The following is a 72,089-nucleotide window of genomic DNA, read 5'->3' on the forward strand; positions in this document are numbered from 1 at the left end:
TGTCTCTTCGTTTTATGCCGACAAGATGGACGTCACCCTCATCACTAAGGAAGAGTATATGGCAGTGAGGCAGCTCTAGAAGGTTTATGGCATCGCGCGGTATTCTAGTATGCTTAGGAAGCGTACTAACACCTCCTCTTTACCGATTTATTTCTGATTCTGTTCCGTTACTATATTGTTGTGTGTTATTCATGCTTATGTACGCCGATACTGAAAAGACATAAGGGGCAAACCACGGGATATTAATATGCAGTTTGGAAAATAAATCGCTAAGGAAAAGGTGTTAGGGAGCCTCCTTACCCGACGAAATGGGAGAAATGAAGTTCCCCCGAGCTAAGCCCTGTATTGGACTATATAGCCCCGCTAGGGTTACAGGAGCTAGCTACCACTCCCGGCACGGCAGCCCGGGCGAGGCTCGAACTCGCAATCCCCCGATTACGAGTCCGGCGCGCTACCACTGTGCTACCGCGCCCCCCCTCCTTACCCGACGAGAATACGGGCCATACATACAAATACATACAATCATACATACATACATACATAGGAACAGACAAATACATACACAGATTAAAGCGTCCCTCAAAATAAATCGGTAAAGAAGAGGTGTTAAACGCATCTACCCCACATCCACCCCTCCCCATCCTCTGCATCATCCTTCACGAGTCAATCCGCTCCATCCACCCCACTAAAAACGTTGCCAATGAAACGTTCGGGCTCATTACCACTAAAACGTTTGCCCCAGATTGCAGGGCAGGGATGTGGGCGTGGAGTATTGATGTACAGGATGACAGGGGCTGAAGGATGTGCAGGATGATGGTGGATATAATGCTTGTGAAGTGACAGGTGGTTTGAAAAATGTAACACTTATATCAATGGGAATAAAGCTTACACACACACACACGCACACACACACGCACACACACACACACACACACACACACACACACACACACACACAAATCCAACTTCGAAGCAAAATAAAAAAAAATAATCATTCTTTTTACCCCTCATTCCATTTCCAAAATTACCACTTAATAAATAATTGAAATAAAAATCGATCGAAAGCATATCTTTTAATAAACAAAATAACTGAAAAAAATGCTCAAAAAAATTAATAAAAATAATTGGAAAATATAGCTCGAAAAAAGTACCAATTAAAAAAAAAAATCTTTCGAAAAAATTGGTCCCTCATTCTCGCTACATAATCCAGCGACCGTTTTGGCGGGAAAATTTGAATCCGAATTTTAAATCTGGTCGTTGAGGCCCCGATGGGAATTAATTGAATATAAATGAACGTATTTATTTTTATATGGAGATTAAATGAACAAAATTCCCTGGGTGGAGGAAAGTATATATGATTTTTAATTCTGTGCTCCCAAACCAGAAATTATTATCGTTATTGCTGTCATCGAGAAGGCTCCCTAGCACCTATTCCTTAGTGACTTATTTTGTGCCCTTCAAAGACAAAATATTAGCCGGTATTCTCTTGTAAGAAGGCACCCTAGCACCTCTTCCTTAGCGATTCATTTTGTGCCCCCAATAGACAAAATATTCCCAGTAGTCTCGTCGAGTAAGGAGGCTTCCCTAGCACCTTTTCCTAAGCGATTTATTTTTCGTTACGGCTGATTAATATCCCATTTGTACGTTATTTATGCAGAATATGGTAATGAGAGAAGGATTTATATAACAAATAATAATAGTATTCTGAAAACAGCCAAATAAATCGCTTAGGAAAAGGATTTAGGTAGCTTCAACGTGTACTCAGAAGCTCCCTAACACCTCTTCCTTAGCGATTTATTTCTGGATCCGTCTGGTTAATATCCTTCTGTACCTTCCTTATGCAGAGACTGGCGAGATTAATATGATTTAAGCAACACAAAAGACGGTAGCTACGTACAGTATAATAAACAAAATAAATCGCTTGGGAAGAGGTGTTAGGTAGGCCAGAGTGTGCAATGCCTGCGACCATCATACTCGTATTGTTAGACCTGACCTTGATATTCAGTCATTCTCTCTCTCTCTCTCTCTCTCTCACACACACACACACACACACACACACACACAGACAAACACCTTGATATACCAGTCTTTCCTCTCTCTCTCACACACACACACACACACACACACACACACACACACACACAGACAAACACCTTGATATACCAGTCTTTCCTCTCTCTCTCTCTCACACACACACACACACACACACACACAAACACCTTGATATACCAGTCTTTCCTCTCTCTCTCTCTCTCACACACACACACACACACACACACACACACACAAACACCTTGATATACCAGTCTTTCCTCTCTCTCTCTCTCTCTCACACACACACACACACACACACACACACACACACACACACACAAACACCTTGATATACCAGTCTTTCCTCTCTCTCTCTCTCTCTCTCTCTCACACACACACACACACACACACACACACACACACACACACACACACACACACACGGCGTCCCACAAGGAAGGGGGGCATAAATCTTCGAAAAAAAACAAAACAAAACAAAGCTATACCGTTACATATTTCAACATGGGTCCAAATCTCATCCGTTCCAGAGCTATAGATACTGGGCGAAAACTGACTCACAATTGACTCATAATTGCCTCATAATTGACTCATAATTGCCTCATAATTGCCTCATAATTGACTCATAATTGCCTCATAATTGCCTCATAATTGACTCATAATTGACTCATAATTGACTCACAATTGACTCACAATTGACTCACAATTGACTCATAATTGACTCATAATTGACTCACAATTGACTCACAATTGACTCATAATTGACTCATAATTGACTCATAATTGACTCATATTTTGCTCATAACTGACTCATAATTGACTCATAATTGACTCATAATTGACTCATAATTGACTCATCATTTACTCATAATTGACTCATAATTGACTCATAATTGACTCATAATTGACTCATAATTTACTCACATGGGTATCAGTAATTCTTGTTGTTTTAGCGGTTGAGATTTGGACTCATGTTTATATATCACGTAGCATTTATATTTTTTTATTTAACTTGAAATTCCCTTCTAATTTCCAACTTTCCCCCTTCCTTCTGGGACACTATCTGTCTATCTGTTTATATATCTATCTATCAGTCAATTTCTTCATCTTATAATTCAATCTATTTCCCCTTCCTTCTGGGGCACCACTTATCTATCTATCTATCTGTCTATCAATCTATATATCAGCAAATCTATCTCTCTACATAACTATCAATCATTTATCAACCAATCAGTCTGTTTATATGTCTGTCTGTCAATCTATCTATCTATCTATCTATCTATCTACCTATATTATATCCACCTCAATCCCTACAATACATAACGTGGTATTAAAATCCTTAGTCGCCAAAATTCCGGGGTATGGAGCGGGTCTCTTGACAGCCGTAACTAGCGAGCAAATAAACTGTTGCAGAGTTGTTGCAGTGTGGCCAGTCTGCAACGCAAATCCTGCAGCAGCATGCACCACGGCGGCTCTTGCAACTGGTTGATATAAATCTAAATAACACACTTGTATTCTCATGTAGTTACGCGAAAGGTTGTAATAATAATAATAATATTAATAATAATAATAATAATAGCTGTAGTATTAGTATTAGTATCAGTATTAGTAGTAGTGGTGGTGGTGGTGGTGGTGGTGGTGGTGGTAGTAGTAGTAGTAGTAGTAGTAGTAGTAGTAGTAGTAGTAGCGGTGGTGGTGGTGATGGTAATAATAATAATAATAATAATAACAGTAGTAGTAGTAGTCGTGTTGGTAATAATAATAATAATAATAATAATAATAATAATAATAATGCACAATGCCCCAGGACGCAAGATGCTGAAGGATGCTGTTGTCTGCAGGCCTCACCTCAGTCTCATACCTTACTATAACAAACATCAGAATTACTAACCATCAATTATTCGTAGTACACTAATTTATTTATTGTGTAAGATTTTGTTTTTTTATTATTAATTTCATGGCTGTTCGAAAAAAAAAGTAGTTACATTGGCGATCATCGAAGGAATGCGCGATATCGGGGTTGGAGAAAAGAGTGCGTTCGCTGTTCCTTTCACGTAATCCTTAAAACTCTTTCACACACGCGTAAAACATTCACTATTTCTCAAGGACACGTTGGCCGCCTGTGTCAGCGTTTGTGATAAATTACCTCCCACCAAGACACGGTTAATGAAGCAGTACGCGCGCTGGGAGAAGCAAATGTATTAATTCCCGTGAACCCCAACTGCTTCAAGCTTCGGCATTGATGGGATGATTTTAAACGTACTCGTCAGCCCATATTTAAATCCCTGTGCTCTCTCTACCTGACAAATTTGAATCAGTACTCACCTCCGGTTCCTCTAGTTACATCAAAGGGCTGCCATCTTGTCTACGAAGCGAAGAAAATGAAGGAAATCCACACGACATCGTCACACACATGCGCGGTTCAAAAACATAGATCAGAGTCACGCAGGGGCTACCAGCCTAATACAAATATAACATAATTTTACACGTCCGATTAATTCAAGATACCATCGGAATTATGTCCTAGATTTATTATAATAGCGTTTTAAGCTTACCTCCCCAGCTAACGTGAAACAGTTATAATTTCCGCTTTAGAACTGTTAATATTCACGTCCAGCTCGCTGTTCTACTCAAACGCTGCAAGTTCGCCCATAAAACGCTGGAATATAATGCACATTTCACTCCAAACCTCGTTTATGTCAGAAAAAGTAAAATCAGTAAATAAACTATAGCCATTTTTACCTACAGCGGTGGCTCAATCGGTAGAGAGGTGGCCTGCAGTCCTTACGGACCCAGGTTCGAATCCCGGCTGGGGCAGGGAACAGTTTAAGGATTTGAATTTCATTAAATCAGGCTTTACTGATCTACCAGAAGACCCGCCGACATGTCGTAAAAATACCCCCGCTAATACCAATACACCAGTCCTGTATGAGACAGCCCTAGCATGTATTCAATATGGACGGTGGGTGTTAGCGCCGAAGTGGTGACATGTAGAGGTGTATGGTATGTAGGAGGACTGCTGAGCCTTGATAGCAGGCTGTGAAGCCTATGCCCAGAGTCGGACACATAAAAAAAAAAAAAAAAAAAAAAAACCACCTGCCGTCACGGGCCTAAAAAAAAATATATATATATGCCAGCTAGTTTCATGAACGCACAGAAACTAAATTCAAACGCTGAAAATCACTAATTCTTCTCAACCCTCAAAACTAAACTAACCAAAAATAATAAACATGACCTTTTTACTCATAATCCACCATCAGGCCAAATTAGCGGTATATAAACGCTACATATATTTTCTTTTAAACAAACATACGCCAGCTGGATTCAAACGCGGCAAAATTTAAATGTACATTCCATTTCAAATCACATCACACCTATCCACGTAGACGAACATGGTCGTTTTTATCCATTTTCGCCACAAGGCAAAACACACACAGTCTCTCTCTCTCTCTCTCTCTCTCATGAATTTGACAGGGCTAGGCCATTCTCTCACTGATCATAGCGCTTTACTAGAAACTAACTTGGCGGTATCTTATGTGTTGCGGGGGCGGCTGAGTCTGCTGGTGTGGGTGTTGGAGTGGCAGTAGGGACAGGAAATGAAAAAAGGATGCAGGATACACACTGACTGAGCTATATATGGGCCATCCTGTACTACATGAAATAAGAATGAGCCTCCTTGGTTACTAGTCAAATTTGTTCCCCAGTCTGGTTATACCTGGCCGTCAACTGTGCTGGAAGGGGTTAAGGATATATATCAAATGAAAACAAGTCGACCATTGGTGTAAAATTAGCATGGCCATCTTGAATTTGGTGCTAGTCACGAAGAAGTGCAGTGGAGCTACGTCAACTAAGCCGCAATAGGATGAAAATATCCTTTTATATTTTTTGGCCGTGTGCATAGGATGGAGAGCGAGAGATTGACGAGGAGAGTGTATGTGAGTGAGGTGGATGGGGGAGTGGGAGGGGAAGGCCAAGGATGAGATGGAGGGATGGAGTGGAGAGGTATATTAGAGAGGGAAGTGTGAGCTGGGGGGAGGGCATTGAAATGGCTGGGGACAGAGCGACATGGAGGCGATTTGTTTGTGGCCACCCCCTCCGTAATTAAGGCGCGTGGCAATAGATAGAGACAGATATTTTTTAAAGCTGACTTTAGCAAAAATTTTCGTTCTTTTACGATTTATATCATGTTGCTCAGTTGGGGAAAAAGATAGTGCTGCAGCTCTAAATCCTATCCATAACACTTCTTCGTGACTAGCATCATATTGTACAATTAACCTATGGCCACAGCTCAGCATTTTAGATGGAAAGGCGGCAATTTTAGTCTAAATTAAAATGAAATGGGGAAGGCTTTCAAATCTGACCGACATAAACAAACGCCGAAGCCTCCAACAGGCTGCGTTCGATTTTAATAATAAATTTTCAGCGCATTTCGCTATATTCGGCAGCCAGTGAGAATAATTCACATCGGAAAATATAAAAAAGAAAGAAAAAATGTGCCGTTTGTTTTTGTAAAGAGCATTCGAATATTTTGCCGCCATGGGAAATTCGCGCCAAATTCGAGTTAACTTTTATTTACCCTCGCGACAAAACACGTCAATTTATCCCACTTAATTCCACAATGGCGTGGCTGAGAGTGAGTTTAATGTTGGAGATTTGTGTGAATTTGCTCTGATTATGCCTGGTCCATTTATAGCGTTATTTTTCCGCTTCTTCCCGTTATCAGTGTCTATCCTGCATCATTTATTCATTTCTTCCTCTCGTTATCAGTGTCTATCCTGCATCATTTATTCCTTTCTTTCCCCTCGTTATCAGTGTCTATCCTGCATCATTTATTCATTTCGTTATCAGTGTCTATCCTGCATCATTTATTCATTTCTTCCTCTCGTTATCAGTGTCAATTCTTCATCATTTATTCATTTCGTTATCAGTGTCTATCCTGCATCATTTATTCATTTCTTTCCCCTCATTATCGGTGTCTATCCTGCATCATTTACTCATTTGCTTCTCCCACTGCCACACCCACGCCCACACCAGCAGGATGAGCCGTCCCCGCAACACGCAAGATGGCGCCCACTCAGCTTCTAGTGTTTTTTTAAATAAATCTGACGAGTTTATCCCTTCGTGTCAATTTATTTTTTACATATAAGGACGGATTTAAACGTTTTCAAAATCTCGTGCCTCTAAATTTCGCGACTATGAGCGTCTAGGCGGAGGACAGTACGCTAAATATCCTTCCAGCCAAATCCACGACACAAGATCCCTAGACACCAGTGGGTTAAATAAAATACTAAAACTCTCTGGCTTTTCATATTCTCTCTCTCTCTCTCTCTCTCTCTCTCTCTGTCTCTCTCATTCTACCTATCTGTCATTTTACTATTCCTTTCTCTCTCTCTCTCTCTCTCTCTCTCTCTCTCTCTCTCTCTCTCTCTCCAGAGGTGCCATCGTAACATATAGTATATTTAGAGGTCAAGGCTCAAAGGTCAGAGGTCATTGTGGCGGCCCTCTCTCTCTCTCTCTCTCTCTCTCTCTCACACACACACACACACACACACACACACACACTCTTCACACTTTTCCACTGACACCATCACCACTACCACCTCACCCCTCACCACCACCCCCACCACACCACCAGCATCACTCATCCCCCTCTCACCACCACCACCACCACCACCCCAGCCCACACCATCCATCTCTTTCACCCCCACCACCACCGCCACCCCCACCACCAGCACCACACACAGCGTCACCACCACCACAGCATACCTCTGATTATCACTTCCCTGGATTGAGTCGTCTATCTTCGTTATTATATTAACACGGATGTATGTATGTGATATATAATTGAGAGTGTGTGTGTGTGTGTGTGTCTACCTATATGTCTATCTAGCAGACATTTATATACATACATACATACATGCACACATACTTGTGTATATACATGTATACATACTGTATACACACACACAGACAGACACATACAGTATACATACTGGGTGTACATACAGTGTATACTGTATATATATATATATATATATATATATATATATATATATATATATATATATATATATATATACATATATATATATATATATATATATATATATATATATATATATATATATATACCTAGGCTGCTTCCCCCAAGGAAAGGAAGGTAGCCGAGACAGGACGACACACTATCCATTTACTCATCCATTTAAACACATTCATTCGCATCTTAGCCCCAAAGGGGGTGTTGCGATGGTTTGGGCATATGGAGAGAATGGATAATGAGCGATTGGTGAAAAAGATAACTAGATCTGATGTGAGAGGTGTAAGGCTGAGAGGGAGACCACGAATAGGATGGATGGACAGTGTGATCAGAGCGCTGGATGCGAGAGGGATGTCCGTTGAGCAAGGAAGAGTGGCTGTGCGTGACAGAAATAAATGGAGAGAAATTGTGAATGAATAAGTGATGACGCAGCCCTGAGGGGATATTCTCCCGCATTTGGTCTGATCAGCTAGTCAGGTCAGGTGCGGGTAAGGGGATGGGTCTGTTATGATATATATTATATATATATATATTATATATATATATATTATATATATATATATATATATATATATATATATATATATATATATATATAATACTGTATAGGATGTCCAGGGAGGAAAGGGTATACCTCTAATAAATAAGAGATGTTGGCATTCCACTCAGAATCTGTTATACGAACACGTGTCCAAATGTCACCCGATACGGAGCTGCAATCACTGCTGACCTTACGGACGATGGTGGGTGTCCTTCATTCAGCAGCAAGGTCAGCAGGTACTGTGACTCCGTAAAGGCTGACGTTTGGAGTCGTGTGTATAGAACATTTTTGGTTTAGAATTCTCTCCTCTATTAGTTCCTAAAGCCTTCCTCTCCCTCCCAAAAGACAGACACGTACACAGTCATCCAGTAAAAGTCCTACGCAACTTTGTGGACAGACAGACGGATAGATAGACAGATAGACAGAGAGACAGACAGATAGACAGAGACAGAGACAGATAGATAGATAGAGACAGACTGATAGATACATAGACACATAGGTAAGTAGACAGATAGATTGATATAGAAAGATGGACTGATGGATGTATGGAAATAAATAGATATGTAGACAGGTAGATTTCCAGAGAGACAGATAGATAGATAGATAGGCAACAGATAGATACATAGGTATACTGACAGATAGATAGATAGACAGATAGACTAACAGACAGACAGCTAATATCTCTAGGCAAATTTGCGGAGAGAGACAGCTGAGCGTCGCTACGTTACCCACTCGAATATTCCACACACACACACACACACACACACACACACACACACACACACACACACACACACACACACACGCAACCAGAGTGCATTACCCCAGACTGTCAGTGTATCAGCCCATCTGTGTTCAGTCGCGTGGTGTGTGTGTGTGTGTGTGTGTGTGTGTGTGTGTGTGTGTGTGTGTGTGTGTGTGTGTGTGTGTGTGTGTGTGTGTGTGTGTGTGTGTGTGTGTGATTCTTGCTACAAAGTGTCGACAAGATAACACACACACACACACACACACACACACACACACACACACACACACACACACACACAACACTCCAGTAGGCAGGCTGTTTCTCTCTCTCTCTCACTCTCTCTCTCTCTCTCTCTCTCTCTCTCTCTCTCTCTCTCTCTCTCTCTCTCTCTCTCACCACCGTATGCGAGGCCCATCAACCAACTTGCATCCCGTAAACCCAGAAATAACTCCTTCACAACCTATACTACCTTCACTTTAATCTGGCTCAAGTTTCCTTCCTTTTGCAGCTTATTTCACGTAGATCAGCGGCAGAAAAAGACAGTGCTACAGCCCCACATCCTTTGCACAGCACTTCTTCGTGACTAGCATTATGTACTATACTTCTTTCACCTTAACTTGGCCCAGATTTTCGTCCTTATGCAGATAACTTCACGTATTAAAAAAAAAAAAGACAATGCCACGGCTCAGCATCTCTTCCGTAACACTTCTTCGTGACTAGTATTTTCGTCCTTTTGCAGCTTTTTTCACGTAGATCAGTGACCGAAAAAGACAATGCTATGGCTCCACATCTATGCCACAGCACTTCTTCGTGACCAGCATATATTTTATACCACTTTAACTTGGCCTAAATCTGCCATCTCTCCACCTTGAATACTGAGCTATAACTATTCATTATCACTAGAATATGGTACTAGTCACGAAGAAGTGCTACGGAAGGGATGTAGAGTCGTCGTATTGTCTTTTTCTGCCACTGAGCTACGTGAAATGAGCTGCAAAAGGACGAAAATCTTGGCCAAGTTGGAGTGAAAGTACTATTGTAAATCTTCCGTTATAACTCAACATTTAAGACGGAGAGAGGATAATTCTGAACCAAGATGAATTTCACGTACCACTATTTTTTATGCAAGAAAGAAGGAACCAAAGGCCAGGAACCCGCAAAAATGTTCCCTCCAAGGTGTAGTCGTGAACCAGTCCCGTCAAATGAAAACAGCTGACTACAGAATACAACTCCAGAAATATCAGTCCACTAGATGCTTGCTGGATGTTATCTTGTGTTCCGGGGACGGCTCAACCTGCTGGTGTGGGCGTGGATGTGGCAGTGGGAGTAAGAAATGAATAAATGATACGAGCTAGACACTGATAACGCAACCTGAGCCGTCCCTGCAACACACGACAAAGCATCAGACGGAATGGAAGAGGAGTGCAATCAATGAACCTTGCTATATATTAATTATTTATCTCTATTTACCTTCTCGGAATCAAATTTGCACAGGAGAATGAGAGAGGCGCGCAATTAGAATGAATTGCCGGGGTAATTGCCTGTTATTGGGGGCTTCGTGCGCTGATACACGATGGGTTAATATTGGGCCTTCCTCTCAAGCCGCCATTGTTGTTTTGATCACGTGACCTGGAAAATGTGAGTACGTTTAAGTACTTGGGTAGTGTGATGAGTAAGGATGGAGGTTTGGAGGGTGAAGTGCGTGAAAGGGTACAGCAGGGAAGAAAGGTTGCTGGTTCTTTGAAAGCAGTGATAAGAAACAGGGAAGTGAGCATGGAAGTGAAAAAGTTACTACATGACAATATTGTGATACCAACTCTAACGTACGGAAGTGAAGCTTGGACGTTGTTGGAAGGACACAAGTCAAGAGTGAGAGCAGTGGAAATGAGTTATTTAAGAGGAGCCTGTGGAGTCACATGGAGAGACAGGCTGACGAATGAGGATATAAAGGAGCGTTGTGGTGTTGATGTGGATGTGATAGGAAGCGTTATGAGGAACACACTGAGGTGGTTTGGCCATGTGGAGAGGATGGAGGGTGAAAGACTGACGAAGAGAGTGTATGTGAGTGAGGTGGAGGGGGGAAGAGGGAGGGGGAGGCCGAGGATGAGATGGAGGGATGGGGTGGAGAGGTATATGAGAGAGGGGGATGTGAGTTGGGAGCAGGGCTGTGAGATGGCGGGGGACAGGGCGACTTGGAGGCGATTTGTTTGTGGCCACCCCAAACGGGATTGAGGCGTCTGGCAATAGATAGATAGACAGATAGACCTGCCCGGGTGTTACCGTCTTGATGGGTGTATGATTTATATACTGTAGTGAGAGGGACGCCTTCATGTGGTGGCACCGATGTTACCAAGCTGCTCCTCTGCCCGCGGTTATTCAAAAGTCCCTCAGTCCCCTCCCTATCCCTCGAAAGGAGGTTGGTGAGTTGCAGGAGGACAACCTCAGCCTGCAGTCCACTGAGTTTACGTTCAGGGGTTGCAACTGTTACTACTTTTACGATGTCTAAAGATAAACTTGTGCGTTTGGAGTCCCACGCCTGAGAGTTTGTTTTCCTGTTACGAGGTCGCTTTTACGCTATGGAAGTCTGCCCTACACAGACATACAGTAGAAGAGTTAATGGTCAGCGTTATCAGTCCATCCTACATCATTACTTCATTTATTACTCCCACTGCCACACCCACGCCCACACCAGCAGACTGACCCGTCCACCAACACGTAAGACTGAAGAAAATCGTCTAGAGATACCAAGAAAAAATCATGATAATAAAAACTGAATCATCATTATCATCACCATCAGCATCATCATTACCATCAGCACTATCATCATTATTTTCACCTTCATCATCATCATCATCACCATCATCATCATCACCACCACCACCACCACCATCATCATCATCATCATCGTTATTAGTTATCATCATCATCATCACCCAAACTTCCTTTCCCACCTAAATGTGGCGTGAGGTAGGGTCGAGAGAGAGAGAGAGAGAGAGAGAGAATGAGACACTATAAAATATCAGAGTCCAAACTTTCAATATCTATTTAAAAATAACCATTCACTCTGCTCCTTTACAAAAATCCAACAGAAATCCGAAATTGCCAAAAAAGGTGAACGCGTCGAAGGTGAGACGGCGCCAAAGTGCAGTGTCTTGTATTTGAAATTGCTCTCGTGGACCCTTAGTAATTGAGAGAGAGAGAGAGAGAGAGAGAGAGAGAGAATGAGAGAGAGAGAGAGAGAGAGAGAGAGAGAGAGAGAGAGAGAGATTGGCAGCTGTATCAAGATGTTGGGATAGGTATAAAGACAGATAGACGGATAGAATGATAGATGCAGATTGATAGATAGGTAGGGAGGGGAGACGGAAGGAAATATTAGAAACAATATGAAGACATTGTAGGAAAGATCTCTCTCTCTCTCTCTCTCTCTCTCTCTCTCTCTCTCTCTCTCTCTCTCTCTCTCTCTCACTCACTATTTATCTATCTATCTATCTATATAAGCACCACCGAAATAAAATTGTTATAAGGGATGGCAAGACAGATGAGACGGAAATATATGAGAGAGAGAGAGAGAGAGAGAGAGAGAGAGAGAGAGAGAGAGAGAGAGAGAGATGGCCTTTCAGTACTTCAGGAGAAAGATGTATCGGTATATCCCAGGAATGTAGGGCGTGGACAGGTCTCCATGGAGGGGGGGAGGGGGGCAGAGGTAGGGACAAGTACAACTGGGGGGCAGGGAGAAAACTACACGTCATCATCATCATCATCATCATCATCATCACACAGGTCTCCTTTCCTGCTCGAAGGTGGAGTGAGGTTGTGTCCAGAAAGCCAATTAAGAAATATTATAATGAGATACTAACCAAAGTTTGCCCAGCTGTAAGAACCACACTCATTCACTCAGCATTCAGGTCCCCGGAATCCTGACTCCACCGAATAGGCCAGAAAACATTTGGCACGCATCTTCACACTCACCCTGTAGCTACATGTCATACACTGATCATCCTAAATTTCAAATGAGCCGCCAAGGGTCTTTTGCGGGTGGGGGAGGAGGGGGCCTGCAGATTTCCGTTCTGTATATCATTTTAGTTTGGTTTTCCCAGGATGATCACCCATTTCTTAAAACAGAGTAACCTAACCGACTAACAAACTAATCTACCTTGACTAAGAAGAGAAGCCTAACCTAACGCAGACTTTTTGAATCAGCAGATGTCTATCAACCATCTGCTGTATTGAAAGCACAGCTGATCAAGTCCACTACACACGGATTCCTTCCCACGTTGGCATACCCTTCAATGAAATGACTGACGATTTAGCTCATAAAGTTCTGCTTCTGGATTCTCCTGCCACTAGTGCTGAATATAGCTATATTTTTGTCGAGTATGATTAACTCTTATTAGTCATGATATTACAAGACAGCCTCTATGTTGACACAGGAAACGGAAGTACTAGCTCTCTTCACTGTGTGACCATCTCTCAGAATATTCGGGTAACATACGATATGGCTAACGAGGTAAATTTTATGACGCTGTTGTTATGACGCTGAGACTTGGTTATAAATATTACTGGGAACTGGAGATGACCCCATATTTTGTGCACTTTGTGGTTCACCAGCAGCACAGATAACGTTGGTTACTTCTAAAGTTATCTATCTATCTATATACCTAGGCTGCTTCCCCCAAGGAAAGGGAGGTAGCCGAGACAGGACGACACACACCCCATTTACACATCCATTCAAACACATTCATTTGCAACTTAGCCCCAGAGGGTAGAAGTTATACCCATCGTTTTGTTAAGCAATGGCCTCTCTCTCTGATATATACGAATCCACAACTTATTACACCGTCTAAGCAAATCTTCGTTATTCAGCGAGGTGTTAACTTCTCCGTGAATATCCTGAATATGTATCAATGTTCCAGAAAGCATTACATTCATTACATGAAGAGTAACACATGCAAGTAGTTGCTATTCCTCAGTCTGTCTTACATATATCGGCAATTGCTTAAGCCAAAGTGGCCCCGCAAATACACCCTAGCCTCCGACTGACAAATGTAAACAAACACCTTGATCAGCTGACCAATGTAAACAAACATCCTCAGTGACCAATGTAAACAAACACCCTGATCAGCTGACGACTGAAAACATCATAGCAGAAATGAATTCCCCGAGCTAGACCTTGATCGACCATATCTGAAAACTCATAGGCATTAACTGTATTTGTGAAAATCCATTGCATTATCGGTGTACATACAATTCACGACAGGCAGGGCCACTGAATCACGATTTGTACTGTTTATACTTATCACACTAATTACATATGTTCTTCTCTAATGTGCATCCACAGTAACTTCAAGCATGTGTGTATATCATCATCAATCAGTGCAAGCCCCATACTCATGGCGAATTCAAATGGAAAAGTGAGAACGTCACTTACAATAGAAGATGCCAGCTTTGTTTACATATGACGTCATTCTTCTGGCCTCAAGCTACCTCAAGCCATCTCTAGACGTGGCTTGACTTTGCTTGAGTCTGGCTAAAGCGCAGCTCAGCTTCAGCCTGTGCACCGCAAAAACGGGAACGGACGTTTGGCTTAAGGCAGTTCAAGCCCAGCTCAAGCCTGGGCCTCGTGCATAGAACGGAAATCCGCGGCCCGGTCGAGTTTGTATTCGGTCGAGTTGGAATTCGCTCGAGTCCACCATCCATATTAGTAATGCAGGAGCTAATGATTTAGAAAAGAAAAAAAAACTGGTCAGTATACAGTGATAATATTAGTCATTACCGTGCTTATTCTACATAAAAAGTAAATAGAGAAAATTATGATGTAATCGGCATCCGGTAGATGTCATCACCTCCCATACCCTCCTGTTGGCTTATCTTCATCCGGGAATTTTCCATTAATTTTATATAGAAGCGTCTGGATGTGCCTGAATTGTGTGTATTGTCCAACACCTTATATGAATCTTTAATCCCTCTTATTATAATATGTTATATTTAAGCAGTAACATTCATTCACTGCTTATTCACTATGTTTTCTCCTTCACTGGCTATTATCAATTAAATAACATGGACCAACGTTACCAGGTCTTTTAATAATAGCGAGATCTATAAGAAAAGATGATGTAATAAAACTCTGCATTGAATAATGGTGATAAAATGACTGCCATAGGTATAAACGTGGTAGATAAGATAACACCACGTACTTCAAGACGGGTCTTCGATTCAACAACACTGCCTGGCCGGGTCGCATGGAAGACAGAGTAAGGCAGTTCCTGATTTACTTGTAAATATAAGGTAGATTATTGGTATTGATTATTGAAGACATTTTTTTTGACCTAGTTCTGTGCAGCATTGGCCATTTCAGTCAATTTGTACCTGTGTGTTGGACTGAAAGTTGATAATTTAGAAGAGGTATGGTCTGTCATTTAACTATGGATGGGTGTTTATCATAGGGGTTTTATTTTTTTTGAGTAGTTAATTGGGGAAATATTCAGTGTGCGGCGAATATCCATGTGTGTTCATGGCACTGAGCTGTTTGAGAATTAAGGTAGATTATTGGTTTGTGGATCTTAATGCCATGGAGGTGGAGTCTGGATTCCTGGGGCTTGAATGATGATTGAATGAGAGTGTGGCCCATTCATGTAGGCAGAATTGGTTAGCTTCTCCTTTTATCGTATTTTTTCTTGCTCCCTGGACCCTGTCTCTACCTCACACCATCCTTAAGTGGGTAAAGAGGTCTAGATGATGATGATGGGCTATGTAATTGAAGGTATTTAGTTATAATTAGTTCAGTGGATATCATGTTTACTCGTAGAGAATCCTTATATCAAGGGTTGGTATGATTCAGCTGATTTCCTTTATTTTATGGCCTGGGTATTGACCTTGGTGCTTTAGTGATCTAATTCCAACAATTGCTGAAAATTCATTGCCCTTGAGAACATGTGAAGAGGATGGAGAGTGAGAGACTAATGAGGAGAGTGTATATGAGTGAGGTGGGGGAAGGAGAGGGAGGGAGAGACCAAGGATGAGATGAAAGGATGAAGTAGAGAGGTAGGCTATGTGAGAGACTAATGAGGAGAGTGTAATGGCAGGGTACAGGGTGACATGGAGGCGATTTGTTTACAGCCACTCCATACAGGATTAAGGCATCTGGCTATAGGTAGATAGATATGTTATTTTTTTTATTTATTTATTTTTTTTTTATGCGAGGAAGAAGGAACCAAAGGCCATTGTTAATTTTAATCAGTTAGGATGAGTATGTTGGACGTGAGGTGTTCCACGAAGAAACTGAAAAGACGTGAGACATGTTATTGTTTGTTATTGTTAATTTTAATTGGTTAGTACGAGTATTTTAACATGAGGCCATACCACGTTGAGTACACCGCTTCCCGTTCGATCAGCGAAGTTAAGCAACGTTGGGTCTGGTTAGTACTTGGATGGGTGACTGCCTTGGAACACCAGATGCTGTTGGCATCCCTACGTCAAGTGGGGTTGGTGGAGGATTGGTGCCCCTCCCTGTAAAACAATTAACTCTAAGCCCTTGGCCACCCCGTCTGGGATACATGGCGTCTGGCAATGAATGAATGAATGAATGTGTTCCATGAAGAAACTCAAAAGATGTAAGAATCAGAATCAAGGAAGCATAGGATAGAATATGGAATTCTGAATACATTGTGCCTTCACTTTCTTCTTAGTGGACCCTATACCATTTTTTTTATTTTTTTATGCTGTTTCATGGAGGAATTCCCAAGGCTCCACCAGCAAAAAAATTCATTGTCTAAACCCCATTTTTCATTCATTCATTCATTGCCGGACGCCATGTATCCCAAACGGGGTGGCCAAGGGCTTAGAGTTAATTGTTTTACAGGGAGGGGCACTAATCCTCCGCCAACCCCACTGGACACGTAGGGAGAACGTTATGCCAGCAGCATCTGGTGTTCCCAGGCGGTCACCCATCCAAGTACTAACCAGACCCGATGTTTGGGGTGTTGATTTTGGCACATTCGGATTTCCTCACGAAGTGCCTGACATATGGTTTGTGAAGAGGCTTATACTGCATATTCTTAAGCCCTAGGTTGTGGGGAGGAAGGCATGATTCAACAGATGTTTTAAATGAACCCAAATGTTGAGAAAAACCAATATGAACCTAAGTAAATACCCAGATGAAAGTGAAAAACCCAGATGAAGCTAAATGAATCTGTAATGAAGGAGAAAATACTAAATGAATGTAATTTTATGAATGGAGGACACCTAGAAGCTGGTGTATGGATTATTATTTTTTTATTCATTTGTTTTTCCTTCCTCCTCTGTTATTTTAAAAAAGATGTCAATGCCCAAATGAAGGAGAATAACATCCATATAACCTAAATGAATACACAGAGAATTCCTGTGGAAAGGATTTCGAGCCATAGTATCGTCTTTTTCTGTCATTGACATAGCCTATGGGAAATAAGCTACAAAAGGATGAAATCTCCACCTAGTTTAAATGAACTATAAATACAGTAATAAGCATTAATCTACGCTTTGTTCATCCCCCACAGCACAATGGGTGAGGAAGGACTGCAGTCAGTTCCTGAGGTGGACAAGATCTCATTCTCTGGAGAGGAGGAGAAAGTGTTGGAACTGTGGAAAAAGATTGATGTTTTCCACTCCTGTATCAGGCAGAGCAAGGACAAGCCCAGGTGGGTTGTGGCCCTCTGTGGAGTTCATCTGTCTGTCTTTGTGCCCGTCAGTGTTGTTGACAGTTATAGATTATATAGTATAGTACTGTATTGAGATGCCATAAGAGTGTCATTGGTAGATATGAGTTTTTTTTTTACAACAATAAAGAATAGGGAGGCTGCCAGAGACTGAGCAGCGTGGAGAGTTGTTATTGTGTGACCAAGGCCATCGCATGCATGCATATTGGAGCCTTTAGAAATCATATGAATACTGATACAGAACCTCCCATTCACACCAAAACAGAATCCATTTATCTATTGCCAGATGCCTTAATCCTGTAAAGGGTGAGCACAAACCGATTGCCTCCTCAACGCCCTGCTCTCTGCCATTTGACTGCCCTCCTTCAAACTCACCCCCTCTCACATATAGACTCCATCCCTCCATCTCATCCTTGGTCTCTTTCTCCACCACACTCACTTATACACTCCTAGTCAGCCTGCCATTCTCCATCCTCTCCACATGACCAGACCATCTCACAATGTACCAGTATTTCTTGTAATGCTTTCAGTCACATCTGTGGCAACTCCACAGTGCTCCCTCACATCCTTATTTGTCTGTCTGTCTCTCCGCATCACTCCACTGAGGTAAATCATTTCCACTGTTATTTTTTACTTTGTTTAATCAGCGTTACATTTCCATCCACATATACGGTACGCCTTCTGTGATGGTGCACCCTTGGCCAGTCTTTTTACTTTGTTGAGCCTAATCAATGCCATGTTTCTGTTCACAGATACACATTAAATGATGATCCACTCTTTACCTACTTATTTGTTTAATCAGTTTTACTTTTCTGTCCACACATACACGTTCTATGATGGTCTACGTTTGTATAATCTAACCATACATCTATCTGTAGCCAGACACCATAATCCCATAAAGGGTGGCTGTTTGTCTCTGGGTTAATGGATTTATGGGGAGAGGCACTAACCCACTGCCAACCCACTTGTTGACATGTAGGGAACACATGTGGGTTGGTTTTATGGTTACCACCCAGCGTTGTAAATGGCTTCCTGGTTTACAGGGTACTATTAGGTGTGTCATTCAGTGTAAAGCCACCTGAAATGGAAAGAACTATAATAAAAAGTGATAGGAAAGATGGGAAAAATAGGAAGAGAGGAGGACAGACACAGAAAAAGAATGATAAAGGTGAAGGAAGAAGTAGGTAGCACTACATCAAGTGAGTGGATGATGGTTGCCACTATCTATAGCTACAGTGCATTCCTACAGCTTCATCTTAAACTGGCTATACATTAAGGCATACCGGTAGGCATTACACGTGGCCAACATGTTTACTCGTTTTGTACCTTTTCTATATAATCAACTTAAAATTTCCATCCACAGATATACCTTCTGGTTTGGTTCACTCTTTACTTTCCTCCCCCCCCCCCTCCACAGGTACACATTCTACGATGGTCCACCCTTCGCCACGGGGCTGCCACACTATGGACACATCCTGGCGGGCACCATCAAGGACGTGGTAACTCGCTGGGCACACCAAACGGGGCACTATGTGGAGAGGCGCTTTGGGTGGGATACTCATGGTCTCCCTGTGGTGGGTTGGGCCATGGCTCTCTCATACATTTGTTATTGTAGCATTTCTTTGACTCATAGTTTTGCATCATCATCATCATCATCATCATCTTTCCAATCCTAATTCATACTGTACCTAAGAGACAAGGTGAGGCAGGAGCATGTAATAAGAGAGTGCACCAAAATTATAAATACTCAGACAGCATTCCTTGTTAAGTAGACCAGTCATTTGTATATCATTGAAGCCTTTGGCCATTGAAGAGAATGGACAGTGAGAAGTTCACCGGGAGAGTGTATGTGAGTGAGTGGAGGAGGGGGCGGAAAGGGGAGACTGAGACGGAGAGGGGTGTGAGTTGGAGAGAAGACAGCCAGATGACCGAAGACAGAAGTGATTTGCTGTAGCCACCCCTTCGGGATTAAGGCAGCTGGCTTTAGATAGGTAGGTCAAAAGAAATCCTGGCCCCACCTTACATACAGAACCAGGTGTGTATGTTTTTTTTCCTTAGGTGAGGAAGTATGTCAGGATGATGAATTTTTATACAGATGTGATCCAGGTTATGAGAGAGGGGAGTGAGTTGGAGGGAGGGTAGCGAAATGGTAGGGGACAGGGTGACATGGAGGGGATTTGTTTGTGGCCACTCCTATGGGATTAAGGCATCTGGCAATAAATAGATAGAGTGAGGGTCATATTTGGGACAGAATTACTCCCATCAGCTACCAAATGTAATAGTGGGATGCCAGGTCCTTGTTAAGTGCATATCCAGACATGCTACACATTTTCATTTTAACCATTTCATCCGTATAGCCAACAGGTGATGTCAGTTCCCTAACTCATATCAACTTCCACACTTTGCTATTTTACTCACACAAGTAACGTTGGGTCTGGTTAGTACTTGGATGGGTGACCGCCTGGGAACACCAGATGCTGTTGGCATCCCTACGTGTCAAGTGGGGTTGGTGGTGGATTAGTGCCCCTCCCTGTAAAACAATTAACTCTAAGCCCTTGGCCACCCCGATTGGGATACATGGCGTCTGGCAATGAATGAATGAACGTATCGTATACTACTGGCAGTAAAATCTTGGCTTCACTCCATATCAGTTCAAGTGGCTTACAGTTATCAGGGATTATATATATAAATCCTGATCCTCTCCGTGACTGTACCCTGCACCAGCTGGTCTTTACTTGCTTTTTGATCATTGTGGCAGTGCTGTCGCCTTTATAAATTAACCTTATGTTTGATCTATTTGAAGGTTGGCAGTTGTTTGTTAGGCTCACAGAGGTCATTAGCTGAGGTTTGGATTAAGTGGAGAGGATGGAGAGCGAGGGACTAACAAGGAGAGAGTATGTGAGTGAGGTGGAAGGGGGGAGAGGGAGGGGAATGCCAAGGATGAGATGGAGGGATGGAGTGGAGAGCTATATGAGAGAAGGGGATGTGAGCTGGGGGGAGGGCATTGAAATGGTGGGGGACAGGGCGATCAGGAGGTGATTTGTTTGTGGCCACCCCTTATGGGATTAAGGCATCTGGCAATAGATAGATAGGTATAAGGAGGGTTAACTGTACAATAATATACTGTATCACACATTCCCACAGGAGTATGAAATTGACAAGACCCACGGCATCACAGGACCCGAGGATGTGGCCAAGATGGGCATCAAGAAATACAATGAGCTGTGTCGCGGCATTGTTATGAGGTACGCTGACGAGTGGGAGCGCATCGTGTCACGCCTCGGACGGTGGATTGGTGAGTGGGGGATTGAGGTGTGTGTGTGGTGAGTGAGTGAGAGTGTGGCTCTTTCAGTTGGACAGACTTTTGGTTAGTTTCTCTCTCTCTCTCTCTCTCTTTTCCCAACCCTTCATCACTCCATCCTTAGGTGTGAAAATGGTCCAGGTTGATGAGAGGCTTGGTGATGCAGTAACTGTGTGTTTAGCATTAATTTTCTTTAGCCGTCATTTTTTTCCTCTCTCCCTCATCCACGTGAATCCAGATGACATCGTTTTTGGTTAGCTGTTGGTATTTTCGGGCAGTTTTATCCAACTTAGTAGAGGCCTCTCATATAGATGGATTTTTTTAAAGACTGTATCTGACATCTGCAGTTTAAAAAGTCTGTCTTTCTCTCCCGGGGTGAATTAAATTGTTTGGTAGCAGTCAAAATAAACTAAAAAAGGCATTAACTGGATTTATGTGGCTAAATCCTCGTTGCCTGGTGGCTCAGTGGGTTTAGGACTGCAAATAGATGTTGCTTATAAGGTCTCAGGTCCATAAGGTCTCAGGTCTAAGGGGGGGTTGAAGGTTATTGACTCACCTTGATAATGGTGATCAGCAGCAGTGCACTCATAATAGGGTGGGAATCAGGGTTAAGGTAATAGGGTGGGAATCAGGGTTAAGGTGATATAATAGGGTGGGAATCAGGGTTAAGGTAATATAATAGGGTGGGAATCAGGGTTAAGGTAATATAATAGGGTGGGAATCAGGGTTAAGGTAATATAATAGGGTGGGAATCAGGGTTAAGGTAATATAATAGGGTGGGAATCAGGGTTAAGGTAATATAATAGGGTGGGAATCAGGGTTAAGGTAATAGGGTGGGAATCAGGGCTAAGGTGATGGTAGTAGTGATGAGTATTACACCAATTGACGTGCTTCTGTCCCGCAGACTTCAGGAACGACTACAAGACGCTGTATCCGTGGTACATGGAAAGCATCTGGTGGGTATTTTCTCAGCTGTACCACAAGGGTCTGGTGTACCGGGGCTTCAAGGTGATGCCATTCTCCACCGCCTGCTCAACACCGCTGTCCAACTTTGAGGCCGGACAGAACTACAAGGACACTCAAGATCCATCAGGTGCGACGCATTTATTTTTGTTCCTGTTTATATTTATGGGTACCTGTGTTCCCAGGAAACCATTTACTACGCTGGGTGGTAACCATATCGCCAAATGATGCCTGGTGGTTTATTTGGTTACAGTACTGCAGCAGGATGGAGGCTGTAAGTGTTATATGTGAGGCTTGGTTGGGGTTTCTTGCTCTTGTAATGCTACTCAGGGGCAAGTGAGGCAGGTCACCATTGCATTAAATGTTAGGGCTGAGGAGCGTAGACCCTATGCTCCTGTTTATATGGTGCAAACAGAAATTGGATAAGGATGATGGATGGATATGTCAGTGAGGTGGAGTCTGGATTCCAGGAGCTTGATTGGTGAGTGAATTAGTGTGTGGCCCATTCAATTTTTTTTTTTTTCCTCACCCCATTTGTAGCTCATACCTTAGCACAGATTATGTGGGATGTAGGGTTGATGATGATGATGATGATGAGGAAGAGGAGGAGGAGGAAGAATAAGAGGAGCAGAAGTGGGAAGAGGGGTAGGAGGAGTATACAGTGGGGTGATGATGATGAATGTATGTTTTTTTCAGTTGTTGTGAACTTCCCTCTGGTTGATGACAGTAGTGTGATGTTTGTCGCCTGGACCACCACCCCTTGGACACTACCCTCAAACCTGTCCCTGTGTGTCAACCCTGCGATGGTTTATGTCAAGGTGAAAGGCAAGGTGAGTGCCGGCGGAGGATTTATTTAATCCCTCCAAGGCGAGACGCCCTAATCCCGTAAGGGGTGACATCTAAAACTGCTATTTAGTTGTGCCATTGAACCACGTGAAATAAGCTTCCAAGTGGAAAAACCTGTGGACCAAGTTAAAGTAAAAGGACTGTAATGGGGGGGAGAGGCCGACTATAACGACATAAGGATCAGTGTATACCAATCTTGTATGGTTGATACCTAACAGAAATATTCGTTCACACTCGTATTTCATCGTTCTGTAGATTTATGCTTTTGTACCTAAATACTTTTTTTCTTTCTTCCCCTCCCCCTGAAGCATACAGACCCAGGGCTAGATTACAGAGCCCTGATATTTAAGGCGAGGGTGACCAGCTTTACTGGCTCCTGAGTGGCATTGTGTGAGCAGTAAACCCCAAACCTCCGTCAGATATAAACCTTTGTGTGCACCATCAGCTTGGAGTGCCCTAACCCACAAGAGTAAAATATTAACACCAGCATACTGAAGGATCCCTCTTTATCTCAATAAATGTTGCTTGATTAGTTTCTCCTTTATCAGGTTTTTATTGCTCACCCTGGACCCTGCCTCACCCTATCCTAGAGTGGGACAAGAGGTATGGATGACAGTGATGATGATGATGATGTACTAACTGGTTTACACTTGTCCTTCCATGTACAACAGACAAAGGAGAGGGATGGTGTGTACATTCTGATGGAGGCAAGAACTGTGCAGCTGTTCAAGTCAGAGGAGGAATATGAAGTTCTGGAAAAGTACAAGGGCAAGCAGCTAGAGGGAATGAAATACCAGCCACTCTTTGATTACTTCAAGGAGGTAAGTTACACATGACTACACCCACACATACAGACTGGTATATCTATCTATCTATCTATATACCTAGGCTGCTTCCCCCAAGGAAAGGGAGGTAGCCGAGACAGGACGACTCACTCTCCATTTACTCATCCATTCAAACACATTCATTCGCATCTTAGCCCCAAAGGGGAGAACGGACAGATCCTCACCGCATCACACCGCACAAGGGTCAACTGCGCAATGCAAGCAGTGACATCCACAGCAGGGCCCGACAGCAGAACTGGTTTACCCCTGCCACATCATAACAGACCCATCCCCTTACCCGCACCTGTATATACATACATAATATTTATACATATACATACATAATATTTATACATATCATATATATATATATATATATATATATATATATATATATATATATATATATATATATATACATACAGAACTTACATACATAGACATTTGTAACATGGTGGTGGCAGAGTTATTAGAGAGGTGGTCTGCTGCACCAATGGACTCAGGTTCAAATCCCGACTGGGTCAGGCAACAGTTTAAAGGATTTGAATTGCGTTTCACTTAACTAATCTACCGTAAAACCCACCAGTCATGTACAAGACAGCCCAAGTGTGTATCCAGTATGGACAGTGGATGTTACCGCTGAATTGGTGACTTATGGAAGTGTGTGGGGTACATGTGAGGGCTGCTGGGCTGCGGGGAACAGGCTGAGTCCATAGGCTTCCCAGAGTTGGGTCGTATCATATTGTCTATAAAAGCTCCAACATGCTTGCATGGATCGGGTTGATCACTTAATGATGGTTCTCTGCGATCAGGATTGAAAAAAAAAAAAAAAAAAAAAATGCATGTTCTGTATATCTATCTATCTATAGCCCGACGCCCTAATCCCGCAAAGGGTGGCCGCAGACAAAACGCCTCCAAGTCACTCTGTCACCCACCATTTCACTACCCTCCCCCCAACTCACCCCCCCTGTATATACATGCACATATTGTACATAAGAATCTTGAAGAATATCTGTATTGAGGATGGCCGTGGATGTTTTCTTTGGGCTGGAAGCTCATTGCACACCAAGCGCCAGAACCAGCAAATTACTCCACAGTAGTTGTTGGAAACTGTTAGCAAAGACTTTATAGTCAAAGTTATTAATGTAAGGGAATTGTTGTTGTTATGGACGCAGGTTACTGTGGGTGTGACCATGGTAAACTTCAGGCTAAAATTGCCCTTCTGTTGTCCACACTCCTCCTTTTGGGGGATAGGAAAGAAGTTGAGAAACACACTGAGGTGGTTTGGCCATGTGGAGCGGTTGGTGGGTGTAAGTCTGACGAATATAGTGTTTGTGAGTGAGGTGGAGGGGGGACGCGGGCGGGCGAGGCCGAGGATGAGATGGAGGGATGGGATGGAGAGGTATATGAGAGAGGGGGGTGTGAGTTGGGAGCAGGGCAGTGAAATAGCGGGGGACAGGGCGACTTGGAGGCGATTTGTTTGTGGCCACCCCAAACGGGATTGAGGCATCTGGCAATAGATAGATAGATAGACTTACCCATCCCTCCCAACTCTATCGTTTCTCCTCACAGAAAGAAAAAGATGGTGCGTTCCGAGTGTTGTGCGACGGATACGTGACAAGCGAATCAGGAACAGGTGTGGTCCACCAAGCGCCGTACTTTGGTGAGGACGATTTCCGTGTGTGTGAAGGCTACGGCATCATCAACAAGGACTCCAGCCCCATCTGCCCCGTTGATGATGCTGGAAGGTTTATGGAGCCTGTAAAAGACTTTCTGGGCACCCATGTCAAAGTAAGAGGAGCATTCATTGGTGTACCATATTTCATCCCACATTTTCCAGGATATGCCAGCAGGGAATGTCCCTTACATGTTCAAAGTATATTACATGTTCAAAGTATATATTACATGTTCAAAGTATATATACATGCTGGCAAACCTAGGAAAGTGTGAGATGAGATTCTGAGTAGGTACCTAAATGCTTAGTTGACAAACTGGAATACGACATGAGGCCATACACCTTGGAACTTAACCATTAAGTTGAGAATAACAGACTGTTCCATACAAGCATGGATCACTGCTTTACAAAACGTCTGTGCAGTTGACAGCAGATATTTGCTTGAAGTTTTGCTGTATGACAGAATCTGTGACCTGATAATAGTGCATGCAGAGGGCTGAGTGATGTGCTTGGAATAGCCATATATACAGTGCTCGTCAGAAGTATAGAGCGCCCTGCGTCCCTCCTGAGAAACAAACCTTTCAACATTGAAAAAACATATAAATAATGCATTTTATTTACCTTTAGTGCTTCGTAGGGTAGCCTTTACGTTTCTTCACGGACCTGAGACGTCTTGGAAGTGAAAGGGCGAGGCTCCTGAGGTGCTGGAGGGGTATTTTGTCCCAGGAGTCACGAATGGCAGCTTCCAACTTAGGCAGAGAGCTCACGTCTTTCCCTTGGAGACTCTTCTTTACGAGGTACCAGAGGTTTTCAATGGGGTTGAGGTCTGGGCTATTTCCTGGCCAGTCTGTCATGAATGATACCTCGCAGTCACGAAGCCAATTGGTGACCGATTTGGCCTTGTGAGCAGGTGCACCGTCCTGCTGAAACACTCGTGCACCTGTTAGCTCGAAGGAGTCTGGTAAAGGATCACACAGAAGCTCCAGGTAAACATCCTGATTCACTCTGATGTTCTTGGGAAGTACAACAAGCTTCTCCAAACCCTTCCCTGAGAAACAACCCCATACCATGAGTGAATCAGGATGTTTAACTGTGCTTTCTACATACCGTGGGTCAAGTGGGTCACTACCTTTGCGTCGATACACACGTGCTCCTCTGTTACAGGTAACACTAAACGTTGCCTCATCAGACCACAACACTGACAACCATTGCTCCTCACCCCAGATTAGATATTTATTAGCAAAGGCAAGCCTACGAATTCTCTGGCTCTTGGTGAGAAGAGGCTTTTTCACAGGCCTGTGACTTGTGTAACCAAGCTCATGCACCCTACGAGACACTGTTCTCACTGACACCTCACCAAACACTTCCGGGTTGCTCTCCTTAATTTTCCTTGCACTCACACGAGGATTAAACTCCACTGCACGTTTTAAAACATTAACAGACCTTGGGGAAGTTTTCCTAGGCCTACCAGACCGCGGTTTCTTTGTGGGAACTGCACCACTGTTTTCCTCCCGAAACCGCGCACACCAACAACGCACTGTCGATCGTGCCACACCAACCAATTCACTAATTTCCTTTGTCTGGTGGCCTGCCTCCTTTAGAGCAATGATCTGGGATATGATTTCACTCGATAGTTCACGGGTAGGTGCCATAACAAAGTTGTGAAGGCCAGAACACTGCGGGACACTCGGTAAAAAATGGCGCAATTTGAGAGGGACACTCGGCGGAGTTCCTCTCTCTCAGGCAGCCCGTGGGCGACTGAGGCGGGAACCAACCAGCGCGTCGGAAGGCCCCAGGCTACCATGACGTCATGCTCGGAGCTCAAACTTGTGGCTCAATTCTTACCCCCCAGAATGGGTGATTCTTTTTGGGCCATAAGTATTGCGCGCCTGGCGGACAACGCTGAATACTTCTGACGAGTACTGTAGTTGTTATTCATTGACAGCCTAGGAATTAATTTCTTGCATGTAACATACTAGCCGGTTCATTTGGTACAGGGAAACTTTGAGCAAATATCTGCTATCACCTGGACCCTGTGATGCCCCATCCTTGGTTGGAAGAAGAGGAATGAGTGGTGGTGGTGGCGGTGATGATGATGGTGGTGGTGCGTGATGTACTTGTGACTAACAGTGACAAACTTTCCAGGAAGCAGACCCAGAGATCATCAAAAACCTGCGATCGCGAGGCCGCCTGGTGCTGTCTGAACGCGTCAACCACAGCTATCCATTCTGCTGGCGGTCGGACACCCCACTGATCTACCGAGCCGTGCCCTCGTGGTTCATCAGAGTTCAGCAGATGCAGGACAAGCTGCTGGCATCCAACGACAAGACCTATTGGGTGCCTTCATTTGTTAAAGATAAAAGGTGAGTTCTGCCAATCTATCTTTGTAACTTTATCTGTTATTTGTGAGTGAATGGGAGTGTTCCTTATTCATGTGGACAAACACTGGTTAGTATATCATTCCATTAAGTTTTTCCTGGCTCTGTGGAAGGTTGTGGGTGGGAAAGATTTGCATGATGATGACGATGATGATGATGATTTTCTAGGTATCTGTCTATGTATGTCTGTTTACTATATGTTTATGTCACTTTGAGTTATTTTGAACAGACTGCTGAGTGGCAAAGTTAGGGGCTAGGTGAAGGTGCTAGGACTATTGCATCTTATCCCAGCCACTGTAGTTCATCAGATGAGACAATGGTGTTCTCATCCTTGTTTTTAAGTGGTACGTGTAGACATTTACCATCCACTCACTGGATGTAGTGCTACCTTCAGATGACTATTTTGAGTGACTTTCTTGGGGATGGGGGGTTTATGTTCAAATGAGCTCGACGTCACAAAAATGCCTGGCTGTGAGTAGCTTTGTAATTAAGATGACTCCTTGTGTAGTTAGTTCTCCCCAGATGATTCTCGTCAGTTTGACTGAGACTTTTTGAAGTGGAGGACTTAGCATTAACATTCATGACCTCTACAAGGGGCTGCCATACACTGAATATAATTGGAAGCATCAGGAAGAAACTGTGTAATGATATCATCGTATTCTATCAATCTATAGTCAGATGCCAAAATTCTGTAAGGGGTGAATGTTTAACCTTGAGTTAGCTAATTGTTTTGCAGGGAGGGGAACTAACTCTCCACCAACCCACTTGTTGACATGTAGGGAACACGTATGGGTTGGTTATATGGCTGCCGGCTAGCGGTGTAAATGGTTTCCTGGCTTACGTAGCGAAGGAGTTAATGATGCAACTAATCATCCCAGGTTTGCTAACTGGCTGAGAGAGGCACGGGACTGGGCCATCAGCCGCAATCGCTACTGGGGCACTCCCATCCCACTGTGGGTCTCTGAGGACTTTGCCGAGGTAACGCCGCAACTCCATTTTACATTTATAAATACTGGCAGGGGGTACAGGAAAATGGGAAGTATATATTATCAGTTTTGAGAACAGTTGGACTGAAGAGACGCTTACAGAGTAAATTCAAAAGTTCAGCCCGTTCACTTAAATTGGTTTAATTTGATTTGGGTCAAACTTGGTGGAAGGGTTTGAGGTTAGCCAAGGATGAAATGATTTTACTCGTAGTAAAATATATTGGCATTCAAGGTCATGGGATAAGGTCAGCTTACACACTTTTAATCTGATTTGAACCAACTTGGTGGATGAGTGTAGGGTCAGGTAAGGATGCAGCTGATTAGTCAAGGCAGAGGATAAAGTTAGAAGTCCAGCATTAAGGTCCTTCCACATAGTCAGCACCTGTTGTGTCCAAACTTGCAGCACATCAGTTTTGAAGCACAGCGATGAATCATGCTGTAAACCGTAGATCTGAAGCTGAGGAAGGGCTTTTTATTCATCACATTTACATGATTGTCTTCAACGTGTTTTTCATTACCGTACTGCAAAGCTACAGGTGGCTAGACGGTGGTGTGGACAGGCCTATAGACTGATTGTAAAGTGCAGGTGTTGCACTTCCAGAAAAATTCTTCTTGCCTTCATCTTTATTGAGTGGAATAAATGGGTTTCTAGATTGCCTGTGTTAAGCATAAGTTAAGTAATGTTTTTTTATATACAGGTGGTGTGTATTGGAAGTATTACTGAACTTCAGGAGCTGTCTGGTGAGAAGGTAACAGATCTACACCGTGACAACATTGACCACATCACCATCCCCTCAGCGCGCCCCGGCCAGCCACCCCTGCGACGCATCTCCGAGGTGTTTGACTGCTGGTTTGAATCAGGCTCCATGCCCTATGCTCAGGTCAGTGGTGGGCAGAGATGTTGGAAGTTGACGATATTATACTGTTTGTACTCTGCCTTGGTCCACATTCTGATCCCTTTACAGCTTATTCCACATAGCTCATTGACAGGAAAAGGATACTGCAGCTCAACATTCTTTCCATAGCACTTTTTCCTGACTAGCATCATGTAAATCTTCTGTTACAACTCAGCATTCTAGGTAGCGATAGCAGTTTTAGGCCAAGTTAGAGTACAAACAGTGGTTAGTCATCATCATCATCATCATCCGGACCTCCTTTCCCACTGTAGGACAGGGTGAGGAGTAGCAATGTCCAGACAGCCCAAGTTTGCCCAAGCCAATGGGCCACGCTTCCATTCACTCATCATTCAAGCCCCTGGAATCCTGGCTTTATCTGAAATGCCAAAAAACTTTCACCACACTCTGTAGCTTCACATAAACATATCCGATAGAGTCAGTAGGTGGTATAGTTAGTACAAACATTATTTTGGTGTGTAAGACCTTGAGTGTTTTGTCCATATATTCTTGAGTTATAGTGTAATGTATTTTTTTATTGAAGATGTCAGTGATCCCACATAACTCATGGGTTATTTGCTGATGGCATCTCAAACTGTTTCCTCTGTCATGGTCGTCTGTGCTAAGGCTTCATATATAAATCCTCTTATACAAAGCCCCCAGCACAAGTACTGTATGCCATAAGGTACCATTGCTTGTTGTAAAGGGAGGGAAAATTTAAGCTTATCTTGCACTATAAGCCTGTATGTCATGTCTCCACCACAGCTCGTCCCCTTCCCTCTCCCACCCTCAACACCTCCCAGTTCACCCTCCCTCCGATCCCATAGTGACTGGCAGGTAGAGAAGATGGAGGAAGGGCAACAGTGGCTGGAGTGTTTTTATGACTGCACATTTATATCAATTTTTCCTGTTGATATCTCTGCCTTTTATGTTCCCTGCCAGCAGTATAGAAGAACAAGCATTTATCAGAGGTTCTTGTTCTCTGTGGAATGGAAAATAAACCAGTGCGTTATTGCTAATTTCTCCTTCTGTCAGGTTTTTTTCTTGCTCCCTGGGCCGCATCATCTTTGGGTGGGAAATGAGGTCTGGTTGATGATGATGATGGTGGTGGTGATGTGATGATAATGATATGTAATTGTGTTTATACAGGTTCGCTACTCATTTGAGAAGAAGCGTGAGTGTGAGAAGAGCTTCCTTTTGGACAGTGTTTCATCATCGTCATCATCACCACCTTTATAATTATCATCTTTATTTCTCGTAGGTTCACTACCCATTCGAGAACAAGCGTGAGTTTGAGGAGAGCTTCCCTGCGGACTTCATTGCCGAGGGTATTGACCAGACCCGAGGCTGGTTCTACACACTGCTGGTGATCTCCACGGCACTGTACGGAAAGCCTCCCTTCAAGAACCTCATAGTCAACGGCATGGTGCTGGCAGAGGACGGACAGAAGATGAGCAAACGCAAGAAAAACTACCCCAACCCCATGGATATGGTGGAGAAATTTGGTGCTGATACACTGAGGCTGTACCTTACAAACAGGTAGGTATTGTAAGCCATTCAACACAGGGATGTCTTTGTTAGTTTTCTGGTTAACAACAGACAATTTTACCCCACGCCTCTGTGGCCAGGCACTGTCTACGGCAAAGAAACATTGGTTCACTGCACAAGACAGCCCTGTAGGGATGGATGCTTGCCTGTAATTGATGGGTCTGTCTGGCCACACTGATTGAAGTTACTCAGCAACAACAACAATGTTTTTGTCACAATACAGGGTATGGAAGTGGTGGTGTTAACCCCTTGTGGAAGAAAAATTCCCCCAAGTTGAAATCATTTGGCAGTAGCCCTCTGAAAAATGAAAAAGATGTCTTGCCTGAAAGAGATTAGGTATCAGATACGGCTGTAGTGGCAGCTTCAGTGAGGAAGCTTTATTTTCTTTTTTGTTCCCTGCCTCACTCCATCGTATGGCAAGGAAAGTATGATGATGGTACACTTGTGGTAATGTGCAGTGTGTTGTAACTGTTAATAGCAGTTATTGAACATATAGTGTTCCTCATCTGTCACCACCTTACTGATCTCCGTTTAGGATGGCTAAGCTGTTTTCGTGTGTTCACTGTAGACATTGGATCAGAAATACTGTTCTCGTGTCTGACAGAAGTGATGTTAGTTGAAAGAAGACCTTAAGCTGTGGGGTATTATGGTACAGTACTTGGTGTATGAGAGAGGGGTGTGTGAGCTGGGGGAAGGCAGTGAAATGGTGGGGGACAGGGCAGCATGGAGGCAATTTGTTTGTGGCCACCCCTTATGGGATTAAGCAGTCTGGTGATAGATAGATAGAATTGCCAAGTTCAGGAGTTCTACAACTCCTGAAGCAAAAGGAGCAATAGAGGTCTGGAAGGTGACTGGATAGAAAATTTAAGTTATGGCCGTTAAAATGATGTTCCTGTCTCTCTCTCTCTCTCTCTCTCTCTGTCTGTCTTTTATGGACCCTACCTCATGAAGTCCTTAAGTGGAAAAGAAGTCTGGATGATGATGATGATATGGTGGTGGTGGTGATGATGATGATGATGATGATGATATGGTGATGGTGGTGGTGGTGATGATGATGATGATGGTGATGTATTGCACAGTCCTTCAGTGTGTGGTGAGCATCTGCTGCTTATGGAGACAAATGGTTTAACCTGCTGAAAGAAGTGTGAGAGGAGAGAGGGAATTGTGTGTTTGTGTGTGTGTGTGTGTGTGTTTGTGAGTGAGAGAGAGAGAGAGAGAGAGAGAGAGAGAGATAAAACCGTTCTTCTTCCACAGTCCTGCGGTGCGTGGTGATAATCTGCGGTTCAAGGAGGCGGATTTGTTCAACCTGCTCAAGGAGGTGTTCATCCCGTGGCTGAACGCTTACCGCTTCTTTGTGCAGCAGGTGGAGAGGTGAGGCCAGGGAGGGGAGGCTGGCATAGACTGTTAATAAAGGTCAGGATGGTTGCTGTTGCCTTGAGTACTTTAGCTGGTGTAGAATTGCAGTCTTCATTTTTATCTTCCAGTATTTTGTCACATTAATTCACATTTAAAAATTGTCTTTAACTTTTATCCTATTCACCTTTAAACTTTTCTTCTGTTTGCTGTAGTATCTAGTCAGCTTAATGTTGAACTTGTGTGTAATACTCTCTCCCTTGCATATTTCACTTTCACTGTTTACTGGTTTCTAAGTGCTGGTGAGGGATCCCTTCATGTGGTGGCACTGATATGAGTGGGTGATGGAGCTGCCTGGTTATACATCCCTCAGCTGCCTCCCTCTTCCCCAAAAGGAAGATGATGGAGCGCAGAAGGGCAGCCTCATTCTGCAGTCCACTGAGTTCATGTTTCAGATGAACCTGGGGCTTCACCAACTACTACTACTACCTCTGTTACTGGTACTAATACTTGATTCAGTCTTACCCCATTCTTAGGTGTAAAAAAAAGGTCAATGGTTATAGTAATGATGATGATGATTAATATTATGATGGTGACACTATGACAGGTATCAGAAGGACGAGGCTGAGACCTTCACATACGACGAGAGTGTGATGGGTGAGTCCAGGAATGTGATGGACCGCTGGATCCTGTCGTTCACCCAGTCCCTCCTGTCGTTCGTGCACCAGGAGATGGCCGCCTACCGCCTCTACACGGTCACCCCGCGCCTAGTCAAGTTCGTGGACAACCTCACCAACTGGTACGTGCGGTTCAACAGGAGGAGGCTGAAGGGGGACACCGGGAAGGAGGACTGCATCAAGGCCCTGGAGACACTGTACTCGGTGCTGCTGAGTATGGTCCGGGTCATGGCGCCCTTCACACCGTTCATCACAGAGACCATGTTCCAGAACCTGAGGCGGGTGCTCAAACCTGGTGCTCTGGGCAAGGTTAGTGCCATACACCTGCCTTGATGATAGTAGTAGTACTAGTTGTGTCCCAGGCAGTCAGGCCGAACAGCCCCGAGTCCCTAAGGAAGGCCATGGCAGAGACCGGGCTTTCCCACAGAGCTCTCGTGGAGTGTATTTTGTGTTGTTGGCATAGGTGATTGTGTGTAATGCAGTCTTCCTTAAAGTGCTTAGTAGTGTGGGGTGCTGTGTTGCATCCTGGACAGGCATCAGCGACGGAGTCATCCAGCCTCTTCCAGTAACTCAAGAGGGCTGGATGATGCCCACATCTCAGACAGGGTGTTTGATGGTAGTTTATGTGTTGAGCCAGGATTCTAGGGGCCTGAATGGTGAGTGAATGGATATGTGGCCCAGTTCATTGGACCTTGTTGTTAATTAGTTCTCCCACTGTCATATTCTTTCCTTTTCCTGCCTTACTACACCCCATCTGCAGGTGGGACTAAAAGGCAGCATGATGGTAGATTTAGATGTTAACTTTGCCATTTACCGGGGATGACAGTGGCTGTGATTAGTTAAGTTTCTGTCTAGAGACCATCATACAAGCATGTGTAGGTGATATCACTTACGTCAGTGCCCCATCACCAAGCATCATCAGGGTGGTAGCGATGGGGCAGTATGTCACCACCAATGCCCTGGGCTATGAAATCAGCCATCCTGCCATAGTATATGGTGTCCTGGGGTACAAGAAACCATTTGGCATGTCACCAGAGTACAGTTACCTGAAGTTAGTACTACAATGAGTGAGTGGATGGTATGTCTTCCAGGGCTTGTAAAGGCAATATATATATATAGGTTTAAAAGAAAAAAATTAAGGTTATCATGATGTCTGATTGACTAAGTGCTTTTATTAGGAACAAGGAACTTAAATATAAAATGTTTATACTTGTACAGTACTTGGGTATATTATACAGGAACCTTCAGTAGAAAGAGGCAGTATTGTTTGTGAATATTATCATTTTTAAAGGCAGAGTTAGGATTCCAAGGGCTTGAGTGATGAGTGAATGAGACTATGGCCCATTTAAATGTGCTTTCTGTTAATAGTTCTCCCTTTCTCATTTTAGTTAATTAATTTATTAATTAATTATTTTTATATATTTTTTGTTTCATGGACTTAGCTTCACTTCACCCTTGGGTGGGAAAAGAGGCTGTGATGATGATGATGGCGTGAGTAACTTTAGTACATTATTTTGAGAAGGCTAATTAAATATCGTTCTTACTGGTGCAGGGTGATACAGGGTCGGTGCACTACCTGTCTGTGCCACAGCCGGTGGAGGGCCTGATCTGCCGTGACATAGAGGAGTGTGTCAAGGTGTTGCAGAGTGTGGTGGAGCTGGGGCGTTACCTTAGGGACAAGGTCAACAGCCCTGTCAAGTACCCACTTCCGGAGGTGGTTGTCATCCACAAGGACCAGAAGATTCTCGACGATGTGCTACGACTCGAGGGCTACATCAAGGAGGAGCTTAATGTCAAGACCGTGACCATCTCCACAGACAAGGCCAAATATGGAGTGGCACTTAAAGCAGACATGAACTTCAAGGCCCTGGGAGCGAGACTGAAGGGGGACGTCAAGAGAGTGCAGCAGAGGGTTGGGGAGCTGACGGACGTGGAGATCCAGGAGATGCTCAACACGGGGTCCATCGATATCCTGGGCCATACAATCGATGCTGCCGACCTTAATGTTAAATACAGCTTCAGCGGGGAGAAAGCCACGGAATTGTCATCAAAGTATGAGGCCCATGCGGACAATTCGGTTCTCATCCTCCTCGATACCACGCCATCCCAGGAGATGCTGGATGAAGGTCTGGCCAGGGAGGTGGTTAACAGAGTGCAGAAACTGAGGAAAAAGGCAAAGTTGGTGCCCACGGATGAAGTGACGGTTTGGTACGAGGTGGAGGAGGGCAGCGAACTGGCCCGCATCGTCACCTCTCACTGCGAGTACATTGAGACGTCCACCAAGACCCCCTGTAAGCCCATTGCCAGGAAGGACAGCTCCCCTGTGCTGATTGAGGAGGCATTTAAGATCAAGGACTGCACACTGAAACTCATCATCACAAAGGGCTTCTGTCAGGGATGGAGTGCTGGAGTGGCAAGCAGTGGAGTGAGTGGCAGTGAGGGAGTGGCCTGCCCTTGGGTGAATATCATACTGGATGGAACTCCAAGATTCGGGTCAACCAGCTGTAGTGCCACCTTGCTGCTTGAAAATCCCCTGGGCAGTCTGGTTATTACGTCCTGCCAGCAGGTGAGGGAGTAAAGGGTGGGGGGCAGGAGGATGGGTGAATGTGTGGAGTGGAGACAGGGTTCCGGGGGCTTGAATGGTGAGTGAGTGAGTGTGTGACCCAATTCATTGAACATGGTGTTGATTAGTTGCCCATCTCTCTCTCTCTCTCAGTGGTGAAGATATGATGATGGTGGTGGTTGGGGAATGATAATGATGATGATGATGATTGATAACAGTAGTCATCATGATAAGGTGTTGGTGATGATGATAGTGGTAGTGGTGACGATGATGGTGGTAGTGGTGGTTATGATGATGAATGATGGTGGTAGTGACAGTGATAATGATAACTGATGATGATGATGTTAACAGGTGCTGGAGGAGGCACGTGGCATCTTTGGCTTCCCCATAGGGTCTGCCAAGCTACACATGGAGAGGAAACTGGTGGACAGCAAGACACCGGTATCCACACTGGCCGGGAAGACACTCGTTATCACCTACGCCAAAAACAAGGCTCCCGTCGGCACATCAGCAGTGAAGCCGTATAGCAAGTGAGTTAAATGGGATGATGGTATTTTTGTACAGTGTTTCTTTTTGTTTGTAAAGGTCTCCACGCTGCTCAATCTCTAGCAGCATCTCTATTCAGTCCCTTATCCCTGACGTCACACACTATGACCTCATCCCAGGTCCTTTTTGGTCTTCCAACTCCATCCTCAGTGTTCACACCTCCCACCCTCCACATCCAGTCGTCATCCTCCATCCTCTCCATATGCCCAGATTGTCTCAGTCTAACCCTTCTCATCACACCACTAATACATTTAAGTCAGCTTTTTGTAATGTTAAGAGACAGGTTCATCCCCCCATAACATTTGGGTATTTTCCCCTTTATAGGACAGCTGTCTGATGTACACAGGAAGGTCCAGGGTGGGGTCTTTGTGCTTTGAACTAATATAGATGGTTCAGTGAGACAAGTGAAAATATTACGCAGGAGAGACACAGGTCGGAGCTTAAACTCCCCATTTTCTCTAACGTGTCAGGCTACACAGAACCCATCTTCAGAGAGATCGGTTCTGTGTAGCCCAAATCATTAGAGAAAATACAGAATTCAAGCACAAACCTTTTGCTCTCTCCTGCCCAGCATTTCCTCTGTGTAGCAGTGTTCCTAAGCCCCATTGCCTTGATACAGTTATTAGATACCTGATGGTGTAGTGAGTTATGGCACGACACTCAGATGTGGTGCATATGGATCCACTTCCAAGGGGTGGTTGGGGTTTGTTACTCTTCTATTGGCACTCAGGCAAGCACTTAGTCACTTTTTCCTTAAATGTCTGGAATAAACCGAAGCCCCAGTACTCCTGATGAGGCAGTACTGGATCGGACGATGGATGAATGAATGAATAGATGGAGAGGCAGGGAGCTGGTGACTTTCTGTTGACTTTCTGTTTTATACACTTTAATAAAAATCACTTCATACTGTATATATAGTGTACTGTATTATTTGATATTTCTCATACATGTGTGCTTTCTCTCTCTCTCTATCTGGACCTTCCATCACCTCATCTGTTAGCTGTGAAGTAGGATAATTTGGTTAGGATGATGGTAATTCATTGGCTGTCATTACTCGTGTTGCTCTCACACACACATCGTTGTCATTACAGATTCGTAAATGTAGAAGGTAACGGCAAGAAAGGGTGTGTGTTGTTGGAGAATCCGTGTGGCTCTGGCTTCCTGACCTATAGTGCGTTCACCAGTGTCCTACAGAAGCTTCATAATTGCCCCGCCCTGCCTGCCGTTTTCACCGACCCTGCCAGGACTAAGCCGCTGCAGCTCAATGGTGGCACTCTGGCCAAACTTGCCGGCACCACTGTATACGTTTGATGATGCTTTGTCTTCTTAGTGACGTGGTAGGTTGGATTTTACTTGTCAGGCCTTATTACCAAGTACAGTTAGTGGTAGGCAGTGGTAACCATCATCCACTCCCATCATGTTGTGATGCCTACTTCTTCTTTCACCTTTATCATTCCATTTTCTCTGTCTCCCCTCCTTTTGTCCCATTCCCCCAAGCTTTCCAGTCTCTTTCCACTTAAGGTGACTCTGCACTGAGCGACAGGCCCAGTGGCTCCCTGTAACCCGGGAAACCATTTACAGTGCCGCATCAATTGGTTTCGTATTGCTTATAAAGGCTCCAACATGTATGCACTGGCTGTGATCACCTGATGACGGCTCTCCATGCCGCTCGATCTCTGGCAGCCTTCCCATAACCAGATAATTGGGTGTTACTCTTAGTCTATCTATCTATCTATCTATAGCCCGACGCCCTAATCCCGCAAAGGGTGGCCGCAGACAAAACGCCTCCAAGTCACTCTGTCACCCACCATTTGACTCCCCTCCCCCCAACTCACCCCCTTAGTCTAAAACTGACAATTTCTTTCATAATAATAGGTTAACATCAGAATATGGTGCTAGTCACAAAGAAGTGCTGTGGAAAGGACATTCAGACCTAGTGTTGTCTTGTTTTGTCAATAATGTACAGGAAATAAGCTGCAAAGGAACAAAAACCTTTGCCAAGCTGAAGTGAGCAACCTATAGTTTACCACTGCTGTACAGGTGTTTTCTGCATTACAGGTGGGAAAGTTCAGCCCTGATGGTAGAGTGATGACCAGACCTGGAGCAGAGGTGAAGCATCAAGTGACATTATGCTTTGTTTCAGCCAGAGTTGAGATCGCTGTCCCACCAAACGAATACACGCTGGACCCTGATGTGTGAAGCAGCTGACCAACTTGAGTGCTAATTGACAAATGGTTAATCTGTTGCACATGAACGGTGTTGAGTTGGGCAGTCCCAGTACAGTGGTAACATTTGTGGAATGTGATATACCTGATAAATGTATTAATTTGGAAAAAATGTAGGAATTACAAATATTGATTAATTATGTAAGTGGTAGAGTAGCTAATTTAAAATCACAGCCTCACCCTCACGTGTTAGAGTTAGATGTAGAAAGTTCTATTTATAATACTTGCAGTAGCATACTAACATTTTGTATTACATGCCAGGAAGTAATTAATTTTTTCAGTTTGCCATTGGAACAGTCTCATGTCCAAGTTTGGTTCACTCATGACCTGAGAAGCATAAATAAAATTACATACTGATAGTCCCTGCTGTTTTTCTTGCCCCTGGTAGAAGATTATGCTGTCCTGAAGTTGTGAAGTGTAATGCAGATCTTTAATTGTCAATGGTTATGTGGGATATCTGTGGTTATAAGCTTAAATGTCGGGACCAACTGCCTAGCCCCAGGCTCCTACGCTCTTCATGGGGCAATGTAGGACTGGATGATGGATGGATAAGCTCTGGTACTGGTCACCCTTCATTCCATGTTATACTGTACAGCCTACATTCCACGTCATACACCCTTCACTCACGTCGTACACCCTTCATTCCACATTATACACCCTTCATTCCATGTTAAACACTCTTCATTCCACATCAGCAACAATATAAGAATGTCAAGTAAGTTCCAGCTTCATCACAACCTTCAGAAATTATCACAGAATATGGGAGCTTGCATTCCACTTTGGTTTAGTCATACTTTTACATTTACACAGTTTATCTAAGACTTGTTGTGGCCCCAGGTTCATGTAAAATGTGAACCTGGTGGACTGCAGGCTTAAGCTGCCCTTTTCTTTTTGGTGGATAGGGAAGTAGTCAGAACAGTTTAACTAGGCAGAGGAGCCCTTCTACCATGCTGGTGGCACCACATGAAGGTGTGCCTCACCAGTACTTAAGACAGTTGTAATAGGATTTATTAAGTTTAATTTTGCACCAAATATTAACCAGTGCTGGGATACACAAATGCATTTATCATCCATTCCCTGTCATAATTTCAATTTTGATTTGCAGGAGGGACGAGGGAGTTGTCAAATTTCCCTCTTTCACCTGTTCTAGCTTCATAAGTCTAGAGGAGATGAACATTACAACAGGTTATAGCTATTTTCTACTGCATGATCACTGAAAGGAATGCAAAATCTTCCCTTGTCTGATTCTTTCTGCAAAACCATATCCAGATTATGAGTGTGATCAAAGAGTATCCCATTCCAGTAGTTTATTTACATATATATATATTTCTAATGATTAGCTTCATATTCACATTAATCTCCTGCCACAGCTCGGAATCCTGTTTGGGGCCATGTTAGCTGACAGATGGCATGAAACATAAAATTGTGAATGTTTGCACTTATCGGGTAGAGTCAGGATTCCATGGCCTAGACTGGGGAGTGAATTGGGCAGACTTCTGGGGAGTATCTTCTGTTTTGCTCCCTGCACACTACCTTACCTTGTCATTAGGTGGGAAAGATATCTGGTTGTTGTTCATAAGCAAATAGAGTGTACTGTGGGACAAGTAAAAAATCTTTGGCACAGGAAGCACACTATCATTAACTCAGTCCACTCACTCAATGTGCTGCTGCTCTTGGGTGACAGCCCTTTACTCCCTTCCTTCTTTCCTTCCTCTTCTGTATTTCTCTTCTTCATTCTTTCCTCTTCTTCTGTCTACAGGTAACTCTACATTGAGTGATAAGCCAAATGTGTTTCCTGTACACCAGGAAACCATTTACTATGCTGGGTGGTAACCATACAACCAAATTAGGGCACCTGGTGGTTTAGTGGGCAATTAAGGCATCCAGCTGGATTGAGCTTGTGCAGGTTCATATCCAAAGCGTGGCTGGGGTTTACTGCTCACGTAATGCCACTCAAGGATGAATGAGGCTGGTCACTCTCATCTTATATGTCAGGACCAACTTGCATAGCCCAGTCTTCTACACTCCTCATGGGGCAACACAGGATTAGATGATGATTGAACGATGAATGAAACTATTATTGATGACAGTACGCTATATGTTAAGTGGCACGCACAACGTAAATGAGTTTGTTATTTAAGTACAGCATAGAGACTGATGAGGCTTGGGTATGATTTGAGCACCGAGATGGTTGGATGAATCATGTATGAAGGAGCACGTGAAGCATCTAGTTTCCCACTTTAACCTGACAGTCGACAAAGTGACGATCTGGCATGTGTACGAGGTTTTTTTTTAATGCGAGGAAGAAGGAACCAAAGGCCATGAGCCCGCAATAACAGTTCCCTCCAAGAGAAAAAACAAAATATAGTAGAGAGCCAAATTCAAGATCTGTATATAGGAGATTACCCCCAAAAAATGTGCAGATGGCGTCACGTTTAAGGGGCTTCAGTGATGTAAGGCCAACACTGGGCATATTGCTAATGGCTCTCCCTGTTTCATAACTTTTTTAAAATACTGTATATATCTGATCTCACCCCATCCATAAGTGGGGAAAAAAGGTGATGATGATCATGATTTATTGTACCAAGTCATGGATGATGAATGATTACCATTTTTTTTTTACTTGAATATGACTACAGTGGCAGTTGATGTGATAAAATGACCAACTTCCTGATATATTTAATAATTTACTATATTAAATTTAAATTACACTATCAAAATTCTTCTGTTTAAAGGGAATATACAAAAATGTAAAAGTAACAGTTAAGAACTTAATTTAAAAAAAAAAAAAGTGACAGTTTAAAACAATTTAATGACAGCTCTTCCTCCGTCAGGTAGTTCTTGTTCACCGGAGCACACTTCAGCCCATCCTTGGGTGGGAGAGATGTTGGGATGGTGGACACGATGATGCCAATATTGTATAAATGATTAAAACACTATGTCACTCCCATACAACACACACATACATTATTTACATCCTACTGATATCACAACTACTGTCTTGTGGGCAGGTAGAGGAACCCATTATCCACTCCCTTGTTGTAGTGTTGCCTTTGGGCGACTCCACACAGAGTGGCAGGTCTAATGGTTTCCTGTAACACAGGACACCATTTATAATGCTGGGTGGTAACCATATAACCATATTACAGGGTGATGTAGAGCCTACTACAGTGCCCCTGTTAACTGGCTGGAGGGACACAAACGCAGCGTCCATCCGGGAACCAAATCTTCACTCTTCCCCACACCTTGCTGTGGCAAGGCACTGTCTGCCACAAGGAACGTTGGTTTACTGTACAGAAGAGCCCTGCAAGGGTGATTGCTTGCCTGTGGGTGATGGGTCTGCTCAGCCAGTCAGACTGGGGTTGTCATACTGCTACACAACTACTGCCTGCATTCCATCAGATGTGCAGGTACACTTGGTTGCTGCTGCCACTGTAATGTTTCAGTTCATCGCCACGCAGAGACAACATCTCGGAGTCAAGAGTTGGTCCTTTCTTGGCCTGAAAAAAGGAAGCATGAAGGTGCATCAGTATGGGTAACAGCTTCATCCTGGATAATTCAAGCTAAGATAATTTCAATTTTTGCCTTCCATGTCTGGACAAAGTGGCCTAGCACTGGCCCCTGCTGCCTTGATGGGGCAATACAATTCTGGAACATAGATGGAAGTCTAACTATCTATCTATTGCCAGATGCCTCAATCCCGTTTGGGGTGGCCACAAACAAATCGCCTCCAAGTCGCCCTGTCCACCGCTATTTCACTGCCCTGCTCCCAATTCACACCCCCTCTCTCATATACCTCTCCACCCCATCCCTCCATCTCATCCTCGGCCTCCCCCTCCCTCTTCCCCCCTCCACCTCACTCACATACACTCTCTTCATCAGTCTTTCACCCTCCATCCTCTCCACATGGCCAAACCACCTCAGTGTGTTCCTAATAATGCTTCCTATCACATCCACATCCACACCACAACGCTCCTTTATATCCTCATTTGTCAGCCTGTCTCTCCATGTGACTCCACAGGCTCCTCTTAAATAACTCATTTCCACTGCTCTCACTCTTGACTTGTGTCCTTCCAACAATGTCCAAGCTTCACTTCCATGCGTTAGAGTTGGTATCACAATACTGTCATGTAGTAACTTTTTCACTTCCTGATGACAATGATCAACTCTTTTCAGCTCAACTGATGGCCAGAGGAGTCAGACTGGGGGGGCTGATATGACTAGTAACCAAGGAGACTCTTTCTCACCTCATAACTAAGACTCAGAATTTAATGCACTGGCCAAGTTTCAGCAGGTGAAGGGGGGGGGGGTACCTGACTAGAGAGAGATTACAATATGGAACTGTTTGAAACTATCTTATATTTGGCACAACATTTTTTTTTTTTTTTAATACAACTATAATTTAGTAAAACAACCTGGCAGTGATGAACATTTCAAGGGATAAGGGAAACTTTTTCAACCCTTCTGTAACACATTCACCTGAACAAAATCATCTTACGACAGCAGGAGAAATAGAGTCAAGTAACTGACTGGATTTACAGAGGATAAGAGGGTTAGTAAACAGTATACTGGATTTACAGAGGATAAGAGTTAGTAAATAGCACTCTGGATTTACAGAGGATAAGAGGGTTAGGAAACAGCATACTGGATTTACAGAGGCTAAGAGGGTTAAACTCATTACAGCCTGGGAATCAAGAAGATGAAATAGCATGTTTTTGGCTGCGCTGAAATGGGCAAAACATAATAGGAATAACAGATACCGCACATACCTTTCCCATGGCCACTCTCTGCCAGCAGTGTTGATCACAGTTGGAACACGCTTTCCTGGGCAACTTATCCAACGATGAGGTTCGTCTTTTGCAGTTCTTGCACTCGAAAAATCTCTTCTTGGCTTTGACGGTCTTTAGCGGATGGTTCTCCTCCCGACAAAAGTCCGACGCAGATTCTGATAAGTACCTACACTGAAAATAATAATAATAAAAATAAATATGTAAATATATGCAGAACTAAATGGTCATCATCATCATCATCATCCAGACCTCCTTTCCCACCCTAGGGCAGGATGAGGAGTAACAATGTCCAGACAGCCTAAGTTTGCCTAGTCCAATGGGCCACACTTCCATTCACTCACCATTCAAGCCCCTGGAACTAAATGGTAACAAAATTATCAAAGAGAGAAGAATGAAATAACTGAATGAGTGATTGATGAGGAGGAGAAATGACTACTGATGATGTGTTTCAATAACCAAGTAAGACATTAAAGGTTGTGTGATTTATGTGAATGACTTTAAAATGAGAGAGGGGGGTGTGAGTTGGGAGCAGGGCAGTGAAATGGCGGGGGACAGGGCGACTTGGAGGCGATTTGTTTGTGGCCACCCCAAACAGGATTGAGGCGTCTAGCAATAGATAGATAGACAGATAGACTTTAAAATGAACATAGTGTATTAAAATATTAGTATGTAGGGATGAGGGGTCTCCCAATCTCAATAAATACATCTGGAAGGAAATTATCATCATCATCATCATCACCATCACCATCATCCAGACTTCTCCCCCCTCACCCCCCAAGGATGTGATGAGGTAGGGTGCAGGGAGTAAGGAAAATCCTGATAGAAGGTTAAAAGCTACAGAATGTGGTGAATGGTTTTGGCGTATTCGATAGAGCCAGGATTCCAGGGGCTTGAATGATAAGTGAATGGAAGCGTGTCCCACTGGACTGGGCAAATTTGGGCTGTCTGGTCTGGATGATGATGATGATTGATGATTGATGATGATGATGATGATAAAGTCTTCCTGGTTAATGGTCCACACACTCACTCCCTCACCACTCATATCACGGAATCCTGACTCCACACCACAGGCATCAACATCCACACTGACACACCCTGTACCATTCATCAGCCAGAGTCAAAAATACTCCAACAGAATATTTTCATTCATTCATTGCCAGACGCCATGTATCCCAAACAGGGTGGCCAAGGGCTTAGAGTTAATTGTTTTACAGGGAGGGGCACTAATCCTCCACCAACCCCACTTGACACGTAGGGAGAACGTTAATGTCACCCAGTAAAGGACTTGTGCGCGGTAAGAGGTCAGCAACACACCTTCAAGCAGGCATACGCAGTGGTGGGAATCTCCATTACTGAAGCCATTTTCTCTTCCAGCATCTCTTTCTTCTCCAAACCCTGGTAGTATTTGTCTAAGGCTTCATTCTCAACCGCCTGGAATGAAGGTTTGCGATAGAGACATGTCATGAAGAAATATCCAGTACTTGATGCATGCAGAACAAATCTTAATGTATGAAAGATGTCTTCTTAATATCCTTTACTAAAAATGCTTCTAAAAAATTGGGACTTCTGTACCGAGTTCGTGAGTTCTTCACTGACGAGCAGATGGCCACAATATACAAAAGTATTCACCACCCTATGGGAAGATATTAGTGTGTCTGGCTGTACACTTGATATAAACCTTCCCTCTACTAGTGTGTATTTGAGATGGTTTGATATTCCCAGTATGTATTCATCACACTATGGGAAGATATTAGTGTGCCTGCCTGTACACTTGATATAAACCTTCTCTCTACTAGTGTGTATTGATATTCCCAGTATGTATTCATCACACTATGGGAAGATATTAGTGTGTCTGGCTGTACATTTAAACCTGCCAGCCTCATACTTACATCAACCAAGTTCGTGTGGCGGGACTTCTGCTCCACCATGGCCTTGAACGTGTCAGAGTTCACATCAAGGCTGCCCAGTTTCGATCTTGGCGCGTCATCTGCCATGGCTGCTGTCAGTTTCGATGTCTGGCTGGCTGCCTCACCATCTGTAAAATGGGATGGAGTGAAATGGCAGGGGACAGGGAAACATGGAGGCGATTTGTCTGTGGCCACCCCTTACGTTACCAAGGCGTCTGGCAATAGATAGATAGATAGACAGATAGAGTGATAGTTAGATAGATTGATTGATAGCTAAATTTTGCAAGTTCTAGCAAAGATTAACACTATAGTGTTCCTCCTCGTAACATAGGGTTTGGGTGGAGTCACCCCCTCCCTACACTATTGCCATGTTTCCTAACCCTACGATGTATAACGCCTGTGGTTTGTGTAGTAGGAATGATACATAAACATAACTCATACTAATATAACTGTAATGAAAGTGCTGACATGTATCAAGGAAGAATAAAACTATTCTGCATACTATATTATACGATAATAGAGAAACGTGGCATAAAAATTTGGCAGTGTTGCTCTAAAAATATTCTAATTATTATTTACTTCCCCAACACTTCTAACATTGCTAATTAATTTAGCAAGTATAATTGCAAGAAAATTTGAAGGGATAAAAGTGGGAAGAGGCGATCCTTTCATAATTAAAATAAATATATCAAACAGCTCTGGGGTGGCAGCACTCACGCGACACGTGTTTGTGTGTACGCTGTGGGAGGTCACCAACCCCCTACAGGATTTAGGCCTATTGGGGAAACCTCTATAAAAAAAACGCGCCGTGACTTTTACCTCAAGGGTGGTGCGGAAATAAAGTCAAAATTATAATCCATACATAAAAATGGAAGTAAAAAACCATGGATGACACATAACAAAATCTAGCGAGAGAGAGAGAGAGAGAGAGAGAGAGAGAGAGAGAAATAATAATAATAATAATAATAATAATAAAACTTTATTTCCACTAAACAGTGGGTATTCTTATACATTATACAGTAGTACAGCATACAGTATGAAAGTTCTATACACAATATAATACAAGTTGATACATATGGTGGAGAATAGTGACAGAGAGGTAAATGGTTTAAAAGGTGTGGGGACACTTAGGTTAAAAATAGATCAATTAAGGGATTTAGGAACGAAGGCAGTGGGAAGGATTAAGACAGATGGGATTGTAAGATTAGGGAGTTTGAGCAATAGGGTAGAATGTATGCTCTCAATAAAAGTATAGCAATTATCAACGGCTAATTATTATACAGGTGTTGATGGTGGGGGTCTATATTTATAGGAGGTGTTGGTGGTGGAGGTATAGCGGGTGTTGTTGATGGGGGTGTTGTTGGGGGTAGGGGTATAGGGGGTGTTGGTGGCAGGGGTATAGGGGGTATTAGAAAAACGGAGATCACAAGAGGGAAACAGTGTCAAGGTCATCGCTGATGGAGAGGTCAGCTCGGAAACGTGGCAACAGTGCAGGGAGGGGGTGACTCCACCAAAACCCTACGTTTCGATCTGTCAGACTATAGTATATGATGCTAGTCACAAAGAAGTGCTATGAAATGCACATCGAACTAGAGCATTGCGTTATTTTGCTCTTAACAACATGAAATAAGCTACCAAAGGACGAGAATCTGGGCCGGGTTAAGGTTAAAGGGATGCAGATTATGAGGTGTCCATCTGTTCCTGTTATGGTTACCACCCAGCGCAGTAACTGGTTTCCTGGGTAACATGAAACTATATGGCCTGACACCTACTGTTAGAGTCGGAGGAAGTGCTGAGTCGTTGCTGCACTTTGCTCTGGAACTCCGGGTCAGCAGATTTCATTCGGTTCTTGACTGCATTAGGATCTTTGGCTTGGATGCCTCCCTTCTTCTGTAGCACTGCCATCGCCCGGACCTGTCAGATTAGAACACAGTCAATGTTTGGGTGACACTAGACTTATATCTATTATCATTATTATTATTATTATTATTATTATTACTATTATCATTACTGGTATTATTATTATTATTACTATTATTCCTGGTATTTTTGTTATTATTATTATTAGTGATATTAATGGCACCCATATAACCAAAAAGCTCCACTGCCCAATTATACAATGCCTCTCAGTTCCCTCCCTATTCCCCAACAGGAGGCTTGACCGCAAGAAAATGGCAGCTTCAGTCTGCAAACCACCTAGTTCACGTACTTATGAACTTGGGGTTACAACGACTATAACAACTACTACTACTACTGTTTAGACTACTACTACTACTACTACTTCTATAAGCTACTACTATCACTACTTCTACTACTACTACTGACAGAAACATGAGACTGATCTACCTGTTTGCCAGTTCTGTTAGTGTATACCACCCTCTCTCCTCATTGCTGCTCTTCATCCATCCATCATCCAATCCTACGTTGCCCCATGAGGAGCGTACGTGCCCGGGGCCAGGCAAGTTGGTCCCGACATTTAAGATCAGAGTGTACAGGAAACCATTTGGCTTGTCACTCAGTGTAGAGTCACCCACAGGTAGAAGGATGAGGGAAGAATGAAGGATAGAAAGGCAGAAGAGGCAGTGTAAAGTCACCCGTAGGCAGAAGGATCAGGAAAGAATGAAGTTACGCAAGACAGAAGAGGAAGGAAGCAAATATGGAAGGAGGAGAGGAAAGGGCAGACACCCGAGAGCAGCACTACGTCGAGTGAGTGGATGGTGAACGCCCCCACCTACCACCTTTTACCTTTGCCATGTCTGGTTTCTGTGGCGGTGGTGGTGGTGATATCTCCAGGTCAATGTCCCCCCCTGGTGTCACTCCCCGACCCAGCCTGGGGCCCACTGGGGGAGAGGGTTTTATGGAGGGTTGACTGGGCTGAGGGGATGGAAGGACTGGCTGTGATACGGCCTTCCCTTGTTGCTGAAGAGGATAGAAGAAAGAGTTGTATGAAAGCCAAGACAGAAATAACACAAAATGACACATAAATGGCATAAAATCTGATACACAAACACAAAAAGACTCAAAAGACAGACACATAACACAAATAAGACACATAAATGGCATAAAATCTGATACACAAAGACACAACACAATGATTTACAATACCAGTGATAATCCTATTGAAATATCAGACAACATTACAGCAAGAAGCACTGTAATGTACTGTAGTCCAATGCTGCCTGACCAAACAAGAGAAAAAATGGGAGAAATGGAGTTCCCCCGAGCTAAGCCCTGTATTGGACTATATAGCCCCGCTAGGGTTACAGGAGGGAGCTACCCCTCCCGGCACGGCAGCCCGGGCGAGGCTCGAACTTGCAATCCCCCGATCACAAGTCCAGCGCGCTACCACTGTGCTACCGCGCCCCCCTGACCAAACAAGAGAGGCAGCACTTGCGAACACATGCATGACATTTCTCATACTTTGATTCCAGTACGGATTTCTATTTTTATTTTTTTTTAAATAACAGAACTCCTCACCCTGCCCTTGGGTGGGAGAGGAGGTCCGGATGATGATGATGATGATGATTTAATAACAGAACAGAGGAAATTACAAATGAATAATAATCCATACACCAAATTACTGGTGTCCTCCATTCATAAAAAATCTGTAAGTACCGGTATATGTTTGTATCTATATACTGCCAGACGCCTTAATCCCGTAAGGGGTGGCCACAAACAAATCGCCTCCACATCACCCCGTCCCCCACCATTTTGCTGCCCTCCCCCCAGCTCACACACCCCTCTCTCACAAACCTCTCCAGTCCATGCCTCCATTTCATCTTTGGCCTCCCCCTCCCTTCTATGAAAAGAATTGCATAACAAACAAGCAAGACGTCACTGTGGTGGTTCTACACTCATCTTTCGGTAGTTTACACACTCATCGTTTTACACGTTTGGGGCTGTGGTATCATTTAAAAGGATTTAGTTGAACATCTGAAAAAGGTGTCTTGGAATTACAGGCTCAAATGCATGCAGAGTAATTTTCAGGAATGGGCTCAGAAATGCGCTATAAAGGCATGAAGCTGTGACAATTAACACTGGCACAGGAAAACACCAAAAAGAGAGAAAAAGCAAAATATTTTCCCGTTAAGAGATATAAAGATCCCCCTGCCTCACCGGACCAACAGCTTGTCACATCACATATGAATCACACAGGCTTACGGAAACACTTCTTATAGGCAAACATCCTATACTGATAATCTCTCACTCTAAACTACTTCCCTAGCCACCCAAGGAATACGGTAAACTGTGGCCCCAAAGGAATGTGGTAGACTGTGGCAGAAGGACAACTTAAGCCTGCAGTCTACTGGGTTCACATTTGGGATGAACCAGGGGCCACAACCACCGCCACCGCTCCTTCTCACCTGCAGACGCCTGGCCTGAACATCCCGGTGAGTCATACTGAGCAGATCCTTGGCCGACACACTGACTATAGCGCCGGCCTTCTCCTTCTTGGCCACCTCCTCCTTGGCCATGTGACGCAGCAGGTTACGGGCACCGGGGGTCGGCGCCAGCAGCATGTCACTCCTGTAGGGGCGTTATTATAGTCGCAGCGCACGACTCTAAGGTTGTTGTTATTGTGCTCTGGCAAACTACCCCCCAACAGCGCATCCGATTTTGTGTATAATATGAGACGCATGTGATTCATGTATAATAATGTGATTCGTGTATAATAATATGATGCAAAATCGGATGCACTTTTGAATGGTAGGTTGCCGGGGTACGATAATGACAACCTGATAGTCGTGCGCCGCAACTATAGTAGCAAAATTGAGACTGCAGAGGTGTGGGGAGGCACCCTTTGTTTTTGTGTAGTAATTTCTCAGTTGGTGAACATTATAGAACGTATCTGACCTTTGACCTTTTTCTATAACACTGCTAACTATGTGATATGCAGGAAAGTTTGTAATAATCTCAAACGATAGGGTGTTGTGGAGCTGCCCTGTTCTATAAATGTCCCTCAGTTTCAATCCCCTGCCTCTCCCATGAAAGAAGGATGATAAACTGAAGAAGGTGGGCAGCTCTGGTCTGCAGTTCACTGGGATCATGTTCAGATGTGCCTAGAGTTGCTGCTGCTACTTATACCACTACTACTATTACTTAGAACAAATACACTATAAAAATTCAGAAGATTGTAGGCATGAGTCTCCTTGGTTAGTAGTCAAATCAACCTTCCACTCTGACAACACCTGAACTAAACTGACAGGGGTTACGGGAAACACACAACGTTAACTCACAGAGGATTGTTCTTCTGCACCACCTCCTGCACTGCATTAATCTCCCCATCACTCATGTGTCTCAGGGTGAAGGATTTGCGCTTGTCTTCCTCCTTGAGTTCCTCTGCCTTCAGTTTGAGCTTGAGTGAGTTGAGTGTGGCCAGGTCCTTGCCTCTGTTGGCCTGGGCGAGTTTCCTGGCCGAGGGTGCTGGGGCTGGGGATGTGTATAGCTGGCCACCATAGAATACCTGCGTAATGTAACAAGAGAATGGAGAGATTCAGTGATGATGACGATGATGATGATGATGATGATGATGATGGTGATTACGACAACCACAATGATGATGATGGTGGTGGTGGTGATGATGACTGTGATGATGATGATGATGACTTTGATGATGATGGTAACATTGATGATGATGATGATGATAATGATAAGTGTGGCCAGCTCCTTGCCTCAGTTTGCCTGCAGTGTATGAGGAAAATGGAAGGACTTGGTATTGATAGCTGTAAGTAACCAGAATAGTGAAAGGTTAATTCTGACAATCACTCTCCTGCCAAGAAGGTCAGATCTGGTTATGCAGTGGACCTCTTTTTCTTTTCTTTTCTTTTAATGCAAGAAAGAAGGAACCCAAGGCCATGAGTCCACAAGATTGTTCCCTCTAAGAATAAACGAAAACAAGGAGAGGATGGGGGATGATAATTGGGTGGGGAGGGTGAGAAGTGTTAATATTGGGGGTGGGGTTATGAGGGGTAGACCGAGAAAGACATGGGACGAGGTCATTAAGTGTGACCTTAGGGTTAAGGGACTGGACAGGGAGGCTGCAATGGATCGTGCAGCGTGGAGAGCCGCCATTAGGTGACCAAGGCTGACACATGCAAGCACGTTGGAGCCTTTAAAAACGAAAACGAAAACGAAGGTAACAGAGCGCCAAATCCAAGCTCCGTTCATTTGGCTACGGACTGATGAAGATGAATGATGAAGATACAACAGGCTGATGATGTAAAATGATGAAGTTAGCATCAGGACTCCACACAGTAAGACCACAAACCTGATCTTTGCCGAGCACCCTCTCCTGCAAGCGGCGTTTGGGGTCGACACGTGTGAATGATGATTGTATGTCGGCACGTTTGGATGACGTCTTCTGGTACTCGCGCTGGATGTGGTACACACAGAACTCACACGATGCCTTGTTTACGAAGGCCCGACAGCGCTGGTTTTGCTTGGTGCTGCGGGGTGTGGTTGATACTGTAAATCTTGAATTCAGATATGAAAATTATATGCACTTACAGTAATCCCTCAATTACAGACGTAAATGAGTCAAAGGCGTGTCCAGAAAGTGGATCCGTCCGAATAATGGACTTCTCTCCTGGCCTCCCTGTCGTACATAATCTAACTTTAAAAGCCAGTGTAAGAGGCCACTACAGTACAGTACCACTTACAACACTTGTTCCTACTCTACCTGTCCAGGCAGACCTATAACCATAGGCAAGCAATTACCACAGTCAAGCAGACCCATCAACCACAGACAAGCAATCACCACTGCAGGGCCTGGCCAGGCGAAGAAGTTTGCACAGCCATAAATTCCACCCAGACACACGCATTTTGTACGGATATAATGGATAAATGTATGAATAATGGTTTCGGACAGACAGATCACAGCCTCTGGGTAATGGATTGTTCAGATAATGGACTTCCAGATAATTGAGGGATTACCGTACACAGCAAGTCCCTCTCACAGACAGAGGTTGTGGGTCAGCATCTGTCTGACCCAGCAGATCCACTGACTGTAGATAAGCAACAGCCCATATAAGGCCATCCTGTTGGTTCCTTAAACCACTGGTGATATGTGTGTGTGTTCGTGTGGCATGTGCTGTGTAGTGCTCCAGTAGGCCTATGTGGGTTATGTTGTGTAGGCCTAGTGTACAGGCAGGGTATGTGTAAGCTTTGATCTCCATCCAACCCAAATCAAAGTTGGCAGCCGAGGAAGGTTGGGAGGTGCTCTGATTTATGCCCAGTTGGGTGAACCTGATAAGCTCTACCTGAGGATACTTTGAAGGGTAGCTAGATGCAGGTGATGGAAAGAATATGATAAAGACTTCATTGAGATACAAGTGGTCAAATAAAAAGGGCATGATCATAGAGCGTGACCTCAGGGAGAAGGGACTGAAGAGGGAGGCTGCCAGAGATTGAGTGGCATGGAGAGCTGCAATTAGGTGACCAAGGCTATCGTATGCAAGCACGTTGGAGCTTCTATGTACGAAATGAAACAACACAATCATCATATTCAGTACTAATGGTTATTCAACACTTACGTTCCCTTGCACCAGCCCAAGTCCTTTGAGGAACCCATTAACATCGCTCTCTGGGCGTCAAAGATGGAGAGGGAGAGGATGTCCGAGGAGGTGAAGTTGTCGCTCTTTCTGGTGAGGTTGAAAAGTTAATGGCTAAGGAGTCACTTCGGTTTGAGTATTAAAACAAACATGTATATAGTGTCACCCTCACCATCACCCTTATTCCCTCCTAAGGATAGGGTGTGATTTAAAAAAAAAAATAAAAAGTTAATGGCTATGGAGTCACTTTGATTTGTGTAATAAAACAAATATGTAAGTAGCATCACTATCAACATAACCCTTATTCCCACCTACAGATAGGATGTGATAAAAAAAATAATAATAAAATAATAATAATAATAATAATCAAGCCCCCAAATCCTAGGTTCATCTCACAGACTTAGCCATCAGTAGCTACCTATTTCACTGCATGTTTCTTTACAAATAAGTAATCATATCATTCTTTCCTGTAAGCCAGGAAACCATTTACAGCGCTGCGTGGTAACCATATACCCAACCCATACGTGTTCCCTACAAGTCAACAAGTGGGCTGGTGGAGGGTTAGTGCCCCTTCCTGTAAAACAATTAACTCAACGACAAATGGCCACCCCATTACAGAATTACAGCATCTGGCTATTGAGAGACAGATAGATTGATAGGCAGTTCTCGTGTTATAGCTCAGCATTCAAGGTGAAGTGAGAGTAAATTTACATCTAGTTACAGTGAACAAAGTGTAACAAAACTAAAATAAAACTGATGCCTTTGTAGCAACTGGATTAGGTCTGTCAGGTGCCTCTCCTTCATGATGACCTGTAATTACCGTCTCTCCATCTTGAATGCTCAGGTTTTACAAGGGATCAACACTACAATATGATATTAGTCATGAAGAAGTGCTATGGACAGGATTTTTTGCCATAGTGCTGTCTTTTTCTGTCAACAAGGTATGTTTAAGCTGCAAAAAGTAAAAAATTTGAGATGGCTGAGGAATAATAATAATTACAGTAATATCATTCTTTCCTCGTACTTCTGCCTACGGGTGACTTTACACTCCCTCTTCTGTCTTTCATTCCTTCATTCTTTCCTCTTCCTTCTGCCTATGGGTGACTCTACACTGGGTGACAAGCCAAATGGTTTCCTGTACACAGGGAAACTATTTACTACGCTGGGTGGTAACCATATAACCATATTTTCGCGCCTGGTGGTTTAGTGGGTAATTTTTGTGGTCCAATCGGATTGAGCCGGTGAAGGTTTATATCCAAGGGGTGGTTGGGGTTTATTGCTCACGTAATGCCACTCAGGGATGAGTGAGGCTGGTCATTTTCATCTTAAATGTCAGGACCAACTGCCTAGCCCTGGGCTCCTACGCTTCTCATGGGGAAACGTAGGACTGGATGATGGATGGATGGAATAATAACAATATCGTAATCATCATCATCATCTGGACTTCCTTTCCCACCCTAGGGCAGGGTGAGGAGTAGGAAAGTCCAGACAGCCTAAGTCTGCCCAATTCAATGGGCCACATTTCCATTCAATCATCATTCAATCCCATGGAAACCAGCTCCATCAGAAAGACCCCCCCAAAAAAATTTCACCACATTCTGTAGCTTCACATATACCTATCTGATAGTCAATAATAATAATAATAATAATAATAAAAATAGTAATGTTTCTTCGGTTCCAATCAACACTCCAGTCTGACTACACTTGGCTGTCAAATAAGCTGAAAGGGACTAGGGGTCTATGTCAGGTTGGACCTACACAGTAGCTACCTTTCCTTCATGATGGAGGGGTTAAGGAGTCCAACCACTGACCCAATGGAGCTCTTCCACAGGGCCTTGTGTGCACCGCTGAACAGGAACAGCGCCACAGTCTTGGTGCAGTCATTGAGGTCACTCAGCCTCCAGATGGAGTACTGCGACCCCTGCAACGTGATTCATAGCTTGTAAAACATCCAGATAGTTGTATACTTGTGCAGTAATAAACAAGCTGTGACCCCTGCAATTTGATTCACACTTTTTATTATATTCAAGATATTTGCAAACCTGTACAGTATACATAATAAGCATATCAGTACTCTCTGTATGTACAGTATTTGACATTAAATGGGGGCATCCACTAAATATTAAATGCCAGTAACAATACAACAGAACTCCTTGACATATCACCAACCTTTTGTGAAGTCTTCGGGTCACTCTTGGACACCACAACCCCAATGGTAACCCAGTCTCCCTCGATCTCACCACCTCGCAGGTGCAGCAATATAGTGGACATGCGCACCATCTTACGGCCACACATCCTCTCGCTCATCTGGTCATTGGACACTAACGGATTCCTGTGCATGGGTACAAGGGTCAGATTTTACTACTGAGCCCTTCACAAAGAGTACCGGTATATCATTCTAATTATATTCTTGCCAACTCCTGATTTTATTTAGTTAAGCTCAAGGTAATTTTCCATTTGAACAAGCTGCTATGATTTGTTACTTATCATCATCATCATCCATACCTCTTTCTTTTTCACCTAAGGATGGCATGAGGTGGTGTACAGAGACAGGGAATGAAAAAAATGACAGAAGGATCTAACCAGGTTTGCAAAACTGAATGAGTCACACACTCATTCACTTATCATTCAAGCCCCCTGAATCCTAACTCCAAAGAAGACTAAGTATAGCCTATAGTGTACTTATATAGCTACAGTAAATGGTATCTACAGCACTCACACTATGCGTAGCCCAGAGTACGAATCAATGGAGACATTTTTATCAGTGTCGGGCAGTGCATTTGCTCCGTTCTTCAGTGCCACTAGTGATCCACTGGTCTTCTTCCAGCCCCCTACTTGCAGGTCACTTCCTCTTGGCTCCTGGATTTGTGGCACTTTTGCTTTCTCTCTCTTGGTTTTCACTTCCTCCATCCTCTTCACTCTGGCCAGAATTCTCTCCCTCTGTCTGTCCTCAGCCTGACTGGATTCGTGGGCAATGCGTTTCCTGATCTCACGGCCACAGTCGTTGTATCGTTGCTCCATAGGGTTGCGATTGTCCTCCTCATCCTCAGAATCCATCTCTCCCTGATGCAGCTCACTACTCTTCTTTAGCCTCTCATACAGACGAGAAGTTTCCTCGTCCGACAGGGTTCTCGAGGTCTGTGTTTTGGATTCATGAGAGGCGTTGGTCAGCTTGGTGAATTTCCTGGTTGACGCCCCTTCATCCTCATTAAACTTCCTCTTTTTCAGCAGCTGTTGTTTGAGCATTTGCACACGTTGCTCCATTAGCTGCAACTCTTCCTCGAGGGGATCAACACTTCCACTTACATTCTGTACATTTTCCTCCTCAGTAATGGAAGTTGGCATTTTCTCAGCATCTTTTATACAATCCTGTGACTTTATATCTTCAGTGGAGTGGTTTCTGGTGAATTTGGACCGGGAGAAGGCAGCAGCGAACTTGGATTTGCTGGCGGTAGTTGTGGCTTGGTCTTCATCATCTGACATAACCAGTCCCAGCTCAGCCATAGTAGGGTGCGAGGATAGGGAGGGTGGACAGGTGGATATGGAGGCTGAAGAGGTGGAATGTAAAGGTGGGGTGGTGGATTGCGATGGGAGGGGTGGGGTGGTGGACTGTGATGATAGGGAGGTGGAAGCTGAGGAAAGGGCAATGGACTGTGAGATGGGATATGTAGGGTGTGAGGGAGAGGTTGAGGGCTGTGAAAATGATGATGTTGATGGCCGTGATGGTGATACTGAGGGATGTGGTAGTGATGTCGAAGGCTGTGGAGGTGATGAGGGCAGTGGTGGTGATGATGATGGCTGTGTTGACGCATCACCATCTTCCTCCATGTCATCATCCAACATACTGATCAAAGTGTCAATGTCTGCTAGTTCATCCATTGTCTCCAAGATGGCCAATGTTCTGATCTGTGGCAGAGGAAAGGCCACAAAATTATTAGTTAATATCCAAGATTTTTTAACAGGAAGATTATGTATTAGCTATATTTACACTGACCTAAAGTCCAATAATGTACACTAACCAAAACTGAAGTGATACAGTGATCTACAAAAATGTAACATTATATAATAACACTGGTAATACAAAAATGTACTGAAAATAACATGTACAGTAATGTAAAAACAATAATAATAATAAATATATATAATTATAATAATAATAATATTATTATTATTAGAAATATGACTGATAGTAATAATAATAATAATAACAACAATCATCATCATCATCATCATCAACCAGCAAGTGGGGTAGGCTGGGTACAGAAAGCCAGGAAAATGAAAGAACATCACAGTGAGAGTACAAATCCACAGTATGTCTGGAGAAATAAGCCACATACTCATTCACCATTCAAGCCTATGAAATCCTGGCTCCATCTGCTTAAAAAAAAAAAAAAAAAAAATCTCCAAAGAAAAGTAATATATATTTTTAATGTGTTAAACGATGGGTTGGTCAATCTTTTTTTTTTTTTTTTTTTTGTCATCAGTATACTGCTATTTCAAGCAACATTTTCAAGGTTTTCCTTAATGAAGCCATCACTCATCACAAATGAGTTTTACCGGCTTCGCTTTGATGTGCATTTTCCATTTTCGCAACATTAAGATTGCTTTATTCAACCTGGGAAGTATTTCTGGTCATAAAGGGGTTCGTTAAGGCTATACCTACCTCCAAAGCTGAGTAAAATCGTCTGGTGGTGGCAAGATACAATGTTATCGTAGTGAAATGGCTGGACGTTTGGCTAACTTAAGGTGGGGGTTTCTATGCCCTGATAAAAAATTGGCTTCTGTTTGGTCAAAGTAACTGACTTCAAAGGGCAAAACTTTGTATATGACACGTATTGCTCTATGGCTATTCCGTTATCTTTTAATCCGTGGCTGATAGATGATAATAATCCAACTCTTCAAACGACACAGCACAGTTCTTCTATCCACGTCTCACTGCCTCACGAAACTCAAAGGACTAATAGAATTTAAATGGATAAACCCTGTGTAATGGTCAGTGCTACCATATATGTCATAATATCCACTAACAGACAAAATAAGTTCAAATACCTCACTACTACAGCTGATTCGTGTTTACAAGCAGCGCGGGAAAGCAGTTCGGTTCAGTTGACATTCGGGAAGCGTTGACTATTTTATCCTCATTTCCAATTGTTTCTTTCGTTTTTATTATTCAAGATATACTCAGAATAATTGCTTCTTGCTCATTTTGTTTTTGTTTCTTTCTCTCGTCTGTTTGTTTCCCATTCCTTATCATTTTCACACGTCCGATTTCTCCTCGTGTTCCTGGAGTTAATATTTGCTGGCTCTGAAAATTATAGTTTATTTCTAGTCTCTTACTTCAAAACGTATATATATATAATTATCTTCCTTTATTGTCTAAATTTTCGTCTCTTCATAGTTATTATAATAGTTGCCGTCTCTGTTTTGTTTATATTGGTAGAAAATGGGTGTCAGTCATTTTATCAAAATTTAGGTCTTTTAAAAGCAATCTAAGCAATTAAACGATTATAATGCTCACAAAAGACGTCGAATATAAAATTGCTTGCTAATATTAAGTATAAATAGTATTGTTCATTCATATTAAAGAATAAGAAATATAAGAATGACAATCAGACCCCAAACATTGGAACCCCCTAATGTTTACATTTTCCCTATCAGTCTCTTTATCAGTGATAGTGATTTCAGTGTTGTATGTGACATCACGGGGACTTTACTAAGATTCTTTCTCTGCGCATGTGGACATGACGCTGGAGGATCCATTTTTTGTCGTAAAAGAGTGAGTATGATGGTTACATTGTTATTTTTGGTGTAATAAGGAAGGTCCTCTGTCTCTCACCATCTCCAAGGTTTACTACGTCAGACCCCCCACACGTGAGGTCATCATTACGCCTACAGGTATGGGCAGTGATAAAGAGGCCTAGTGACGTTTTAAAATAATGTTTAATGCATTTTTGGTCCTGTTATCATTTCAGCCCCTAACGGAATTCATTAGTTCTCTTATCCAATGGAGAGTTCTCCCAGTTGTCAAGAATTTTGAGTAACAGTTACTTCAGTTAATACAGCACAGCCTCATATAGGTTAGATGGGATTGGTTTGGTTAGGGTAAGTTAAAAAAATAGGGGCTTAATAATTTTACCTTATTCAGCATTCCTATAATTGCATGCAGTTTTGGTAATTGTCTCATTTCAACCCATACTCAGTCATTATCTTATGGATTTTTCCTTGTTATGTGATTCCTTTCATTTTTACCTTTATGTCCATCGGAAATAACTGGCTTTTCAATAGTTTTTGAGATATCTTTCTCACTCAAACCGAGTGAATTGCAAGGCACATCTGTTAGGGCCTATCAACTGACCTTGACCCCACTTGACTTAACCAAGGCTGGACTCCCAATAAGTCAGTCCCAACTAAAACAGATTCAAACCTTACTTTAGTTATCAACCTAAAATTCTTGTAAAACATGAACAGGAATGAGAGAGTGTCAGTTTCTCAAAATGGTCATGATGAATCTGAGGTGCCAGGCAGCTTGTGGTTGGCTGTAATAATTGATGTAACTACAGTACTGTCCTGGCTGCCAAATTATCATCATCATCATCATTGCCAGACGCCATGTATCCCAGACGGGGTGGCCAATGGTTTAGAGTTAATTGTTTTACAGGGAGGGGCACTAATCCTCCACCAACCCCACTTGACACGCTGCCAAATGAATGTATTAAAAAATGTTTCATATCGGTCATTATTGATTTTTGACAGAAGTATCTTAGAACAAGGTGTTTACATTGGTGAGATGTAAATATAGATCACCCTCAAAGCAACTGGATGGATTGATGAAACAAGAATATTATCACTGTTTATGTTAAATGTCCCTCCACCTCATCCTCGGTCTACCCCTCCCTCTCCCTCCCTCCACCTCACCTACATACACCCTCTTAGTCAGTCTTTCATTCTCCATCCTCTCCATATATGAGGGAGGGGGGGGTGAGTTGGGGGGAGGGGAGTCAAATGGTGGGTGACAGAGTGACTTGGAGGCGTTTTGTCTGCGGCCACCCTTTGCGGGATTAGGGCGTCGGGCTATAGATAGATAGATAGATGTTACATGTCATTGGAATATTGTCCCATATTCATTTTTTATTATATATTTCCATGTGCTGTTTTGGTAATTACTTCTTGTCTTATTGGAGGAACCATTTTCTTTTCTTTTTTTTTGTTAGAGTGAATATGATGATTATCTTGTTATTTTTGGTGTACAGTACAGATGTAATAAGGAAGGTCGTCTTTATCCCACCATCTCCTTGGTTATTATTACATTGCTGCTAGACAAGTGAAGCCACAATTAGTTACACAGGCACGGGTAAAGGTGTAGTAATAGTGTCAGTTTAAGATGTGAGATAATGCATTTTTATCTTCGTCATTTTTGTGTTGTGAGTGTTGAACTATTTGCACTTTTTAATTTACTGTTATGCTGTGTTTAATGACACTTTTCACATTGAAGTATGATGGATAAGTTTATAGTTTTGATGCAGGTAGAAAGAGTAAGTCTGTCTCACCGCCTCAGTGATTGGTATACAGCATGGTATATTAATGTAGTGTTTTCCAGTCATTCATTCATTCATTGCCAGACGCCATGTATCCCAAACGGGGTGGCCAAGGCTTAGAGTTAATTGTTTTGCAGGGAGGGGCACTAATCCTCCACCAACCCCACTTGACACATAGGGAGAACGTCAAACCCTTCATTTGTGCTAGTTAGTTTAGGTTAGATTATTTAGGTTAGGTTAGTCAGGTTGCTAAGGTCGTTTAGTTAGGTTAGGTTGGTTAAGGTAGCTACATAGGTCAGATGCGTTGATTTTTTATGTAATAAGGAAGGTGACTGAGTGACTTGGAGGCGTTTTGTCTGCGGCCACCCTTTGCGGGATTAGGGCATCGGGCTATAGATAGATAGATAGATAGATAGGAAGGTTCATTCTTTTCACACAGTCTCCAGTCTTTTTACTACCTCAGACCACAACATGGGACATCATAAATGCTTATACAGGCTGAGATGAAGGTGGAGATTATTAGATTGATTTTTTTAATTTATTTTTACCTTGAGCATTCTAATATCCATGAAATTTTATGTATTAGCAGTATTATTGTAAGTGTAGCCTGTTTGCATTTTTATTTATCTCTTGTTTATTATGGTATATGCTGTTTCTTTAGAATTCGTTTCTTGGTGGAGGGACCTTTTTTTGTTGTAAAAGAATGAATATGGTTGTTACTTTCAGATTTTTTTTGTATTAAGAAAGGTCCACTCATTCACCATCTTGGTTATTATATCAGGCCCCACATGAGAGATCATATTTGTACAGTACAGGCACAGGCAGAGGAAAAGATTACTAGAGTTGCTTAATGATATTATGTAATGTGTTTTTGGCTTTGAATATCTCTCTGTTATTGATTGTAGCCTACATGCAATTTTATTATGTGTTGTTTCTCGACACTCCTTTCCACATTGGGGAATCCTTCTTCTTGTTCTTCTTCTTTTCATTAAAATGTAGTGTGATGGCTGAGTTTTAGCACTTCTAGTAAGAAAGGTCCACGCTGTCTCACCTCCTCCTTGGTTTTATTGTGTCAGGATTCAAGATCATCTATCTATCTATCTATATACCTAGGCTGCTTCCCCCAAGGAAAGGGAGGTAGCCGAGACAGGACGACTCACTCTCCATTTACTCATCCATTCAAACACATTCATTCGCATCTTAGCCCCAAAGGGGAGAACGGACAGATCCTCACCGCACCACACCGCACAAGGGTCAACTGGGCAATGCAATCAGTGACATCCGCAGCAGGGCCCGACAGCAGAACTGGTTTACCCCTGCCACATCATAACAGACCCATCCCCTTACCCGCACCTGACCTGACTAGCTGATCAGACCAAATGCGGGAGAATATCCCCTCAGGGCTGCGTCATCACTTATTCATTCACAATTTCTCTCCATTTATTTCTGTCACGCACAGCCACTCTTCCTTGCTCAACAGACATCCCTCTCGCATCCAGCGCTCTCTTCACACTGTCCATCCATCCTATTCGTGGTCTTCCTATCAGCCTTACACCTCTCACATCAGATCTAGTTATCTTTTTCACCAATCGCTCATTATCCATTCTCTCCATATGCCCAAACCATTGCAACACCCTCTGCTCAACTCTACCAGCCATCTCCCGAACAACTCCAGTTCTCCTTCGCACTTCATCATTTCGCACCCGATCCATACGCGTCACTCCACACATACTCCTCAGACATCTCATCTCCATTACATTCAAACTTTTCCTCTCTGCTACACCCATATTCCATGTTTCAGACCCATATAATGCAGTCGGTACCACAACACCCTCATACAGCCTTCTCTTTACATCCATTCTAAGCGAACGACATTTAAACACTTTTTTCATTCCTCCCAGCACCTTTCCTACTTCATTTATTCTAAACTTCACTTCTGCATCTATTCTTCCATCCACAGCAACATGTGACCCTAGATATTTAAAACAATCTACCTCCTCAAGCAACTCACCATTCAAAACTATATTCATCCCCCTACCATCTATCAACCTCGTACACTTCATCACTTTACTCTTATTCTCATTTACTTTCAATTTCCTCCTCTCACACACCCTTCCAAACTCCTCTACCAACTCTCTCAATCTCTCCTCTGAATCAGTCACCAGTGCAGTATCATCTGCAAACAGCAGCTGCTTCAGATTCCACTCTCCTCCATCAACATTTACCAGACTCAGACCACCTAAAACTCTTGCATTCACCTCCCTTACAACACCATCCATGTAAATATTAAACAACCAAGGCGACATCACACATCCCTGTCGCAGCCCCACTCTCACGGGAAACCAATCACTCACAGCATTTCCCACTCTTACACACGCTCTACTATTTACATAAAAACTTTTCACCCCTTTTAGTAACCTACCATCAAGTCCATACAATCTTAAAACAGTCCACAAAGCCTCCCTATCAATTCTATCATACGCTTTCTCTAAATCCATAAATGCCCAAAACACATCCTTGCCTTTCGCTAAATACTTTTCACACACTTGTCTCACAGCAAACACCTGATCAACGCATCCCCTCCCTCTCCTAAAGCCACACTGCTCATCACTAATTACTCCCTCTGTACCCTCTCTAACTCTCATAATTAACACTCTACCATACACCTTACCTACAACACTCAACAGACTTATACCCCTAAAGCTAGTACATTCATACTTATCACCCTTGCCTTTATACAACGGGACCACACAAGCACTTGCCCAGTCAATTGGCACCATACCTTTCTCAAAGCACACATTCAACAATCTTACTAACCAGTCAACAATAGTCACTCCACCACCCTTCAGGCATTCCACAGCACACCCATCCATACCTGCAGCTTTCCCTGCTTTCATCTCCTTTACTGCCTTCTCCACTTCCTCCTTCGTGATCAAAGAATCATTCAACTCTCCCAACACATTTATTCCTTGCACCCTTCCATCCGCCACAATCTCAGCCACCCTTTCCTCCTCTACATTTAACAATCTTTCAAAATACTCTGCCCATCTCTTCCTTACTGCATCCATCTCAATTAACATCCTTCCATCCTCTGCTTTTACTCGTTCTTCCTTCCCAGACTCTCCCTTTCGCACCCTTTTCACCTCCTTCCAAAACATTTTCTTATTCTGCTGAAAATTCTCTGTCAGCCGCCTACCCCACCTCTCATCTGCTGCCACTTTAGCATCACGCACAGCCCTTCTCGCTCTATTCCTCTTCTCCTTATACCTTTCATATGACATCTCATCCTTCCTCTGCAGCCACACTTCATATGCACGTCTCTTCTCAGCGACAGCCATACTTACTTCCTCGCACCACCATTCACTTCCTTTTCTTACACCACCACCCACACGTCTCACACCACACACCTCTTCTGCATGCCCCACCACAGCACTCTTAAACAACTGCCATTCCTCCTCCACGCTGCCATTTTCCCGATCTTTCACTGCGTTCCACTCATCTTTCAATTTCTCCTGATACTCTATCTTTTTCTCTCTTTTATCGAACTCACTCACTTTCAAAACCTCCCTGCCACACCTAACCCTCCTAGCTCTCATCCATCTCTTACCTACTCTTAACTTTCCCTCCACCAGGTAGTGGTCAGACATACCTCCACCCTCCCCTCTCAGAACTCTCACATCCAACAATCTTCCTATTACATTCCTAGACACAACGACATAGTCCATCAAGGCTCTATCAACAACCCTTCCACCCTCCTGTCTCACCCATGTATACTTATAAATATCTTTCTTCTCAAACAGCGTATTCCCAATCACCATCTCTCGCTCAACACACATCGCTATCATTCGTTCCCCATTTTCATTTCTTCCAGGCACACCATGCATACCAACTACGCCTTCAACTGCTACATTTCCCACTCTAGCATTCAGATCTCCCATCATTACCACATTCACATTCGCTTCAAAACTCTGCAGACACTCATCAACATCATTCCAGAAAGACTCCCTCTCTTGTTCATCCCTTTCACTACCAGGCCCATATGCACTCACAAACACCCACAACTCACGTTCAAATTTCGCTTTCACCCACATCAGTCTCGATGACACCTCCTTCCATTCAATCACACATTGCTGAACTTCCGGACTCACTAACAAGGCCACACCTTCTCTTGCCCTTCCTCTATCAACACCTGACAATCTTCCATTCACACTTCCAAACATAGATTCCCCCTTCCCTTTCATCTTCGTTTCACTCAAAGCTAACACATCCAACTTTCTTCTCACAAACATTCTCCCAATCTCCTCCCTTTTAGCCTCAATCGTACTACATCCACGCACATTCATAGACCCAATCTTCAGGGTACGGGGATAACTCCATCCCCCATCCCTTTCTCTGGCCTGTCTCTTTTTAGGAACTACAAAACAGAGGAGGGGGTCCCTAGTCCCCTCACCCCGCCCCTTTTAGTCGCCTTTTACGACACGCAGGGAATACGGTGGCAGTATTCTTCCTAACACAACCTGGCCGCAGAGTAGTAGTACCACCCCATAGTGCGGCCAGGTTGTGTCCCCCCCGCCACAGGGGGGACTATGCAGAATCCATCTTATTGTAGTGTAGACTGGCCAGCCACTTTAGATTATTCATTGGTCAGTTGGATGCAGTCCAGTATGTTTTCAGTTATAAATGTAGTGGTATTAGAAGTAGGCTGCAAAGTAATGTTGATTTCGTGCTTGCTGTATTGGCTTCCCGTGAAACAACAAACTCTCAAACAAACTGCCACCCCTTGCGGGATTATGACATCTTGCTATAGATACAGTATATTGAATACATGTAGAGATTGAGAAGTGAGAAAGGATTGTTCTTGCTTGAGAGTCTCTTCAGTGTGTGGAGGCGTTTTGTTATTTGGGGGACATGATGTGTCTTGGTGGTTGGGGTGGACTAGCTCAATGGGTAGGGTAAGGAGTGGTTGAAAGAAGTTCAGAGAGCTGCCATTAGGTGACATAGGGTGAGGCATGCGAATTTTGGAGCTTTTGTAATAGAAACTGGATGAAGCAAATTTATAAGAAGTCCAATACGGTATACTGTACTGATTGATCAACATTCATGCACACGTTCTTGTGAATTGACCAAATGAAGAAGGAAAATCATTCATTCATTCATTGCCAGATGCCATGTATCCCAAACAGGGTGGCCAAGGGCTTAGAGTTAATTGTTTTACAGGGAGGGGCACTAATCCTTCACCAACCCCACTTGACACGTAGGGAGAACGTAAACCTAATTACCCAAAAGAAGGCAAAAACTCATAGATGCCTATAATCAGTTACCAAGTTGAATCCAAAATAATTGAGAAATTACCCAGATGAAACTAAATAGTCAATACCCAAATGAAGAAGGAAATACTCAAAGGAACATATGGTAAATAGATGCCCAAATTAACCCAAATGCAAGCTGACAACTAAGGCAAGGAGGGATTTTGGTCTCTTAGGTCTGAATCGCATGGGTCTAGGTTAGGTTTCCATCAGGGCAAGTAACCGTAATGACTAAAATGGCATCAACCTAAGACCAAAATGCCACAGTTTCACCATATGGCGTCTTTCGAGTATTTATTTTGGCGCATTTGCATCATTTCTCCTTCATTTGGGTAATTATGTAGGTTCCAGTGGGTATTTTCTCATTCATTCATTCATTCATTCATTGCCAGACGCCATGTATCCCACATGGGGTGGCCAAGGGCTCAGAGTTAATTGTTTTACAGGGAGGGGCACTAATCCTCCACCAACCCCACTTTTATTTTCTCCATTTGGGTATTTACATAGACTCATGTAGGTAATTTTTCCTTTATTTGTTTTCGGTTGGGTATTTATGTATGCTCATTTGGGCATTTACTCCTTCATTTGGGGTTATCTTCTTCATTTCAGCCTTTTTTTTCTTCATATGGACTTTCTTCTCCTTCATTTGGACTTTTTCTCCTTCATATGGACTTTCTTCTCCTTCATTTGGACTTTCTTCTCCTTCATATGGACTTTTTCTTCTTCATATGGACTTTCTTCTCCTTCATTTGGACTTTTTCTCCTTCGTATGGACTTTTTCTTCTTCATTTGGACTTTTTTCTCCTTCGTATGGACTTTCTTCTCCTTCATTTGGACTTTCTTCTCCTTCATTTGGACTTTTTCTCCTTCATTTGGACTTTCTTCTCCTTCATTTGGACTTTCTTCTCCTTCATTTGGACTTTCTTCTCCTTCATTTGGACTTTCTTCTCCTTCATATGGACTTTCTTCTCCATCATTTGGGCTCTTTCTCCTTCATTTGGACTTTCTTCTCCTTCATTTGGACTTTTTTCTCCTTCGTATGGACTTTCTTCTCCTTCATTTGGACTTTCTTCTCCTTCATATGGACTTTCTTCTCCTTCATTTGGACTTTCTTCTCCTTCATTTGGACTTTCTTCTCCTTCATATGGACTTTCTTCTCCTTCATTTGGGCTCTTTCTCCTTCATTTGGACTTTCTTCTCCTTCATTTGGACTTTCTTCTCCTTCATTTGGACTTTTTCTCTTTCATTTGGGCTTTCTCTCTTTCATTTAGACTTTCTTCTCCTTCATATGGACTTTCTTCTCCTTCATTTGGGCTTTTTCTCCTTCATATGGACTTTTTCTTCTTCATATGGGCTTTTTCTTCTTCATTTGGGCTTATTTGGGTAATTCAGTTGACCCTTCGTGTATGGTACCTATATAGGCTAATTAACATTCACAAGTCACAGTATAGTCAGGGATCACCATCATCATCATCATCATACAAATGCTTTAAGTTACCCAGGCAGCCAACATAAAAGAAAGGCATGAGGTTTGGCCATGTGGAGAGGATGGAGGGTGAAAGACTGACGAAGAGAGTGTATGTGAGTGACGTGGAGGGGGGAAGAGGGAGGGGGAGGCCGAGGATGAGATGGAGGGATGGGGTGGAGAGGTATATGAGAGAGGGGGGTGTGAGTCGGGAGCAGGGCAGTGAAATGGCGGGGGACAGGGCGACTTGGAGGCGATTTGTTTGTGGCCACCCCAAACGGGATTGAGGCGTCTGGCAATAGATAGATAGATAGATAGATAGATGAGGTGACTCTTTAGTACTGTGCGGTACATAACTTTTTTCCCCCATGGTTGTATGTCAGTGCATAAAAACCACCACTGAAAGTCATAATTCTTGTTTAGCCTACATTACAAAACAAATAGTGAAGAAGTGATTAAAACAGCAGCTAAACACGAATAATGTGGGAGAAAACCTAGGTCATTTTTCAGTTCACAGTGTGTGCTGTGTACATAGAAGCTGTATAAATAACTTCGCTGTGTATAATTTGCTGTTTAAGTAACTTCTCCGCTGTGTGTTTTGTAAGTTTGATGGTAATTCAGACAACATTTTGTGATGTTTTTGTGCATCAGTAAAATCATAGGCAGATAGAGAGACAGAGAGAGAGCGGAGAAATAGCTTTAGGTTGAATTATAAAGCTGTGTCATAGGCTAACCAGTCCCTGCATGACATAACCTAAACTAACCCTACCTCAGACCTGACCTAATCTAACATAACCCAGGAAATACTGTTCATTCACAACAGACATTTTGCGGAAAAGGAAAAAAAAAGATTGTACAGGTCTGCTTTGCTGTATGATTGCACTACATTCTTGTTAATTCAGTCATCATCATCATCATCATTATCCTTGTCATCATCATTGCCATTATCCTCCTCCTCCTCCTCATCATCATCATCATTGCCATTATCCTCATCATTGCCATTATCCTCCTCCTCCTCATCATCATCATTATCATCATCATCATCATCATCATCATCATCATCATCATCATCATCATCATTGCCTAGTGAACCGAATACATCAGTTACTGTTAGACTTGTTCCGAATTTGAAATGGCCATCTCTCTGTGTGTTGTGTTATGACTTAATTGTGTTCACTCCTTGTTACTTCTGACGATAGAGGAATTGTAGGTGTGAAGGGTTACTGTGTGAGATAAAGATTGTGTTAATAACTCTCTCTCTCTCTCTCTCTCTCTCTCTCTCTCTCTCTCTCTCTTAATGACAGAGGAATTGTGGGTGTGAAAGGTTACTGTGTGTGGGATTAGTGTGGTAACTTTGGATTACTGATTCTCTCTCTCTCTCTCTCTCTCTCTCTCTCTCTCTCTCTCTCTCTCTCTCTCTCTCTCTCTCATCTAATTTCAACCAACTCTTGTTAGAATCTCAGGGTTAGCTAAGGGATTGACCTACTGATGGCAAGGTTAAGGTCACAGTTTGTATCGGATTTAGACCAGACTGGGTGGAAGGGTTGAGGGTCAGGCAAGGAAGGAGGGAGGGATTGGATTATGAGAACTCATTGCCTTGGAGAATCTGATGGATTTATTGGTTAGGAAGTGTGGATTAATTGGCTAGGAAGAGTGGATTTATTGGCTAGGAAGGGTGGAAATGGATGTGTGTGTGTGTGTGTGTGTGTGTGTGTGTGTGTGTGTGTGTATCTCAATTATAGACTTGTATTCTGGGTGCGATGGTGAGGGTGATTGGGATGCGACCGTGGCTCTGTGTGTGTGTGTGTGTGTGTGTGTGTGTGTGTGTGTGTGTGTGTGTGTGTGTGTGTGTGTGAGAGAGAGAGAGAGAGAGAGAGAGAGAGAGAGAGAAATTGTTATGTGGTAACAAGCCTAGTTGGAATGGTAGTCACTGTATTATTTGGTGTGGTAGGAAGTGTGGTAGGTGAAGATGAGTAGTGTGGTGTGGAATGCAGCTGTGTGTGGAAGTGTGGTAGGTGGTGTGGTGGTTTGTAATGCTGTCTGTGGTAGGGTGGTGGTATGGTGGTGTACGGTGGTGGTGTGCTAGGGGATGTGGTAGGCAGTGGTGTGGTGTACTGTGGTGGTGTGGTAGGCAGTGGTGTGGTTGCAGCTAGGTATCATTACTCTTTGACAAAGCGACTTAGGTGGGGGCACAGGCTTTGTAAGGTAGTAGTGGTTGTGTGGTAGTTGGAGGTGATGGTAGAGTTGTGGTGGTGTGGTAGGCAGTGTGGTGTCTCTGTGGTGGTGTGTTAGGCAGTGTGGTGTCTCTGTGGTGGTGTGGTAGGCAGTGTGGTAGCTCTGTGGTGGTGTGGTAGGCAGTGTGGTAGCTCTGTGGTGGTGTGGTAGGCAGTGTGGTAGCTCTGTGGTGGTGTGGTAGGCATTGTGGTAGCTCTGTGGTGGTGTGGTAGGCAGTGTGGTGGCTCTGTGGTGGTGTGGTAGGCAGTGTGGTAGCTCTGTGGTGGTGTGGTAGGTGATGTGGTAGTGGTGTGGTGTATTGTGGTGGTGTGGTGGGCATTGTGGTGGTGCAGGTGGGGAGCATCATCCTTGACGCTGGGACTGATAGAGTACTGATTGCATGGTAGTGGTAGGTGTGGTAGTGTGGTATAGGGGTGTGGTAGATTGTGTGGCACTGTGGTGCCATGGTAGGTGCAGGTGTGGTACTGAATGCATGTGGTAGTGATGATAGGTGGTGGTGATGGTAGTGTGGTATAGGGGTGTGGTAGAGTGTGTGGTACTGTGGTGGTTAGGCAGTGTGGTAGGTACAGGTGTGGTACTGACTGCTTGTGGTAATGGTAGGTGGTAGTGATGATAGGTGTGGTACCGTAGGTGGTGGTGATGGTAGTGTGGTATAGGGGTGTGGTAGAGTGTGTGGTACTGTGGTGGTTAGGCAGTGTGGTAGGTACAGGTGTGGTACTGACTGCATGTGGTAGTGGTAGGTAGGGTAGGTGGTTCGTAACATCCCTTTTCTAAGCGCTTTATTTTGAGCATCACACCTTAACATTCTTTAATATGCTGTTTATAAAGGATATTGATGTGTGTTGTATAGAATAAATCGCTAAGGAAGAGGTGTTAGGAAGGAACCCGGTGAACTGCTGGCTTGAGTTATCCTTGTGCTGAAATTCTATGGGCCGTAGGTGTGGGGTAGAACTGCGTCTCCTTGGTTACTAGTCAAATCAGCCCTCCAATCTGACGACATCTGGCCATCAAGAGAGCAGAAAGACTTGAGTGAAGGGTAAGGAGGCTCCCTAACACCTTTTCCTTACCGATTTATTTGGTGAATAGCCTTTTGTACGTTACTTATGCAGAGTATGACGATATTGGAAGGTAACAGAAGAAGGCAGTAAGGTGTAATAAACAAAATAAATCGCCTAGGAGGAGGTGTTAGGGAGCTTCCTCAACCTGCCCAAGTGTCACTCAAGCAGTAGAACAATTTTGAGAGGAGACCAGTGTTGCATTCATCGACCTTGCCATTGCGCCGCAGGTCAAAATAAGTTGCTGGGGTGAGTGTGTTTGGGTTGCCACGGAGGGAGAAGGTGCTTGCCTGAGAGAGAGAGAGAGAGAGAGAGAGAGAGAGAGAGGTAAGAGTGTGAAGGGGAAAGGGAGGGATGGAGGAATGGAGGGGGAAGGCGAGAGAGGAAGAGGAGGGAAGGCAGAGAAAGTGATGGGAGAGGAAAGAGAGAAGGAGGGAGGGAATGGAGAGAAACGGAGAGGAGGTAGAGAAAGGGAGGGAGAGAAAAAGAGAGGAGGTAGAGAAAGGGAGGGAGGGAGGGAGGGAAGAAAGGGAGGGAAGACTAAGGAGCTACTTGCCCGGGGTTAAGGACTGATAGACAAGCACAGTGTTGATTCTGCACAGGAGAGAGAAGAGAGAGAGAGAGAGAGAGAGCTGTACGGTAGCCTGTTCAGCCATGGTAATTTGCAAATCTCTCTCTCTCTCTCTCTCTCTCTCTCTCTCTCTCTCTCTCTCTCTCTCTCTCTCTCTCTCTCTCTCATTTATACGCAGCTCATCTCTTAACCCACTTTTCCCGTCTGCTCTCCATTCCTCTCTATTCCTTCTCTCTTTCACACTTTTCTCCCTCTCTCTTTCACACCTCTCTCTCTCTATTCCCTCTCCTCTCTTTCACACATTTCTCTCTGTTCCCTCTTTTCTCTCTCTCTCTCTCTCTCTCTCTCTCTCTCTCTCTCTCTCTCTCTCTCTCTCTATTCCTCCTCCCTCCCATCTACACCTCCCCACTCTCAATTCTTCCTCCATTCCCTCTCCTTCCTCTCTTCCTTCAGTATTTTCTCTTCTTCATACCTTCCCTCCTCTCTCTCTCTCTCTCTCTCTCTCTCTCTCTCTCTCTCTAATACCCAGCTACCCTCTCAAACCTGCTCTGCCCCACTACACTCTTGTTCTCAGTCCACCACTAAACGCCACGCCGCCCACACCAGCGCCCGCCCCTGCCCGTGTCTTAGCGCCAGCGAGGGGAAAGACGACGATGAGAGGGGAAATGAGTGAAGTGAAGCTTTGAAGTGAGGGGAGAGGAGTGAAGTGAGGCTTTGAAGTGAGGGGAAATGAGTGAAATGAGGTCCTGAAGTGAGGGGAGAGGAGTGAAATGAGGCTTTGAAGTGAGGGGAGACTGGAAATGAGGGGAGAGGAGTGAAATGAGTCTGG

The 72,089-nt window shown here is 43.5% G+C and overlaps 2 protein-coding genes and 1 pseudogene across 3 annotated transcripts; 2 read left to right on the forward strand and 1 right to left on the reverse strand.

The window, feature by feature from the left end:
• Positions 1 to 15,601: 15,601 nt before the first annotated feature.
• On the forward strand, positions 15,602 to 39,198 carry IleRS (Isoleucyl-tRNA synthetase). Of its 2 annotated transcripts, none has more exons than XM_080268412.1 (18): positions 15,602 to 15,663; positions 17,910 to 18,050; positions 19,486 to 19,642; positions 21,213 to 21,363; positions 22,274 to 22,462; positions 23,029 to 23,162; positions 23,850 to 23,999; positions 25,575 to 25,793; positions 27,823 to 28,040; positions 28,934 to 29,033; positions 29,740 to 29,922; positions 31,196 to 31,473; positions 32,737 to 32,853; positions 33,443 to 33,821; positions 35,065 to 36,078; positions 36,427 to 36,605; positions 37,713 to 37,958; positions 38,680 to 39,198. In XM_080268412.1, exons 2-17 carry the CDS (start codon positions 17,914 to 17,916, stop codon positions 37,930 to 37,932), a joined length of 3,825 nt encoding a protein of 1,274 aa, XP_080124538.1. In that variant the 5' UTR covers positions 15,602 to 15,663; positions 17,910 to 17,913; the 3' UTR covers positions 37,933 to 37,958; positions 38,680 to 39,198. The 2 variants fall into 2 exon arrangements, with proteins under 2 accessions (XP_080124538.1, XP_080124539.1); XM_080268413.1 differs by having other exon boundaries at positions 15,614 to 15,629.
• On the forward strand, positions 16,724 to 16,842 carry LOC145397043 (5S ribosomal RNA; annotated as a pseudogene).
• Positions 39,199 to 42,153: 2,955 nt separating the features above from the next.
• Mcm10 (minichromosome maintenance 10 homolog) lies at positions 42,154 to 56,597 on the reverse strand. Its single transcript, XM_080268919.1, has 13 exons — positions 55,813 to 56,597; positions 55,263 to 55,425; positions 54,863 to 55,014; positions 53,076 to 53,183; positions 51,812 to 51,989; positions 50,781 to 51,007; positions 49,908 to 50,070; positions 48,289 to 48,462; positions 47,316 to 47,457; positions 45,526 to 45,671; positions 44,951 to 45,067; positions 43,616 to 43,807; positions 42,154 to 42,346 (listed from the first exon to the last, which is right to left on the reverse strand). The coding sequence occupies exons 1-13, from the start codon at positions 56,595 to 56,597 to the stop codon at positions 42,245 to 42,247; spliced, it is 2,649 nt and encodes an 882-aa protein (XP_080125045.1). The 3' UTR covers positions 42,154 to 42,244.
• Positions 56,598 to 72,089: the final 15,492 nt, after the last annotated feature.

Source organism: Coenobita brevimanus, chromosome 4, assembly GCF_032717465.1.
Source record: "Coenobita brevimanus isolate Jiangsu-jjx chromosome 4, ASM3271746v2, whole genome shotgun sequence".
Classification (NCBI taxonomy): domain Eukaryota; kingdom Metazoa; phylum Arthropoda; class Malacostraca; order Decapoda; family Coenobitidae; genus Coenobita; species Coenobita brevimanus.

Bases quoted from the DNA above. Each gene is read 5' to 3' on its own strand.
- Mcm10 (XM_080268919.1), bottom strand. From the start codon at position 56,597: ATGGCTGAGCTGGGACTGGTTATGTCAGATGATGAAGACCAAGCCACA. The intron at 50,071-50,780 runs GTGAGTTAACGT...ACGCCCCTACAG, and splicing joins GTGCAGAAGAACAATCCTCT to GAGTGACATGCTGCTGGCGC. The intron at 45,672-47,315 runs GTAGGTGTCAGG...CCCATTTTACAG, and splicing joins CACTTCCTCCGACTCTAACA to ATGGTGAGGCAGCCAGCCAG.
- IleRS (XM_080268412.1), top strand. From the start codon at position 17,914: ATGGGTGAGGAAGGACTGCAGTCAGTTCCTGAGGTGGACAAGATCTCA. The intron at 28,041-28,933 runs GTGAGTTCTGCC...TAATCATCCCAG, and splicing joins TCATTTGTTAAAGATAAAAG to GTTTGCTAACTGGCTGAGAG. The intron at 31,474-32,736 runs GTAGGTATTGTA...CTTCTTCCACAG, and splicing joins AGGCTGTACCTTACAAACAG to TCCTGCGGTGCGTGGTGATA.